Source organism: Cordyceps fumosorosea (genome assembly GCF_001636725.1).
Source record: "Cordyceps fumosorosea ARSEF 2679 chromosome Unknown scaffold_37, whole genome shotgun sequence".
Taxonomy (NCBI): Eukaryota; Fungi; Ascomycota; class Sordariomycetes; order Hypocreales; family Cordycipitaceae; genus Cordyceps; species Cordyceps fumosorosea.
In genome coordinates this window covers 1-56,523 of record NW_017387337.1, presented here as the reverse complement: position 1 = coordinate 56,523, position 56,523 = coordinate 1, and the positions used below count along the sequence as shown (strand labels likewise).

The 56,523-nt window shown below is 51.3% G+C and overlaps 20 protein-coding genes across 20 annotated transcripts; 12 read left to right on the top strand and 8 right to left on the bottom strand.

Annotated features, from left to right (window-relative positions):
• Nucleotides 1–2,649: 2,649 nt before the first annotated feature.
• Nucleotides 2,650–7,108, bottom strand: ISF_08877 (ATP-binding cassette sub-family B member 5; the record flags this gene model as incomplete). The annotated part of the gene is made up of 9 exons (XM_018852480.1): nt 2,650–3,730; nt 3,806–4,335; nt 4,397–4,566; nt 4,628–5,381; nt 5,444–5,590; nt 5,642–5,921; nt 5,975–6,631; nt 6,692–6,879; nt 6,977–7,108. 9 exons carry the CDS (start codon nt 7,106–7,108, stop codon nt 2,650–2,652), a joined length of 3,939 nt encoding a protein of 1,312 aa, XP_018700316.1.
• Nucleotides 7,109–9,580: 2,472 nt separating this feature from the next.
• On the top strand, nt 9,581–10,002 carry ISF_08876 (hypothetical protein; the record flags this gene model as incomplete). The annotated part of the gene is made up of 2 exons (XM_018852479.1): nt 9,581–9,626; nt 9,677–10,002. The coding sequence occupies 2 exons, from the start codon at nt 9,581–9,583 to the stop codon at nt 10,000–10,002; spliced, it is 372 nt and encodes a 123-aa protein (XP_018700315.1).
• Nucleotides 10,003–10,942: 940 nt separating this feature from the next.
• Nucleotides 10,943–11,206, top strand: ISF_08875 (hypothetical protein; the record flags this gene model as incomplete). Its single annotated transcript, XM_018852478.1, has 1 exon — nt 10,943–11,206. The coding sequence occupies one exon, from the start codon at nt 10,943–10,945 to the stop codon at nt 11,204–11,206; it is 264 nt and encodes an 87-aa protein (XP_018700314.1).
• Nucleotides 11,207–13,582: 2,376 nt separating this feature from the next.
• ISF_08874 (Zinc finger, C2H2-type/integrase, DNA-binding protein) lies at nt 13,583–14,389 on the top strand (the record flags this gene model as incomplete). Its single annotated transcript, XM_018852477.1, has 2 exons — nt 13,583–14,128; nt 14,339–14,389. 2 exons carry the CDS (start codon nt 13,583–13,585, stop codon nt 14,387–14,389), a joined length of 597 nt encoding a protein of 198 aa, XP_018700313.1.
• Nucleotides 14,390–15,246: 857 nt separating this feature from the next.
• On the top strand, nt 15,247–16,999 carry ISF_08873 (Peptidase S10, serine carboxypeptidase; the record flags this gene model as incomplete). The annotated part of the gene is made up of 6 exons (XM_018852476.1): nt 15,247–15,466; nt 15,555–15,754; nt 15,820–16,114; nt 16,200–16,565; nt 16,622–16,699; nt 16,755–16,999. The coding sequence occupies 6 exons, from the start codon at nt 15,247–15,249 to the stop codon at nt 16,997–16,999; spliced, it is 1,404 nt and encodes a 467-aa protein (XP_018700312.1).
• A 762-nt stretch (nt 17,000–17,761) lies between these two features.
• Nucleotides 17,762–18,964, top strand: ISF_08872 (hypothetical protein; the record flags this gene model as incomplete). Its single annotated transcript, XM_018852475.1, has 1 exon — nt 17,762–18,964. One exon carries the CDS (start codon nt 17,762–17,764, stop codon nt 18,962–18,964), a length of 1,203 nt encoding a protein of 400 aa, XP_018700311.1.
• A 2,458-nt stretch (nt 18,965–21,422) lies between these two features.
• ISF_08871 (NAD(P)-binding domain protein) lies at nt 21,423–22,734 on the bottom strand (the record flags this gene model as incomplete). The annotated part of the gene is made up of 4 exons (XM_018852474.1): nt 21,423–21,466; nt 21,564–21,633; nt 21,691–21,921; nt 21,979–22,734. 4 exons carry the CDS (start codon nt 22,732–22,734, stop codon nt 21,423–21,425), a joined length of 1,101 nt encoding a protein of 366 aa, XP_018700310.1.
• A 268-nt stretch (nt 22,735–23,002) lies between these two features.
• ISF_08870 (Alpha/beta hydrolase fold-3) lies at nt 23,003–24,212 on the top strand (the record flags this gene model as incomplete). Its single annotated transcript, XM_018852473.1, has 2 exons — nt 23,003–23,075; nt 23,134–24,212. The coding sequence occupies 2 exons, from the start codon at nt 23,003–23,005 to the stop codon at nt 24,210–24,212; spliced, it is 1,152 nt and encodes a 383-aa protein (XP_018700309.1).
• A 132-nt stretch (nt 24,213–24,344) lies between these two features.
• Nucleotides 24,345–26,056, bottom strand: ISF_08869 (Cytochrome P450; the record flags this gene model as incomplete). Its single annotated transcript, XM_018852472.1, has 2 exons — nt 24,345–24,500; nt 24,560–26,056. The coding sequence occupies 2 exons, from the start codon at nt 26,054–26,056 to the stop codon at nt 24,345–24,347; spliced, it is 1,653 nt and encodes a 550-aa protein (XP_018700308.1).
• Nucleotides 26,057–27,653: 1,597 nt separating this feature from the next.
• Nucleotides 27,654–29,340, top strand: ISF_08868 (Transcription factor; the record flags this gene model as incomplete). The annotated part of the gene is made up of 5 exons (XM_018852471.1): nt 27,654–28,003; nt 28,078–28,509; nt 28,572–28,834; nt 28,888–29,088; nt 29,138–29,340. The coding sequence occupies 5 exons, from the start codon at nt 27,654–27,656 to the stop codon at nt 29,338–29,340; spliced, it is 1,449 nt and encodes a 482-aa protein (XP_018700307.1).
• A 569-nt stretch (nt 29,341–29,909) lies between these two features.
• On the top strand, nt 29,910–31,500 carry ISF_08867 (Flavin monooxygenase-like protein; the record flags this gene model as incomplete). The annotated part of the gene is made up of 2 exons (XM_018852470.1): nt 29,910–30,084; nt 30,158–31,500. The coding sequence occupies 2 exons, from the start codon at nt 29,910–29,912 to the stop codon at nt 31,498–31,500; spliced, it is 1,518 nt and encodes a 505-aa protein (XP_018700306.1).
• Nucleotides 31,501–31,762: 262 nt separating this feature from the next.
• ISF_08866 (Amidohydrolase 2) lies at nt 31,763–33,007 on the bottom strand (the record flags this gene model as incomplete). Its single annotated transcript, XM_018852469.1, has 3 exons — nt 31,763–32,129; nt 32,183–32,878; nt 32,931–33,007. 3 exons carry the CDS (start codon nt 33,005–33,007, stop codon nt 31,763–31,765), a joined length of 1,140 nt encoding a protein of 379 aa, XP_018700305.1.
• Nucleotides 33,008–34,178: 1,171 nt separating this feature from the next.
• ISF_08865 (hypothetical protein) lies at nt 34,179–34,454 on the top strand (the record flags this gene model as incomplete). Its single annotated transcript, XM_018852468.1, has 1 exon — nt 34,179–34,454. The coding sequence occupies one exon, from the start codon at nt 34,179–34,181 to the stop codon at nt 34,452–34,454; it is 276 nt and encodes a 91-aa protein (XP_018700304.1).
• Nucleotides 34,455–34,869: 415 nt separating this feature from the next.
• On the bottom strand, nt 34,870–35,551 carry ISF_08864 (hypothetical protein; the record flags this gene model as incomplete). Its single annotated transcript, XM_018852467.1, has 3 exons — nt 34,870–34,983; nt 35,037–35,314; nt 35,389–35,551. 3 exons carry the CDS (start codon nt 35,549–35,551, stop codon nt 34,870–34,872), a joined length of 555 nt encoding a protein of 184 aa, XP_018700303.1.
• Nucleotides 35,552–36,101: 550 nt separating this feature from the next.
• Nucleotides 36,102–37,175, top strand: ISF_08863 (hypothetical protein; the record flags this gene model as incomplete). The annotated part of the gene is made up of 2 exons (XM_018852466.1): nt 36,102–36,614; nt 36,741–37,175. The coding sequence occupies 2 exons, from the start codon at nt 36,102–36,104 to the stop codon at nt 37,173–37,175; spliced, it is 948 nt and encodes a 315-aa protein (XP_018700302.1).
• A 2,362-nt stretch (nt 37,176–39,537) lies between these two features.
• On the bottom strand, nt 39,538–40,899 carry ISF_08862 (phosphatidylserine decarboxylase family protein; the record flags this gene model as incomplete). The annotated part of the gene is made up of 1 exon (XM_018852465.1): nt 39,538–40,899. One exon carries the CDS (start codon nt 40,897–40,899, stop codon nt 39,538–39,540), a length of 1,362 nt encoding a protein of 453 aa, XP_018700301.1.
• A 1,783-nt stretch (nt 40,900–42,682) lies between these two features.
• ISF_08861 (O-methyltransferase, family 3) lies at nt 42,683–43,539 on the bottom strand (the record flags this gene model as incomplete). Its single annotated transcript, XM_018852464.1, has 3 exons — nt 42,683–43,007; nt 43,079–43,256; nt 43,332–43,539. 3 exons carry the CDS (start codon nt 43,537–43,539, stop codon nt 42,683–42,685), a joined length of 711 nt encoding a protein of 236 aa, XP_018700300.1.
• A 1,362-nt stretch (nt 43,540–44,901) lies between these two features.
• ISF_08860 (tyrosinase) lies at nt 44,902–45,495 on the top strand (the record flags this gene model as incomplete). Its single annotated transcript, XM_018852463.1, has 1 exon — nt 44,902–45,495. The coding sequence occupies one exon, from the start codon at nt 44,902–44,904 to the stop codon at nt 45,493–45,495; it is 594 nt and encodes a 197-aa protein (XP_018700299.1).
• Nucleotides 45,496–51,118: 5,623 nt separating this feature from the next.
• ISF_08859 (hypothetical protein) lies at nt 51,119–51,800 on the bottom strand (the record flags this gene model as incomplete). Its single annotated transcript, XM_018852462.1, has 2 exons — nt 51,119–51,574; nt 51,630–51,800. 2 exons carry the CDS (start codon nt 51,798–51,800, stop codon nt 51,119–51,121), a joined length of 627 nt encoding a protein of 208 aa, XP_018700298.1.
• A 1,401-nt stretch (nt 51,801–53,201) lies between these two features.
• Nucleotides 53,202–53,543, top strand: ISF_08858 (hypothetical protein; the record flags this gene model as incomplete). The annotated part of the gene is made up of 1 exon (XM_018852461.1): nt 53,202–53,543. The coding sequence occupies one exon, from the start codon at nt 53,202–53,204 to the stop codon at nt 53,541–53,543; it is 342 nt and encodes a 113-aa protein (XP_018700297.1).
• Nucleotides 53,544–56,523: the final 2,980 nt, after the last annotated feature.

The following is a 56,523-nucleotide window of genomic DNA, read 5'->3' as shown; positions in this document are numbered from 1 at the left end:
GCTACGGAAGCTACCCTTTTCTCGTTGCCCTAGCTGATTCCCCAGCTGATTACCATTTCTCCAGAGTCGCCCATGGTAGGTACATAGCTATCTAGAGCATGGTCAATTCGTCGCACTAAAACGCCTAAAGACGTTAACAAACATCGTTGGGGCAAGTGCCTGCCAAGAGATGGGGGGCGGGCGGCCAGACCGTCTCGCCACCAAGATCCACGCGCGGAAGTTAGACGCTACCGTATCTTTTCTCATATTCCTGTTTACTATAGAAGAGCGGGGGAACGAGGTCTGGGGGCAAAAGGACAAAAGGACGCCCGTTGCCTCTGCTACTATCAGGAGAAATCCTCCCAAAAAGGGACTACGCGGCCGATTGATGCGGGACATGGGGGAGGTGGCCACAGCCAACCAGCCTCCCCGTTGAGGGTGTGAGCGGCACTAGCTTCGAAAAAGAGGCGCCCTGACAAAAGTTCTTGCTTGTCTCCGTCCGGCACACGGCACAGGCGATGCCAAGGAACTAGTTAACTAGTTAGCAGGTAAGTCGACGAGAAGGAGAGGCTCACCAAAGATGCCCGCGGGATGGTCGGCATGGCGGCGCCACTGACGAGGCGAGCAGCCTGACAGCCAGCTGCTAGCTCACCAACTCTCAACTCTGAGTTATCGTTATCATGACCGAGGTGAGAGCGTCTCGAGTGTACGTGTGGTGTGAGATATCGCTGTGGAGAGTGGGAAATGGGAACAAATAACGACCACTTTTTGGGATGACTAGTCAAGATAGCCAAGATAGTCAAGAATACATAGACAAGCGCTGGGTAAGGATGGATACTGATGGGCAAGATGGTTGTAGCGACTGGGCTGAAACCTACACACTGTACGTTCCTGTAACGGATAGAGTTCAGCACTATGCAGATTCCTCTCTGCCGTGTATCTAGATACATGCAATATAGTACTGCGCATGTAATATACGTAAGGAACTCTGTAACTATGTAGTTACTTGGTAGACAACGAATCAATTCCTTTCTGTTTCTCTTTGGCTGCTTGGCCCACCGATTCTCTGGGGGCTGCCTTGGCTCATCACCGCCCCCGGAGTCCTCACCGATCACCCTCAGTTTCTATGAGGTAAAAACTTTTTTCGCTCTTGTCACCTTATGATCTCGTGAGCAAAATTGCCAACTAACTAACCCAGCCGCTAACTAGTTTGTCGTACAGAGAGTCCTTCCAAAAGTTCTTCCAAAAGGAACCGGCCGGCCGCGTCGCATCGGACAAGTTCCATTCTTGACAAATCAGCGACCACAAGATGTGAATTCAATGCCAAAAGAACCTAGACTCGAGGCGGGCTCATCCCCCCACCACGCTGACTTATTAACTTGACTGGATAATATGTGCGGAAGAGCGAAAATATCGTCCGCCCCCCCCCCGCCCCTGGCCCAGTGGCCACCCTTCTGCCGCGCTGATCGGCCTCCCCTGGGCCAATGAGCTTTTGGACCTTTCCAAGCTTCGACAGAAGTTCCTTCGCTTCTTCTCCTTCTTCTTCTTCTTCTTCGAAAAAAAAAAAAGGGAGTTGCTATCTGTCGCATTACGAAGCAGCCCACTACGTTACAATAGCAAGCTATTGTCTGGCATCAGGCTATCATCAGCTGCTCAACTACTGTTATGCCGAGGCACTTTTGGTCGCGTCCAATTGCAATGAGGCGCCATGTCAAATCGAGGCGCTGCGCTACGCCGCCATCCCGCTCTCTACGGCCGTGCTTCTCGGGAATGCCAAGTGTGTGTGTTGCGCCAAGAATGGGATCGAAATAACACCGACGCCAAGCGATCGATAGTAGACACACGGGACATGAAGCCCTTCATTTGTATAGTTATTGTGAGGTGTATATGAGACTTGTTATCCAGTTCGATTCGCGTGCAGCGTGGCGCCTGCGACAAGAGTCCCCTTTCCCTCTCCCTTGGTGCATAACAAATTTGCCTCTCGACAAGCAAAACTTGAAGCTTACTTTCTTCTATCCATCTCCTGTTCCTCGGACCTCGCGTCTGCCGGCTGCCCCCTTTCGCCATCCCGCCGCCCTCTCAAGGCGCTCAGCTGATTGCGCGTTTCCGCGTTGCCCCGAGGTGGTCTCGAGCGCCACCCAGCTGTAACCACGTAACTGATAGCCACATGTACTTGTGTGCTCGACTATTCAGTAGAACTTTTGCATTTTCATTTTCAACCCCGTATTCAAAAACGCCCGTCAGCTGCACTAAACCTCAACTGTCGCATGTCCGGGGTACCATCCCTGCTCGGCTCGAGATCCTCACTGTCGTCAACCCGCCTTGGCGGAGGAGCCCCCCCCTCAACTAATTCCCATCTTCGCCTCATCCTGCTGCTTTTATTAATAGCCAGCGAGCAAAAGAACTTGTCCTTGGTCCCAGAGCTTGTCCAGACTTGTGAAACGCCAAGGCGGGAAGGGCATGGGGGGTAGACTATCAGCAAGACTTTCCGCGGTCATTGTCTCTCGCAGATCCTGACCACTCGGATATGCAGCCCCCCATTCCGACGATAACGGTCGCACTGCCAACTGTCCATTGTCTCGCCTCAGAATAACAGTAATCTAGAATCAATAGTCTATTATTAATACTACAAAGATAACAAGAAAAAAAACAAAGAAACAAAGAACGTATTCAAAACGGCCCACCAAGGTTTTGCGCCTCGCACATCTTGGCGTACTGACCTCCCTGTGCAAGCAACTCTGCGTGTGTGCCCATCTCGACAATCCTGCCGCTGGAAAATACAAAGATGCGATCAGCCTTGGTGACTGTGGACAGGCGATGGGCCACCGCAATGGTGATCCGGTCGCCACCGCGCGCGGCCTCCATCAACGCGGCCTGCACGACGCGTTCCGACTCCGTGTCCAGCGCGCTGGTGGCCTCGTCCAGCAGCAACACCCGCGGGTCCCGGACCAGCGCCCGCGCGATCGCGATCCGCTGCCGCTGCCCGCCCGAGAGCTGCGCGCCGCCCGGCCCGCAGGGGGTGCCGAGTCCGTCCGGGAGGGAGCTGACAAAGTCCCAGACGTTGGCGGCCCGGCACGCCGCTTCGATGGCCCCGTCGGCTTCCGAACCGTGACCGTGGCCGTGACCGTCGTCGTCGTCGATGCCCATGGCGACGTTGTCCCGGATGCTGCCGGGGAACAGCGTGGGCTCCTGCTGCACCAGCGAGACGGCGCGCCGGTACCGCAGGGGGTTCAGCGCGGCAAGGTCGGCGGACTGGTCGATGGTGATGGAGCCGCGGACGGGGTCGTAGAAGCGCTCCAGGAGGGAGATGATGGTGCTCTTGCCGCATCCGGACGCTCCCACAAAGGCGACAAACTCGCCGCGGTCGATGCGCAAGGAGATCCCCTGGAGCACGGGTTGCTCGGGTGCCAGAGGGTACGCGAAATGCACGTCCTGTAGCTCGTACGAGCGACAGCCGTTCCTGGGGGCCGCCTGCTCGTTTTCTGCCGTCTGCCGGATGGTCGGCTGCAGGTCGGAGAGCCAGAAAAAGTAGTTGGCGGCGGCATTCGCCTTGGTAAAACCTGCACCGGTAATGTGATGAGTATGCTCTGCTCGACCGAGGCCGACGTGGGCTTCTTGTATGGACTTGCACTTACTGCTTGCAAATGTGAGCATTGTTGCACAGCCCTGACCGGAAAAGTACACGCTCATGAAAGAGACGATGAATTGATAAAAGTCCACGTCTTGCAGGAAAATGAGCCTGGACCCCCACCTACAGATGTGTGCGTGTCGCTCGTTAGTATACTGTTGATCCTTTGGACAATGATTTCATGTCGGTTCAAGTTACCAGAAGCCTAGAGCCAGTACAAAGAACTCGACCGACTGCGTGAATGCAAAGAAAAGCATTATAGACAGGAGTGGAAGCGTTGAGTTGGAGATGGCAGTGTCCAGCTCGTCGGTGTAACGGCGCAGAACATGGCCTTCGATTGCGAGCGATGAAACGGTACGCATAGTCGTCAGGCTCTCGGATGCGATGGAAGCGCTCTTGGAGAACCTTGACTCGACGATGGCGTCCATCTTGGCCTCGATTCTGATGCGTACGTATCCCCCCAAGATCATGGACGGTATGCCAGCGAGAACACCAACGAGGCCGAGCTTCCAGGAAGTCACAATCGAAAGGACTGCGCAGGAAATCACCGTGATGATCGAGAGAAGAATCATGGCAACGTTGAAGCCCATCAGCTCGAAGATGGATTGCGCGTTCGCATCGAGTTGGCTTGTCAAGGATCCTACCGTGTTCTCGGGCCGGCCGAAGAAGCTGAGGTCTTGCCGAAGGTAAGCAGCCAGCATTTGCTGTCTCACGTCATGGCCGTACGTCTGAAGATGGAATCAGTGTCCTTGTTTTCTAGCAACGAGGGAAGGGCTCTACCCTGCGTACCTGAGCGATGTGGTTGCTTGTCCAGCCCATGGCCATGTAGACAAGTAAGAGGCCGACGGCCATGGCGAAGAACATCAGCGCGAAGAAATTACCGCGCGCTTCATCGAGTCTTGGGTTGAAGACGTCCATGACCTTGCCGAGAAGCAGCGCTTGGCCGGGATACACGCCGGCTAGAATTGTTAGCCTGCAGGCCACACAAATGGCGCGTTTCTGCCGCAAGATTAGACTCACCTCCAGCAACGCAGCTCAGGAGAGAGAGCGCATACCACCACTTCAGATCGGGTGCAGTTCTGACGAGCCTTGCAGCTGTTGAGACGATACCAGAGCCCAAATGGAGAGTGTAGTTCTCTCGCTCGCTCGGTGAGTTTGTGCGAGCTCTCGAGACAGGGTCCTGTCGCATATTTCGAGCATACTCGGGCTCGGACTCCGACTCGGCTTGCTTTTCAACATTCTCGTCATCTTCAGAAACAGCGAGAGCGTTCCTGGGGGACAGGAGCTGAGCCGTCACCAGATCTGCGTAGACTCCACGACGGGCGACGAGCTCGTCGTGCCTCCCCTGCTCCACGATCCTCCCCTGCTTCATGACCACGATGTTATCCGCCGCTTGGATGGTCTTGAGCTTGTGCGCGATAACGATCGTCGTCCGGTTCCTCGACGCCGCGTCGAGCGCTCTTTGCACCAAGGTCTCGGCTTGCGGGTCGAGCGCGCTCGTGGCCTCGTCGAGAAGAAGGATCCTGGGGCTGGAAACGATGCTGCGAGCAATGGCGATTCGCTGTTTCTGGCCACCGGAAAGCAGGCTTCCTCTCTCGCCGATGGGCGTGTCGTAGCCTTGAGCAAGGTCCTCGATGAAGTCGTGGGCAAATGCCGTCTTGGCAGCCTCCTTGACTCTACTCAGACGAGCTTGGTGCGGCTCATGTTCCCATGGCGTTCCAGCAAGGCCATTGCATATGTTGTCGAAGATGGTACCGCTAAATAAGACAGGCTCCTGAGGGGCTGTTAGTACTGGTTGCCCAACGATGTCACTCTTCAGCCGTATTCAAAGCTTACTTGCTGCACTAGTCGCACATTCGTACGAAGCCACTGAAGATTCAGATGGCTGATGGGTGTTCCGTCGAGAGTAATCTCGCCGCAGACCGGGTCGTACCATCTTTCCAGAAGTCCTACAATTGTGCTCTTTCCAGAGCCGCTGGGTCCCTTGAAGACTGTCAGACACTGAGCTTTTGCAACATTTCCTAGTCAACTCACAACCAATGCTGTCACCTTGCCGGCGGGAATGTGCAACGTAAAGTTGTCTAATACCATGATGTTCGGTCTAGTCGGGTAACTGAACGAGGCTGCACGTATGTCGATGCGGCCGTCCAACTGGGAAGGCTTCGCACCAACGGGGCCCAGAGAATCCATCTCTGACGCTCTGTCAATGAGGATGAACAGTTCCGATGCTGCAGTGGCGGCTCTCGTGAATATCACCATGTTGGGAGCCACGGTGTTGAGCATGGCCCCCGCAATGACGACGGAGAAGAGGACACTGAGCTTGATTAGTTTGGGAACCCGTCATATCAATGTCATATCTGCACTCACGTGAAAACGGTACCGATGCTATCGACCTCGCCGCGGGCCATCATTCCAATCCCCTGCCAGAATGCGAGACCCATGCCCGCGAACATGACAAAGTACTCGCCGGCAAAGAGGAAACCGTACAGAGGGCTCTTTTTGCGTCCCAAAGTTTGAGCTTCACCCAGAAACTTGGAATATCGGCTCACGATTCTCGGAGCGAGATTGAAGGCCTTGATTGCTCTGATGTTGCCAAGGGACGACTCGGCGTAGGCGCCTGCCTGAGCATAGACCTTGAGTATGTTTGTCTCGATCCCTGCGTCGATTGCTCCCGCGGTTCCGACCATGATCATCAGTGCAGGAACGATGCAGAGCAAGATGAGCGTGAGCTTCCATTGGCTGACGAATGCAATCACGAACGCAGCGATGAATGTCGCCAGAGCTTGGATCATCTGGCCCAACTTCTCAGAGATGCCAGTTTGAACCAGCTTACCGTTGGAGACAGCTTGCATGGAAATGGACCCTGCGCTGCCGCGGTCGAAGAAGCTCATGTCTTGACGCAGCGCGGAGCGCACATATTCGTGGCGCATATTGCGGCCTATGACGAGAGCGGCGTAAGTCATGGCCGTGGAGTAGACGTATATGAGAACAAAACGGGCAATGCCGATGTACACAAAATACAATCTGACTGAGTTAGCCGGTCATGTGCCACGCAGCGCAACAGCTTTGAGCATGAACACGTACGAGTACTTGGATACTTGGGACATGAAGCTGTCCGGAATTCCGTTGCCGGTGCTGAAGTTGCTCAACAACGTGATGAAGTTGCCTAGCACCAGGTTGACCATCGCAAGGGAAACGCCGGAACCGCAAGCTGCAATGAAAGCCACGATCTGTAGAAGATGCGTTTTGAGAGTACCATGCTGGAAAATGCGCTTTTGAACAAGAGAATCAGCATGCTGGTGATTTTGCCAAGCTGCCATTGACGCCATGGCCGCAGCATTGGGCATTCTCGGTGGAGTGGCAACTTACGATGAATGCCTTCATCGGGGAAATGTGCTCGGTCATTTTAGGCTTCAAGTCATTGGCCATGACTTCTGTTTCAGGGGGCTTTTGACGATGGTGTGCAGAATCCGAACCAGTTGGTGACTTCTCGACCGCCATGTTGGGCACTGGCTTGGAGAGTGATGTTCGAAAACGGTCGTCTTTGTGAGGTCAAAAGATGAACGTCTTTAAATCTTGCCGGGACTTGTGAGCAAAGTGAATGAATGGGGATCGGCGACTCATTTATAACATCTCCAAGGTGATGGCAGCCATAGTCGTGTTAGATGGCCTGGTAATCGGGGCTCAATCGGTAGAGTCGCGGCCATCGGATGCTCCGAGGGAAATTTTTTTTTTTTTTTTTTTTTTTTAAATACAAGCTCTTTTTTTTCCTTTTCCGTCTTTTCTTTATCAGTCCAGTGAGTCAGACGGCAAGCTTCCCTGCCCTCATCTAGGGGAATTGACGTTAGCCGCAGCCCTGTGCGGACGGCCTCGGTGCCTCCGAGGTCCGAGAGACTTACAGGTAATTTGATCCAAACATCGCAAACGCAAATAGGCCCGGCTGTTTGTCTTCTTATTTCTCCTTATTCTTCTTGTGCACCTTCCGCTCTTTTTTACTTTCATTGTTTTAAATTTCAGCCTTTTTACCATCCTTCATATCAGCTTACAGCCTTCTTTCTCTATCCAAGATGCCACGCACTAGAGTTGACAACAGCGTACGAGACAACATTAGCCTTGCACCGTCGCCTGAGAATGGTATGTATGGCAACTTTGATTTCATGCTCCCGCATGCACAAACAATAGCTGGCCGATGACTGATCTGCATTTTAGAGCTTCGATTTGGTGTCGCCCGGATTTACGCCTCTTTTAACGACACCTTCATTCACATAACTGATCTGAGGTGAGCATCATCAACCCGATTTCGCCTGTGTGTTCTATACCTGGCATCAAAGCCATACCGCTAACGAGATGATTTATTAGCGGACGTGAGACCATTTGCCGCATAACTGGAGGTATGAAGGTCAAGGCCGATCGCGATGAATCCTCGCCCTACGCTGCAATGCTGGCAGCACAGGACGCTGCGGCGCGATGCAAACAAGTAGGGATAAATGCCCTCCATGTCAAAATTCGAGGCAAAGGCGGTAAGAAAAGACCCCCCGATCGGTACTGCTCTTCAGTTCACACCAGTTACTGATCGGGACAATTGTTTTTTTTTTTTTTTTCAGGAAGCGGCAGCAAGACACCTGGGCCGGGAGGTCAAGCTGCTTTACGAGCTCTAGCTCGTGCAGGCATGAAGATTGGTCGTATTGAGGACGTGACCCCTACTCCCTCGGACTCAACCCGTCGCAAGGGTGGCCGTCGTGGCCGACGCCGTTGATGCAGTTTATAAGCTCTCTTCTGGTTATTGGGTGGAGAGGATGCACAATCCGATCAACAAGAAAAGGGTGGACCTATTGCTTAGGGTGTAGGTGCTTATGGAACCAGGTTCAGAAACATGATGGAAGCGAGAGAGATAGAATTAGTTGATTAATCAAAGTCATTTATAACTACTACATGATGCCATACACTGGTCCAGCGGAATGCTTTTGGTCTATGCGCCATGCTCTCTCCGTTACAGGAGCCTCAGGCTTTCAGTGGATGGATGCGGTATGACTCAGCACCGCAAATGGCCATCCCCACATGTTTCGAGGGGGAGACGGCCGAGATGACTTTTGTGCAGTGCAATTCTTCAAAGGTTCATATTTCGAATCGCAGCCTTGTTGGCCCTGCTGTGAATATGTCCCAATCGATCAATGGCCAGGAACCAGATGGTGGCTACTCAACAAGTGGTGATGATGATCACGATGGCATCTCCGAAACCGTCGATGGCCATCCCGCCAGCGTAGTTCCCTTTCCTGCAGTTTGTTCTCGGGTCTTGGTGCAAACATTTGTTCTTGAATTCTAATAGATTTCAGTGCCGCTCATGTCGCTCACGAAAGGTTTGTGATTTTCACAAAAACGTTGTAAATGCTCGGTAAGCTGATAATTTATGCCAAGGTTCGCTGCGACCGCAAAGACTCACGAACGCCGTGTACAGCCTGCGCCCGTAGGGGGACTGATTGCGTCACTCCTACAGGTGCCAGGGTCAGGGGAAAACGTCGAAGAGTGCTCGTCTCTAACTCTTAGTAGGCAGCCATCGCGTCAGAGACGGTGCTTTCTGAAGACTGACAAGACGATAGTGAAGACAAGATTGATGCACTCGCAAAAAGGCTAGATCAGATTTTCAATTTCATTGCAGGTCAAGGTAGTCACCCATCCAGAGACCGACAGCCAAACTCTACGATCCATGCAACAAGTCAAATACCAGACACAACCGCAACAGCGCAGCAGATCCCTCAAGAACCCAACTCGGACGTCGAAGACGAGCATGTCTTGGCGGTAGAGTCCGCATTTGCGACTGGTTACGCACAAGAGAGCCTATCTCACGGTATCGATACTCCTGAGACAAACGCCCACTTACAATCGCTTGGCCGGATGATCGAAAGTCAAAATACTTATTCGCCCAACGTAGGGCCGCAAGAACTAAGGCCAGGCGATAAACTCCGCAATGTCAAAATGCCACCATTGGAGATGGCCTTGTCATGCATTCAGGAGCTGAGGTGTACGCTTTGCAATCGACCTTCCAAGCCGAAGATGCTTACCTGTTTATAGTATCATCATCAGTCAGATTTCTATGGACGTGGGATATCGACACTATCGGCCAGCTTCTTGAGATCACCACAAAAGTGTACACTGGTAAAGCTTCCGACGCGGAGCTGATAATTGTCAACTCCACTTTGTCTCGCCTGCTACCGATATGCACTGGTGACGGGGATACAGTACCAGCGCAGGTCGTCCTTGAACCCTACATCAGGCAATGTCAGATCAATCTCGATGCCCTTCTCTGCAGTATTCCGTTCAACCTCAAACCAGACTTTAACAACGCGCTTGCGTTTTATCACGCCGTGAGTTTTCTTCCCGCTTGTTACAGATGCTGAATACTAAGGCTTAAGAGGCGATCAATGCAATGGAACGAGGAAAGACTTTAACTGCATGGAACTACATCGCAGCTGCTGTGCACATGTATCATTCGCTTGGCTTTTTCCGTGAACGAGCTTTGGTTCCAGAGCAGCCGCAAGAGATGCGTCGACGGAAACGACTTGCATGGATGATCTTGATCGTGGATAAATCCCTTTCGCTTCGTTTAGGGCGGTCATCTACAATTCGAAAGAGCGACTTCACACTTGGAAAGCCGATAGATGCGTCACAAGACGATGTGCCAGCCATCGGCCCTTCGGCTGTGCTGGGGAAATGGATTGAGTTTTCTTTACTTCAGGGGAGAATTTTCGACGAGCTCTACAGCCCTGTCGCATTGCTCGAGTCGGAGCATACTCGCACTAGCCGAGCGCAATCTCTCGCTACAAAACTTCGACAATTAATCTATACAGTTGCGCCCTCAGAACAACGGTTCTACCAAGAAAGAAGCGTTGCTCTCGGCGATGATATGAACCAACTACTATGCGGTGCAGACAGAATCAATCTGTTGGCAACACTTACGTTGATCTATCGCGTTATTCCAAACGGCTCACAATCGTCGTTTGCATTCTGCGATGAGTGTGTTCACACCGCCCAGGAAGCCTTGGACGAGCATGAGCGCTGTCTGAGAATTTCGAGAAATGCAAAGGGTAATATGGTAACAATGTATCTTCAGTGGTAAGCTTTTGCGCGAATACCAGAGCCGTGGAATTTGACTCACAAATCTTCTAAAGGGCATTTCTTTCATCACCTTTCATACCTTTCTTTGTCCTTTTCTGTCGAATTTTCGAGACTCGCGAACTAGCGCACGTTGAAAGGCTGCGTTCCGTTATTGAATTGCTGCAACTTGTACCAGAAGACTCCTCGTCCGCCAGCGCACGGCAGCTACGCATCTTTAAGCCCATGTACGAAGTCGCGCGCAATTTTGTTGAATCGCATCAAAACGGCAAAGACACCGGTCGCATGGTCCGCGACGCGGACTTTGACATGGTCTACCAAGGCATCACCACTAGTTTCTCCTCGTTTGACACAGGCGAGCAACTGCAGCAGCTGGATTGGAATAGCCACCACGAAACGATCTCCATGCAAGCTGCAAATGAACTGGATAACTGGTTCGAACACAGTCAGAGGTTGCAATCGCTCTTTGAAGACATTGTTGATCCCTGAAAGGCTTGCTAACACAGGGAAACTGAACTCTACTATACTTTGATGATGCCTTTGGTGAGATTGAGCGTGAACAGAAGGGGGGTTTACGGTTGCAACTTTCAACCCTATGTAGAGGAGCGTTAATCCTGGAGTAGTCCGTACTATTGTTCGGTGGAGCGTTGATCCGCTTCAGATGAGTTGACACTCGCCCACTGAACACTATTAGAAGGCCTTGGCATCTGCCCGCTTACTCTGCGAGGCGAGACTTTTACGGCAGTACTTGCTGCGTAAACTACGTCATTCCTGCTTGGCAAAGTATTGATTACCCGCCACCATTCGTGGTCCAGGGAAGAGTCCACAGCGATTGGCAGGTTTGGCGGAGATGCTGTTACACTTACCACATGGAAACGCAGCCTCGTTGCGTCTCCTGAATTCGTCGGCGCGTCACGATGCCTTTCTTCGGCTCCGGCTGTTCGCTGACAAACGAGCCGACGAACCGTTCATTACAGATGCTGGTACTTTGGACAAGTGCATGCATGTCTTTTTGCTCCTCCGCATACAGTAGCGTGTCCCGCCTTACAAAAAGGACCGAAGAACTCACCCCCCCTCCTTCTTCCGGGCGTACGAGAACTTTTGCGCGTTTCTTCTTGCAGAGGACTCCATTGCACGTATTTAGTGTACCAAAAGGTCTCTCGCCGTGGGATACGGCTCTGACAATGTTTGTTCGTGATGCAAAAGTTCCGGAATGCGGTTTCGTCAACGATCGAGGACTGCCCATGCTATGGTTGGCTGGTTCGCCACGTGTCGTATGGCCGGCAAATGATGAACGAACGCTCGTTGATGCCCCAGTGCACCTATCTTGAATACTGACGGTCGGTCGTAGTGGCCGTGAGCTGTCAACTTGTCATGCTTGTACAGGGTATCTCAGCGCTCGGTCATCACTCGTTTGCTTACCTGATTAAAGTGCAGCCTAAGGAGTTAAGACGGCAAGCTACAGCTTGCAACAAACATACACTAACATCTGTCGTTTCCCGTTAATCACTACATAATGGCGAAGCGGAACACAGTTCACAGGAAGAAGAGCTACATTTTAAGCAATCTAAGACGAAAAATGGCTAGAAGAGCGACAACTAGCCGATCAGGAACGACAGCGAACCGAATTGACAGGGCGCCGACGTATTCTCAAGCAACAGAGTGAATCGTGTGGCGCGCTCCGCACTCTTTTCCCATGGGCACAATGATTTGAGTCGCGAAGCTTTTCTCTGGTCTTGATGACGGGACTTGGAAGCGGCGAGTTGCAAACGAACAGGCTCTGCCTTGATGCGAGGTTGCCCCGGCAGCAATTTTAAAAAAAGAAGTGAATCAAATTGGACCCAGTCAACAAGTATCAGGCGAAGATACTTTAAGAACCTGCCTACTACTGTTGCTCAAAGACGTATGTGTGGCTCGACCTAGGATGCGAGCCGCCAGGATAAGGCCGTCCAACATTTGCGTGGTCGGAAGTGACCAGGCTGCGCTTCCGCTGTGCGTTCACAAATTATCTCGCGCTGCAGGGACGGAAGGCTATAAGAGGCATCCCGTGCTTTTCTCATACTCAGTTTACACCACTGCTTGGTTATTAAGTCGCGATTGGGACGAGAGGGACAAGCACAAATGCTGCACACCCAGCCTACCGACCGACATGTAGCCCCTGTCTGTTGAACCACGAGGCAGGTTTTGTCTCAATGCAAGTTGAATGACTGGGGCCACAAATAAAGTCGCCGATTGGACTTGATCTTTGGCGACGGCTGCGATACGCATGGATCTGGCAGTAGCGCGCGGGTGCGTCTAGCCTCTACTACGTGCCACGACATCACGGTTGGCTCCGCGCCCCATGGACGAATACTGTAGACCAACCTTGACTGTGATCTAGGTAAGATAGCCTCGATCGCCTTGATTGACACAGCGCAGCAGTGACCACCCTCAGCCGCCGCTGCAGCCTGAAGCCTATCAAGCTACGTTTCACGTACATATCCGCGTGCATGGACCTACCCGATGATGCGAAACAAGTTCTTCCTCTCGTAACGAACCACATCCTGGGTCTACAGTCATGTTCCTAGCCAAGCCAACCGATGGTAATTGGCAATAACAATAGCAGCCCACCCACATGGCAACTTACAGGTTCATCTGCAGGCCGTGTATTGCCCTTCCTTCGTGAGCGACACGTTGATGCGCCACAGCGCTCGTTCTCCCTCGTGACCCCGGATTCCTCGATGTTTCATTCCAAGAATGACAGCCAGGGCTCTGGCACAGCTTCAAGGTCCACTCGAGACAACTTTTAACAAGTGTAATTGGCCTGCATACCCATCTCTCTCTGCCCAAGTCCAGAATGCCAGCTCTGGGGATATATAGCCCAAGATGCCCAGCCTCAGGGACATCCTGAATAACGCGGACAACGACTCACAACCGCGGGTGGCCTCGGGCAGTCCAAGCCTGCCACCGAACCTGCCTCGCTCGCTGCACTTTGCCAACTCGTTCGACCTGCCCACGCATCACGCGTCATCCTCAGCCAGCCCCTCGCGCGGCGACCCTCCGAAATGCGTGGCCTCTTGCCGGCCATTTGCTCCTCCTCCGCGGCCGCCTCAGCGCCGGGACGGCACCTGCTCCAGCGCCAGTGAGCCGCCTCGTTGCTCGTCCTCGCACCCCCCCTTACCCGCCGCCGCCAGCGCGATCGTGCCGGGCAAGGCCGTGCTCGGATGCGGTGACAGGTTAACAAGGCCTGTCACCATCACTGGCAGGGTCCTTTGGTTTAGGAGGGGTGACTTGATTCACACGTGCGCGCAGTGCTTCAAGACGTTTACCCGGGCGGAGCACCTACGGCGACACCTGCCCGTCCATACAGCGCCCAGCCTGGCCTGCGACGTTTCGGGCTGCGGCAAGTTATTTCATATCAAACATCAGCTGGTGAGGCATCAGAGAAGAGAACACGGGCAGCAGCAGGGCAGCGGAAGGCTGGCCTTGCTGCCAGGCGCCTCCTCCCAGCGAGAATGGGGCTGGCACTTTGTTCAGATGCGGCGACGAGGCAGAGCATGTGCGGAAGCAAGTCGGGCCAGCGCTGAACAGCTCCGGTCCTCTTCTGTTCCAAACGGTCTGAAGAGAAGCAGCAGTTGACAGCCGCAAGACATTTTCACGGGGAGGAATAAGAAACGCACACGAGAGGTCTGAATCTACAGGGGTTCCTTGGCCGCGCCCGGGGGCCAATGAGAAGGTTCCCGAACCAAGTATGAGGAGGGGCAAACGCAATCCGATTGAAGTCATACAAAAGGAGACTATCCGTAAGTAACTAACGTTTGTTTTTTATTAGGGAATTTCGTCACAATGTACTATTACCCTGCAGGCCAAAGACGGGAATTGTGACTAGTCAAGTCTTTGTTAACTGCTATGGCTTGCCAAGCCGGATCGATGCGTTGACAGCCTGTGAAACATCTAGTTACCGATGACTCTAGCGTGGTCCACCTACTGGTTCATTGTGCAGGCTATTGCCGTCTTTCCATCCAGTCTGATTAACGGCTCAGGTTATCCTCGGGGTTCAAGTGTTGCTTCCAATACGGGAAGAAGACAAGGAGGAAATCCAGGACGTGAAGACTAAGAGAAATGACAATATCGAGTTTCGCAAGCGATGAAACCTGCTAGATACGACAACTTGCAGAGACAATCGCTGCGGTCCGGGTGCAACGACGGTCGGGCGCAAGTGCCGGCGACCTGCCCGATTAGGCAGGCCGGTGCCAGGGGAGTCTACTCCGAAGGCAGCAAGCTTCTTAAAAGAAGATAGGCTAGTTTTTGGTCGTTGGCGATCGCTTTCCAAGGAACACGCAATACGACAAAACGCAAGTTTGTCATTTTCCTTCTCCCCGAAGTGGGCAGCGTTACATGGTTGGCAACTACGGCACAGAGAAAACCGGGTAGACAATAGTGATCTCTTGGTGCCCGCATCTATATATATTTAGCTGGTGCCTTAATCTAAAGATCCAAATTTCCCAAGCTTCAATCGCCAACCAAAGTCTTAAAAGTAAGAAAAAGTGATGCTGCGATCTGTCCAGCTTGCCCTCCTCGCCCTGGCCGGCCTCGGCGCCGCGCTCCCGCAGGAGACGGGCAACAAGTTCTACAAGCGCACCGAGGGGGACATTGAGTACAACGTGTTTGAGCACGCGGCGACAGGCACGGCGCTGAAGTACGTCAACAACTCGGGCATCTGCGAGACGACGCCCGGTGTGAACCAGTACTCGGGATACCAGACGACTGGTGAGTTGCAACGACCAACACATACACACACACACACACACACACACACACACACACACACACACACACAACCGCTGACAGAGGTTAGGCGACAACAAAAACATGTGGTGGTGGTTCTTTGAGGCGCGCAAGGACGCCAAGACGGCTCCCCTTGCTCTGTGGCTCAACGGCGGCCCTGGATGCAGCTCCATGCTCGGGCTGTTCCAGGAGAACGGGCCGTGCACCTTCAACGACGGCGGCTCGCAGCCGAAGCTGAACCCGTACTCGTGGAACACGTACGCCAATATGGTGAGCCTCCTACAGCCTCTTACTCTACTTGCCCGAACCCCTCTTGCTGACCCATCCCGCCCCAGCTCTACGTCGACCAGCCGATCGGGGCCGGCTTCAGCTACGGCGACGTCAACGCGGCCGACTCTACGCCGCACGCCGCACCGTTTATCTGGAATATGGTGCAGGCCTTCCTGACGCAGTTCCCGGACTACCAGAGCCGCGACTTTGGGCTCTTCACCGAGTCGTACGGCGGGCACTACGGCCCGGAGTTTGCGTACTACTTTGAGCAGCAGAACGCGGCGATTGACGCGGGCACGGTAACGGGCGAGAAGATTAACCTGGTTGCTCTCGGTGTTAATAATGGGTGGATTGACCCTAGTACGTCTCTCTTTCTCTCTCTCTCTCTCTCTCTCTCTCTCCCGGTCTTCTTCTCTAGCTCAGGCATCTGCTAACAATACCACAGAGAACCAGTACAAGGCATACATCGACTTTGCCGTGCAGAACAAGTACCGCCCGCTGCTCAGCGCCAGCGACGCGCAGCAGTACTACGACGCGTGGACCAACAAGTGCAGCCCGGCCTACGACGGCTGCTCCGACGACCCGAGCACCAACGACGCGTGCGCCTCGGCCGGCGGCACCTGCAGCCAGTACGTGGAGAGCCCGCTGGAAGGGCTCGCGCAGTTTGACGCGTACGACATCCGCGCGGACAGCGACAGCTTCCCGCCGAGCACGTTTGTCGACTACATCACGAGCCCGTCGGTGATGAAGGCCATCGGCGCAACGTCCAACTTTTCGTCGTGCGGCCAGTCCGCGATTGGGGGAGATGACAGTGCGTACTCTGGAACTATTTGGGTTGAAGACTGACATGCTAACAATCTGACGCAGGCGCTCGCTCGTTCTTGACGCAGTTGTCCTCGGTCATCCAGTCCGGCATCAACGTCCTGGTCTGGGCTGGTGATGCTGGTAAGTCTTACACAACCCCCTACTTCGAATCGAAGAGAGGTGCTAACTCATACAGACTGGATCTGCAACTGGATGGGCAACTACGACGCCGTCCAGTCCATCGCACCCCAGGACTTTGTCTCGGCGGCGATCCAAAACTATACAGTGGGCGGCACGCAGTATGGCGAGTTCAAGACGTCGGGCAACCTCAACTGGCTGCGGGTGTACGGCGCGGGCCACGAGGTGCCGGCGTACCAGCCGCAGGCGGCGCTGGCGGCGTTTACGCAGATCATGTCCAAGCAGAGTCTCAAGTCGACGTAAACAGCTCCTGTCAGTTGCAAGACTGTACAAAGAAAGATAGTACATATACACAAGACCTATGATAAAGAGCCACGAGTGTTGTCGAATCGTGCTAGCCGCCCCCGGAAGAGCGCGGCCCCCGTCATACAAACCCAGCAGCGTGACGAGCGCCATCCGATGAAATTTTTTTGCCCATATCCTCACGCATTGCCAGCGTCTTTCTATAAAAGGCGGTGGCGTATGCGGCACATGCATGTAGGCTGAGCCACCACGTCTCGGTACGGGAAACGGGACAAAAGGGACATTTGTTTTGATGAAGGCGATGGTGTCTTCAAGAGTATCTCAGTCCTAATATTTACACAACAGAGGTTGTCAGCCGACCAATTCATCACCGACAGCCAGTGGCTGAGTGTGGCTTAGCACCACAACCTACCCGATACGGATCTGTACCGCGAATGCGACAAGTAAGGGTCGTGGGCGATTCAGCCGCGAATAATAAATAATCAATCCCACGGAAATTGGTTTGCGCATCCGCAGAATTCTCTATGGCCTTCACTCATCATTCTTGTTCGGCACAGACAGAGACTCACCCAAAGTTATTATGAATACGCCGAGACGAGGCTACCACAGTCGCCCCAGCCTCGCCTAGCCTCGTCTCACCACGACCGCTGCAAAGCGGCATATCCTCTTAACATCAATATCTAAAGCCTCATAAACAAGTTCATCACCTTCATCTCCCCCCACCATCAACCCGGCCCCTTTGCGCCCGCCCCTCCGCCCGCCATGCCCTCGCTCGGCGCCGCCCTGCGCAGCATCCGCTCTCAAATCCCCGGCCTCAGCTCCGACCCCCGACCTCCCGCCGACCGCACCCCCCGCTATCCGCCGCTCCCTCCGTGCGCTCCCTCCGCTGTTGTCGCTGCCCCTCTCCCCTCCGCCACCGCTTCCTCCCCGCTCTTCACGCGACTCCCCGCCGAGCTCCGGCACCTCATCCTCGTAGCCGCCTTTGGCGACCTCGTCGTGCACATGCATCTGTCCCTCGAACGGCCTCCGCGCCGCCCCCGCAGGAACGCCCGCCGCGGGCCCGTGGCCGCCGCTAACTATGCGGGCCACCCCGGGCGCCACGCGTTCGACCCGGACGCGCGTCCCTTCTGGCGCTGGCGCAGCTCCCGCTGCCACTCGCACTGCAGCCTCGCCCCCGGACTCTGGGGCACGGCGCTGTCTTCGGGCTTCGGCGGTGACCGCGACTACTGCGTCGCCGGCGAGAGCTGTGGCCACCCCGGCGCCCCGGAGTCGTGCCGCCTCGGCGCGCTCGGCTGGCTCCTGACCTGCCGGGAGGCATACCGCGAGGGCTTCCCCGTGCTTCTCGGCGCCAGCACGGTGCGCCTGCACGGCACGTTCATGTTCGCGCGGCTGCCCGCGCTGCTCCCTCCATCCACCCTGGAAAGCCTCGTCTCCGTGGCGCTCTTCTGGGACCTCGGCTGGCTACCCGCTCACCCCCGGCCGCGGCCGCGCCCCGGCGACCACCCGGAGGAGTACGACTTCATGGAGGGCCTGCTGCGGCTGCTCGCGCGGCTGCCGTCCACGCTGCCGAGTGTCCGCCGGCTGCACCTCTCCCTGCAGTGCGGTGACTTCGGGGAGGATAGTGGCGCGGTGTGGCGGGCGTACGGGGCGCGGTGCCCGGCGGTACACGCGCGAGTCGAGGGGCTGGCGCGGATGGTGCTGGCGGAGGTGCTGCGGATGCCCCAGCTGAGCGAGTTTAGGTTGGCGCTGCCGAGGAGCATGTTCATGCCGTGGGTGCAGGAGGAGCTGGCCGTGACGCTGCGGTTCGAGGAGGCCTGTTGGGCGGAGCTGCCGGCGGAGGCGCTGCGGAGAGAGGTCCCGGCGGACTTGACAGGCGGCGAGGAGAGCGTGGCGGAAATGGATTCGTACTGGGTGGTTCTTGGGGTCTCGGACCTGCCGCCGTTGACGATACGCTGCTTCTGCTAGGATGACTACAGTGGGCTCCCTACATGAGACTATTCTGTGGCGTTGATCAAGAGCTTAGTGGTGATATTCTACGCTATCTTCTCAACCAGGGCAACACGTCCACCCAAGATGGTTCCTCGCCAGACATTCAACGCGGCTTGGTAAACACCTGTCACAAACGAGAAAGACGGCGAGATAAAAAGAGAGGATAAAGCCCAAACACAATCAAAAAGAAAACATACAACAGCCGGTGTTCGCTGGTCGTCACCGACCCAACTACTAATCTGCCGATTAACAGCTTGTCTATGGGGGAGCAGACGGGACCCCGAATTCTCTGTTATCTATGGTCGTATGTACCAGGCTCTTGTCAAAAACTGTATATAACCCCTGATTCCTTGCTTCTCTGCAGCCACCACGCAGCCGGTAGAAGTCAGCAGCCAGAATCCGTAGACTAATTATTTTCAACAGCCTATGCTGCAGAGTTGGAGTCTACTACCATGTCATTCCCCGCTTGGTCATCTGTTTGCTGTTTGCTCTGCAAGATTGTTGGTTTCCGTTGCTGTACTTCACAGTTTGCGGTACCTCGGACATTGCTGTGGTGGTGGAGCTGGGTGGTCGACCCGATCATAGGATGAGTGACAAATAAAGATGCATCAAAAAGAAGAGCCAAACTGGTCTTTTAACTGGCTAAAATGTGAGGTGGCTGCATGACTATGGGTATTATCGCGAACCAAATGGCCCTGCTGCGTGGTGGTTGTACCTATGTCAAGGCCAGTATGACCAGGTAGGCCCGACGACTGTTTACAAACTGCATCGAATGGTTCGTGTTCCCTAAAACAATCGTGGCAATGGAAGCTGACAGGATTATAGTTGCATAATGGTGGCAATGTGTAGAGATTTGCGCCAGCAGCAAGACGAGTCAGATTATTTTTGTTAAAGCATATGCAGCTTGACTGAGAATTACAAGTAGCACTAGGGATGCCACAGTTGAAGAAGCGTGAATGCAGTCACGTCGTAGTTAGTACAAAAAGCGGTCAAGCACTACAAAATGGTAGAATCAGCTAGGTGTAGAGCTCGTGCTCTGATCTTCTCAGAAGCCGTCATAATCACTGCTGCGGGGTGAATACCTCGGTTTAACTGAATTCGTTGGAAAGAGTATACTGGTCCGGGAAGTTCTAGTCGGTATTGGAGGTCGTTCACATTTGCTTCAGCTTTGGTGTCCGCGGATGTGGGTAACGATGGAGATGCTCCGACCAAATAATGTTTCGATGAGATAGGCCACAATTACAGATGTAGTTTCGAAAGCTGTGAACCGTTATATATACACCGTCTCTACCAACCACTCCGCTAGATGAAGCACCCGCATTTCCACATCCTAGATCAAGGCTTACGAAACCGACGCGCAAAGCACACTCGCCACCATCTTGCCACGCGTCGAGTGAGGAGAGGATGATTACAAAAGCCAGGTGGTGATATGAAAGGCAGAGTGCTCATAGTTGTCTCTCCATTCAGTTCCAAAGTTCTCTGCGCCAAATTGGGCGTCTATCGTCGAGGAAAGCAGCTGGCCCTGCGCCCGACATTAACAGCACAATAATTCCTCCTTATCCCTCACCAACTGCAGCGTTATAATCGTTGTATATGAATGGGATTTACGATTTCAATCTGTGCAGCCCTGTTTCTTGGAAAATGCTTCTGAAAGAGACGAGATGAACTGCCAGTCAACAAACGCCACCACGCGCCTTCAAGAGACGAAAAGTTTCACGATAATTTCTTCCGTAGCAAGGTCCAATTCGTTGTTCAGCGCTTTTTCCGCGTGGTGCCCCCACCAGCTGGCAAAGTAATCATAGAATGCTCCTCGCTTTGACACGGACGAAGTATCAAACATAAGATAGACGGTACAGGCTCTTGCCATGATTTCATGGCATTTGATCATGTACTGGTCATTGTTCAGAGCCCGCATAGCATACACGGCAGGTCTGATCCCTCGAGTTGCGATAATTTTAGTACTGTGTATATTTAAACTAACTCTTTTCTTAAGAAATAGACTAACTATAGACTAGGGATTAAGCTACTATTATATATATCTAGCTTTATTCTTTAAGTCTAGCCCTATATATATATTATAGTATTTATAATAATTCGGCCCTTCTTTATTATACTACTCTCTAAAAAGTTTAGTTACTATAAAGTATATAGAAGAGAGTACTATAACTAGCTATATACTTTAAAATCTCTAAAATCTAAGGAAGTTGAAAAAGAATAGAAAATTCTTAAAAGTAAAGAAAGTATAGCTAGGGGAATAAGTAAAGTTATAGCTAAATAAGCTAACTACTCTATCCCTAAACACTATATTTTTACACCTCACTATAGACACACTACGTCTAGGTTAATATTTTGTATTAATTAGATGTAGCCTAGAGCTACTTAGGTAGCCTTAGCTAGAGTCTTATAGGACTTAGGGAGCGGCTTCGTGAAGCTCCTAGAGCCGGCATGAGCCTCGCCAAGCTGAAGACTTGTTAGAGCCTAAGCAAAGGGTTAAAGGTGGCAAGAGATAGAAGTCAGTTTTCATGTCGTATAACAGCGACCAACTTGCCCGAAATCGGATCAACTCTTTGTCTACCATTGAAGTCCACGCCCAAGTCTTTCGTACTATCTCGAATCAGATGCCACATCCATTCGGGGCCACCTCTCTGCATTATCTAGTTAGCCGTCTTGCGCGAGTCACCATAACACCTACTGTATCTCACCAGGATAGCAACCCATCGCATCATGCCAGGCAGATATATCGTGCGACTACGGCCGCTGTACAGCGCGCCAGCAATGGCTTGGCTGACAGTCTCGACGTCCAATAGCGGAAACAAAAAGTGCAGCTGCCTCGTCTCGCCTTTGAAGAGCGGCGTCTTGATAAAGCTGAAGATGGCAAGCGAAAGGCGAACCCGCGGCGCGGGATGGTCGTGGCGGAGTTCCAGCTGGAGGGCCTGCACATAGAGAGACTGTTTGTTAGCCGCCTCTGGAAAAAAAAATATTAGACACACGCAACCCGGGACTACCTCATGTAGGGCGATCAAGCCTGCCTTGGTCGCAGCATAGTCGGCAATCTTGCCAGGAGGCAGCAGCGCGCTCATGGACGCAACGTTGACAATGTGGCCGTGATCCCTTCGAATCATCTCGGGCAGAAACTCCTTGCAGAGCAGGAACGGGGCGACGAGGTTCGTGTTGATGGTCAGCGTGACGTCGCTGTACGAGCCGTCGGCTACGGTAGAGCCTCGGCATATGCCTGCGTTGTTGATGAGCATCGTTGGGTGCCCGATGTCTGCACGTATGCGGTGGCAGAGGTCTTTGATGAGAGATGCGTCGCTAAGGTCGCATTGGTAGAAATGGATCCGGGCACCAGGAGGAAGCGTCCATGTCGGAGGCATATAATCGACGACAGCGATGGTGCTCTGTGGTCTTTCTGCGTGAAGACGGAGTATGAGGCTGGCACCGATGCCGCTGCTGCCGCCGGTCACGACGATGACTTCGTCTTTCCAGTTGATGGTGGCCGATGGTGTCCAGTTGTTGGCTGCGCCGTCGTTGAGGTATTCTGTTGCGCTTAGAAGCAGCGTAAGCGCGGCAAGCGTATATATCAGCCACTCCAGTAATGGAAAACGAGGTATCGGAGTTGGGAAGAATTCTAGCTTGGCGCACGATATAAGCACTGCGGTAGGCAGAATGAGGTGAGGGTGAAGTAGAGAGCTCCGGAGAATACGGGCAACATAGTCGATGACAAAGCCCTCTCTTGGAAATGCCATTTTTGAGTATTGCAGAAATTCCAGCAATTGACTGAGAACAATCAGAATATATCTAATCTAATCTCATGTTAAAATATATCGTTTCGTTATGGGTATTCGGAGTCATTCCGACATGGTGTTGCAATCGTCGGAACGGGCTCCGACTCTAGCCTGGACTGAATGGTATAGCTAGTGTTGACGAACAACCAAGGGAAGCAACACAAACCTACGGCTAGATTTTTTTATGCTGTTATCGAATGACTTCCCTTGTTCTAGAGTACTGCAAAATATGGCTTATCCATTTAGCTCTCGTCTTACGGTTCACGAACGAGCTAGACTTGTGCTACTGTTGCTTTGCATCGGTAAGACACTCCTATTTTCCCAGCACTCCGCATTTGAATGCTAACACAGTGGTTATAGTGCCGCTACGTCTGACCATTGAACTATCAAGGACCCTTTTAAATGCACTGATACACCGTCTGCCACTGAGGCTGTTCTTGACCGGCGCAGTCTTTCGCGTGGTGCTTGATACCCTAGAGGCACGACATATCCAACATCTCAGCAAGTCAACCAGAGCGACTTACCAGTCATGGGTCCAGCGGAAACAGGCCAGGCTGCTTAAATCTACAAAAAGTGAGCGCGCGACACGTTGCAGCGTTGACATCGAGGTTTTGGATGACGACGGCTCTGCATTGCTGTGGCTCGGCAACAGACAAACCGCCCAACGCGTCGTGCTCTTCCTCCACGGGGGAGGATACCTCGTTCCACTATCACCAGGACATTTGGAATGGTGCTGGGAGGTCTTTGTGACCACCCAGTTCGAAGCAGGCGTGGAGACAGCAGTCGCTATTCTCGAGTACACGCTCTGCCCCAGCGCAGCATTCCCCGTCCAGCTCACGCAAGCTGCGTCTGGCCTCGCGCACATTCTGTCTACGGGGGTGCTGCCGCGCAACATCATCTGTGGAGGCGACTCGGCAGGCGGCAACTTGACTATGCAGCTGCTCGCTCACCTCATCGATCCGCATCCGGGGGTACATGCTGTCCGGCTGGCAGAACCGTTTCAGGCCGCGTTCATGGTCTCACCGTGGCTGAGTATGAAGACAGGCGACGCGTCGTTCCGCAAGAGTCATGGCATTGACATACTCTCGGCGAGTATCGTGCAGACTTCTGTACATGCCATCTTGGGTGAGGTTGGTCAATCGCCAAGGCGTGCCACAGTGGAAGAGCGAGAGGGTGCTTTCCCGTTTGACAAGGATGGATGCTCTTTTCTGTCGCGCCTTCCGGATGTTATAGCCCGTATTTATGTATCCGTGGGCCAGTACGAGGTGCTGCGTGACCAAATCGTGGCTCTCGCGCTGGAGGCTGAGCGACGCGCGCCCACGCTGGACGTGCAGCTTGACAAGTTCGAGAAGCAGGCGCATGATTTCATTCTACTGGAGGGCATGATAAGGAGCCCGGGAGAGGCAACAAATGCCATGATCACGTGGCTGAGGCGGTAGGCCGAGTAACAGGTTCCAACTGAACTGTTTCGACCAGATAGTGACTCGAGATTGCATTTGAAATATATGAAGTAAAGACGTTTATCCAATCTCCAACAAATATCTATAATTTCCAGTCAACAGCCGTATGCTTTACTGCCGATTGAGCTTTGCATCTTCAAGAACGTGCAGTCTAGTAGCCTCGCGCTTTACCAGATTCTCGTACTCCTCACCCCTGAACGAAGCCGTGACAGGAAACGGCTCGTCAAGTGACTCTAAATACAGGCATTTCGAATTATAGGGTCCATACTAGAATAACTGCCATTAGCGACGCAGCCACTCAGTACCTTGCACTGGATGTAACTCACCGGTTCGTAGTCGATACACTGGACAAGTCTTGCTATATTCAAAAACAAGCTCCTCTGTGCCAGACGATAGCCGACGCAGATGCGACGCCCCCCACCAAACTGCCACAGACCATGCGCAATGTCCGTCTCCTTGCCGTCCATCCACCTCTCTGGGTAGAAGGCCTCTGGATGCTCACACTCATTTCCAACAGGAACCTCATTGATGACAAATCCAGTGCCCGCGGGGAAGTAGTATTCCTCAAACTCAATATCCTGCGTCGAAGTGTGTTCTGGAGTTAGGATGAAAATGGGTCTCCACCGCAGCACCTCCTTGGCCATGGCGCAGATGTACCGCAAACTGTCCATATCCGACAGCTGAGGCAGACGCGCTTCATCCGCCGTGCCACAGACGCGATCAACCTCATCCCTTGCCTTGTGGAACGGCTCGGGATATTCCACTGCAGCCATGACCATGATGTTGAGCGCCTCGCGCGTGGTATCGCTTCCTGCCTCGATGAGCTGCATGGCCACATACATTGCGTCATCGTCACTCCCTTTGAACTTTGTATCTTCATTCAGCAGCACATCGCGCGCAAACGACGGCGGCGCGGTCCCATCCTTCACTTGCTCCCGTACAGGCACCCACCACTTGCTGTAGACGTCGTAGTTCCAGTCGGCCAGCCTCTGCCAGTGCGGTTGCCAGAGCTGCAGCGGCCTCGGTAGGGTTGTCAGCTGCGGGAACCAGTCAACGACGCTGGCACCGATGCTTCCCACGAAGAAGGTGACGCAGTTTTGCAGGTCTGCCAGCTCTTGCGTCGATTTGTTCAGGCGCTCACCGAGAGCGATGCGGTGGATCACCGAGTTGGCGTACCGGTAGTGGTGCTTGTACCAGAGCTGCGGTTTGAAAAGGTACTCGGCCATCATCTGCGTGCTTTCGAGTTCCTGCCATTCGCCGTATTGGTGTAGCGAACTGCCGTTGAGAAGGCTGTGCATGACGCGGCGACGTTCCATCCACTGCTCTTGCGGCAACACGAGCGAGCGGCCGTTTTTGCTTACAATGCCGCTGGCAATGGGCATGGGGGATCGCGTGTTGGTGGCGCTGCCGCGCTTGGCGATGATTTCGGACACGACACGGTGACTGTTTAGGAAGATCCAGGATTTGGCGCCGATGTGGACTGTGGCCATTTCTCCGTAGTTGGCCAACGATCGTAGCTTATCACCAATGAGCAAATGGATGGCCATGAGGATGATGAAGAAACTCACGTATGTATGATCCGGGTCATGCCTGGCCGTTGCCAGATTGTGCATGGATCCTATAATAGGCAACCCGCGTGGACCAGGTGGCAGTTTCGACTTCCTGCCCGACGTGCCTCTTCGTTTTCCGGCAGGCTTCAAGTACGAGGCCAGCAACGCGAGTAGCGTAGCAATGCCGGCGGTGGTAATAATCGCAGCCCATATTGCTGTATATTGCGGTTTCCAGCTGGCTAGCAACTCGAACTTGACAGCCTGGCCGAGCATGTTGACATGTTATTAGCTTCGAGAAACAGGTATACAGCTAACAACCAAGGGAAAGAAGCTCGGCCTAGTTGAACGAAAGCAACAGTTGCCTTTAAACGGTAAAATGCTGTAAATAAAGACGCCATTTCTTTTTTGTTTCGAGACTATTCCTCGAGGAAATCGACGAGTACAATACTGAAGCGGAGGTCGGAATCGCGCCGACTGGTCCTTGGGTGCATGAGAGGAAGAATGGGCAGCGTCCGATTGCCGTGTCAAGGTTTGGTAGCTCAACCCTAACCCAACCCTAACCCTGCCGCTGTTGAGCTGCCAACCCCCCCCCCTCCCGAACACGCCGCTTCAGTTCCGATCGGACCAAGTCGCCACGTCGGAACCCATTCCGACGGCCAATGTACTGGCTCCGACATCGAATGAGCCAAGCTCTCAGACAGGAATCATACAGCCTCGGGCCAATCTGTACATGGCTTCGCAATCATTCCGAAGCAATAGCAATTGTCCCGACGAAATAAAGTACCTGCGCTCGGTGCAACGATGGATACAGAACCAGCAGACATGTCGCCCGGCCGAGGCGGAAGCTCCCGACACAACAGCCGTCGCCCGCGCGCAAAGATCCCTCTTGCTTGCGAGCCGTGTCGCAACCGCAAGTCTCGCTGCGATGGTGCCAGGCCAACGTGCACGCGATGTCAGCGGCGTGGGCTTGCGCGGGAGGAGTGCGTGTATAGGCATGAATCTACCGCTGGGGCCCAGTCTACGTAAGTACAGTACAGGCAGTAAGTGCGCTTGCGACGTCTCTGACACGGCCTCTAGATACATAACAGAACTCCAGGGCCGCGTCAAAGAGCTGGAAGATATCATCCGAAACAGCAGCAGCGGTACCCAAAACACACACGAGACTCTGTTATTATCAGACCCGCCAACCCGTCGCCTGCCGGCTTCTCCTCCCGTTGCGACAGACTCTTTCGTTGGCAGCCAGCCCCGAAATGCCTACAGAAGTCAGTGGAATGAGACTTACCAGCAGCCTTCCCCAGTGCCTGCTGCGCCGTCGGCTCCAAGCCCGTCGCCAGCAGGGCAGCGTCGAGGTTTAGACGGGATCCATCTCCGACAGCCTCTGACACCATCCCAGCAGCCACGCGAGGAGGCTGAGGTGACAGCCATGGGCACTGTCGTATCCGAGACCGGCCTGACAGACAAGCAAGGCGCCGAGGATCATACCTTTTACGGCACCTCTTCGGCAGCGGCATTCATCAGGGAGGCTTGCAAGAGCCTTGGCCGGTCTCCCTCTTCCGGTATGCCTAATCGGAACAATGCCGGTCATCTTGGAGGTCGTCTTGGTACACCAGTGTCACGACCGCAGCAAGCAGCAATATTCCCTCGCAATGGACATGCTGCATACTCCTTGTCGTTGCCGCCGCGGTCTTTGGCGGATCATTTGATCAGCTCCTTTTTCAAAAGAGTCTATCATCTGTATCCTTTTTTTGACAGGGCCACCTTTGAAGCTGCCTTTAGCAAGCTATGGGAAGCAGAGCCGACCTCCCCTGCAAGCGCGGCAAGCCCTCGGGATACTGGGCTGGGGAATTCCCTCAACTGCGGCTCGGACACCATGGTGTTCCACTGCGCCCTCAACGCCATGTTCGCCTTGGCTTGCCACTTCTCCGACCTTCCTTCTGCGGAGAGGGAGCCCGCGTCGGACATGTTCTTTCAAAAATCCAAGACATTCCTTGGCATCGCGCTCATCGAGCATAACAGTCTTAGCGTCGTGCAGGCGCTGCTCATCGTATCGCTCTATCTCCAGAGCACTGCGTTTCCCAACCGCTGCTGGAACAGCGTTGGCATCGCCTGCAGGCTTGCCCAAGGTGTAGGGCTGCACATTGATGATGAGGATGGCAAGGGCGGTTCGCTGGAGGCGGAGGTGAGAAGGAGGACGTGGTATTGCTGTGTGATTCTCGACATGTAAGCGATTTTGCTCGACTATCAACACGTACTAGCATGGCTACATCTTTATCCCACTAATATGAGTCAAATAGGAATGTTAGCATGACGTTTGGCAGACCACCCATGACCTCCACCATTCCTGACTTCAGGTCTGCAACATCATACCTTGGGTGGAACGAGAATGTCCACTTTGAGCGCTCAACCGAGGATGAGGATGTACGTTTCTTCGTGGAAATGTTTCGCCTTAGCCAGATTCTGGAAGAGATTCTACGCACGATATATCAATATCAGCCCTGGCGAGACAAGCACCAGCGAGACTCCCACTACGGTATCGGTAGATGCGGCGATGGGCATCACGGCAGACTTGATTCGACCATACAATTGGATGCGCACCTCTCTCGCTTTGAACAGTATCTTCCGCACTTCCTAAGCTGGACAGGGGGGTATGACAACGCCAGGCCACAGCCAACTGCAAATCATGCGCCCTCGCATTTCCAAATGCAGAAGAACGTTCTTCATGGACGGTGAGCACAACTCCAGCATCTCCCACCGAGTATATGGACGCTGACTAGCAACCTTCCGTCAGATTCCTGTACGTGCGGTTAATGCTGTACCGGCCATTTTTGTCTCAATTCTGGTCATCTGTGAATCATGCGATGACCCATCCGACACAGAACGGTGCAGGCGCTTCATCGTCGCTCCTGAATCGCGGTTTTTCAAGCCTCATCCAGTCCTCATTTGCGTCAGAGTGCTGCAAACATTGCGTTGCATATTCTATGCAGCTTGTTTCCTTGACTCATGAAAGCTTCCTGACGCACCACACCACATCCTGGTGGTGGAACGCACTCTGTAAGTGACCAGCTGTGTAACATGGACGTTCAGTCACTTACGCGCTTAATCAGACTCCTTCACTTGCGGATTCGTATTTATTCTTGCTCTTTCCTGTCCTCCAGTTCGCAGCCTACTCGATATCGGTGCTGTGGTGCAGTCGTGGCAAAAATGCCAGACTATCTTAGCGAGCATCTCGACGACGAGCTTTTCTGTCCAGAAGTCGCTACACTTGCTGCGGCGGCTGTACGAAGGCATGGTGACTTGCAGCATAGGTTTGTTAACCAATGTTTAAATGCGTATGCTATCTAACACGGTGTATAGTTAATGCCTCGGATATCGACAATGTTCCTGCTACCAGTCAGCCGGTAGACGCCGCCAACGAGGCTGGTGAATTGGGCATGAATGGGGACAACTTTACAAGCATAAACAGTACATTTGCTGAAACAATTGATACGGATATGATTGAGGCGCTTTTCAACTCTCTGGGATCTGGCGTTGGGTTTGGCGACGATGCAATCAGTTGAGCACTAATGACGGACATGTAGTATACTTGTCTCAGCTCAGCGCATTAATGAGGAGCGGCATTGCTGCGTAGTTGATAGTTGATGCCGTAGTTTGATAATCAATTAATCCACTGCTTATGAATACACACGCGTTTGAGGTTAGCCAACCTTGGTGGCTATTTTGTTGCTGGAAGCCGGTACCCCTTGGAGAAAGTCCACCACGCGAGCTGGCTCGTCCGAGTCGCAAACGTCAGCGGCGTCTTCATCGTGATTAGCCCAATCCATACCACTGCAATACATTTAAACTCACACAAGTCTTACGGCTTGGCTGGCGTGTGGCCAAGACAGGTAAAGGCTGGCGGAATCATCCCGACATCTCCTACTACGGCCTACCGGGACGTCGGATGCTTCCGATACGGTGTTTGGGCGTTGCATAGCAGGCGGCAATGCGGTGCCAACAATTCGTCCGTTGTTCGGTTGCAATGAATATCTAGACGGCAATTTAAAGGTAAAGGCGGCTCAGTTATTGAATGGCTCTGTTTTGCTTGCTGATGAGCGTATCAACAGTCCAACGCTCTGTACGCTTCATCATGGACTCGAAAAGTACACCCAGCAAGAGCTACAGCCAATTTGCGTGCATCGGCACTGGCTTCTCGGCCATCTGCCTCGGCGCGACGCTGAAGCGATGGTACAACAACGGTGACATTGTCTTCTTTGAAAAGCACAGCCAGCTAGGCGGCACCTGGTTCGCCAATACGTATCCAGGTTAGTTAGCATTTCTCTTCCTCATCTTTATCATTGATCATGCTGGAAACCCGCTTACCAGACCATTAATCAGGCTGCGCCTGCGATGTCCCCAGCGTCCTGTACAGCTACTCCTTTGAGCCCAACTCCAACTGGTCGCGCATCCTCCCCCCTCAGAGCGAACTCTGGGCATACCTCAAGGGCGTCTCCGACAAATACTCCCTCACTCCCAAGATGGCATTCAACACGACCGTCGAAAAGTGCGAATGGATCGACGCCCTGAAGCGCTGGCGCCTTCACGTCCGCCACCAGGCCACAAACACGCTCTACCATCACGACTGCCAATTCCTCTTCGCCGCAGCAGGCCAGCTTGCGACCCCTCGCGACATTGGTGTCCCCGGTGCTGGGTCCTTCTCCGGGCCCATCTTCCATTCTTCCCGGTGGCGGCACGACGCGAATCTCGACGACAAAAACGTCATCGTCATCGGCAACGGCTGCACGGCCGCGCAGATCGTGCCCTCCATCGTCGACAAGACCAAGCATCTAACGCAAATTGTCCGCTCCAAGCACTGGATCCAGCCTCCCATCGACGCATCCTTCCCGACGTTTCTCATGTACTTGTTCAAAGTCCCTGGTGTAATGATGCTCTTACGCTTCATCGTCTATCTTCTGGCCGAAAACGAGCTTCGTGGGTTTCCGTTGACGAGCGCAGCAGCCACCTTTCGGAACAGGCGCCGTGCCCAGGCGGAGCGCTACATGAAGTCGACAGCACCGGTGAAGTATCACGGCATGCTGATACCGGATTTCGAAATTGGTTGCAAGAGGCGCATCTTTGACTCTGGATATCTAAAGAGCCTGCATTCAGAGAAGCTAGAATTGACCAATGAGACGATTCTTGAGATGGTACCGGAAGGCGTGCGCACGAAAGACAGGCTCATCAAGGCAGATGTGATTGTATTGGCCAACGGCTACACTACCAACAAGTTTCTGCAAAACATGGAAGTTGTTGGTAAGAAGAGCAACTTGTCACAGCACTGGGATGAGTTTGGCGGCGCTGAGGCGTACAACTGCTCTGCGCTCAGCGGGTTTCCCAACTTCTTCATCCTTCTCGGCCCCAACGCTGCCACGGGACACACGTCGGCCATCATGGCCGCGGAAAACTCAGTCAACTACGCCCTGCGCATCATCCAGCCTGTTCTCAGTAGCAAGACTGGCGTGGTCGAGCTAAAGAGACAGGCAGAGGAGCAGTACGTCAACCAGATACAGCAGGATCTATCCAAGACGGTGTGGAATTCGGGGTGCCAGAGCTGGTACGTGCGGCCGACGGAAAAGGGCGGCAAGGCTTGGAATGCCATGAGCTATCCGTATTCGCAGGCGCATTACTGGTATCGGAGTGTGTTTGCCACGTGGAGTGATTGGACAATTCAGGCAGAGTAATTTCATTTTAGACCTGAACAATGATTATTAGTGTCGCTAATGCAGCTGGTGATTTTACATGGTCTGTGGCTCTGTCTTTTTACTTGGCGGCCGGCCGTTGGCTCATTTTAATAGGGCCTGAGTCACGACCTGAGTCGACCTGATATACTTTACAAGAACAGTAGCATGATAATCGAGCTTGCTTTTTGATTCCAATGAAATAGATCACAATCGAAATACGATGTCTCCCAATAAAGTGAAACAAATGCTAACAGAGCTCATATCAGTGCCCGTCCAGCTGTTCTCTGGCCTGCGCTGCGTCATCGTTCTCCTCCAGCCCAAATTCCGGCTTAGTTCTGTTCGCGTCCTCACCCCTGTCATGTGGTAAAAAGGAATTCTCGAGTGCATGGGCTTTGAGCAGGACGGTCGCATTCTTGTTGAGCTCTGCAGGCCTGATTGGGTTCCCTGCAGCAGTCTTTGCAAACTTGCTGTACTGCAGCAGGCCAGCGTAAATGCCCAACTTTGGAGCGTACGGGAAATCGCTTCCAAAAACGATGCGTGACGATGATGCCGTGGCGAGAAGCGCCTTGAGCTGCGCCTCGCTGGTAGACAGCGCAATATCGTACCAAAATCGGCCCATTGCAGCTTTACTATGACTTGTTTAGCGTGAAGGGGAACATCATCAGAGTAGAGAGGACCATACCCCTGAATAATGCTGACTTTGGACTGCTCCGCGATGGCAGGGCTCATTAGCGCTCCGATCCCACGCTGCGCAAGGAACGGAAACGCTCCTCCAGCATGGCTCAAGATGATCTCAATCTTGGTACAATGAGTCATGACGCCAGACACAATCAATGACATGGCAGCACGCGTCGTCGCCAGCGGATAATCAATCACTGGCTGCGGGAGGAACCCACCGATTCTTTCTGGCGTGATCTTGACATGGCTCGGATGAACGAAGACAAGCGCCGCATACTTGTTGAGTTCGTCCCAGATCGGCCTGAACGCTTCATCCCCAACAAGCTTGTCGCCGTATGACGTCATGACTACAACACCGTTGGCCTTTTTCTCTGTGCCAAATATCCACTTGATTTCTGCGATTGTGCCTTCCGTGTCGTTGAAGTCGGGTAGACTCGCGAAGAAGCCGAACCTGCCGGGCCGCTGCTGGCAGACGTCCCAGACTTCTTGGTTGAGAGCCCGAGCTAATCGTCGGCCCTTTTCAGTTGGTCCAAGGATGGCTGGACCAGGCGCCGTGACGGAGAGTACGGAAAAAGAGGACCCGATGGTGTCGCTGAAGCGGACACATTCTTCGAGAGTCCAGTTGGGGGTAGCCCAGCCGGAGGGGTCGCCGCCGGCTTCGTCGAGGGCGGCGAGGTAGCTTGGAGTGAGCACGTGGATGCTGCGTCCCTTGTTAGCTTGAAATCGGGAGATTGTAAGGAGATTGTGTGTACTGCGTGTCGATACGAGATGTCTCGCCACTGTGGGAGACACGATGGGTTATCGCTCCAGCAAGCGATTCAAGTGCCATGTTCTGCCATGTACATACGTCAGTTGCTGCCCACGGAAACATGCGCTGTAAGAGGTGAGCGTGGAGGGGATAAGCTCTTGCAGTTACAGCGCGGTATACGAAAATAGACGACTAACAAAGATACTAAGCATTGGTCCGATGAGTTTTCAGCGATAAGATACTTGTATGGATTCTGCCAAAAGGAAAAAGATGAAAGTTTATATAACCGTCAGTCTCGTGCTTACCAGGCTAAATAATGCAGAGTGCGGATCTTTAGCACACTAGCTAGGACTGAATCCGGGATGCTTCCGACATGAACTAGAAAGACCTCGGCTGGCTACCCGCGCACCCCCGACCGCCCCGGCCGCACCGGGGCCACCACCTGGAGGAGCACGACTTCATGGAGGGCCTGCTGCGGCTGCTTGCGCGAATGCCGGCCACGCTGCCGGGCGTCCGCCGGTGTTGCACCTCTCCCTGCAGGAGGAGCTGGGCGTGACGGTGCGGTTCGAGGAGGCCTGTTGGGCGGAGCTGCCGGCGAAGCTGCCGGCGGAGGCGCTGTGAAGGGAGGTCCCGGCGGACTTGGCGGGCGGCGAGGAGAACGTGGCGCGGAAAGATTCATATTGGGTGGTTCTCGGGGTCTCGGACCTGCCACCATTAATAACGATACGCTGCTTCTACTAGGATGGGTATTAAGAGCTCAAGAACTAACTACAGTAGCTACCTGTTAGACACTACTATCACTATTAGCTTATTAGTCCACTATAGTGACTCATTAATTTTAATAAGAGTTTAGTGTAATAAGTACACTATAGTAAACGGTTTTACTAACTTATTATTATTATAGACCTTAGTATCTTAACATTTTAATATATAAGACATACATTAAATATTAGATGATTAACACAAGACATGCATCGGGCATCAACAGCTGAGAGGCCAAGTAATGTTCCTGTCCGGCATTGGTGTTGTTTGGCCAGACCACCTAGGAGACCCGAGTCGGCACTTTCCATTCGTCATTCCCAACTCACGGCTGAAGCAAAGAATGTCATGCTTATAACTCCGAGGGCGACAAGCATAAATTCCCACAAGCCTTGGAAGTACAAAACTTACCTCAGCCACGAGTTGCAACTAACTTATCTCAAGATACTCAATCACCACCAAATCCAAACTCCCTCTCCCCCGCCCTCAAAAAATGCGATTCACCACCACTTTGCTCAGCATCGCCAGCCTGGGCTTCAGCGTCTTACCTGTGCAATCTGCGGTGCTCCCCACCGCTGACCTATCTGCCCGCGCCGAGGAGATGGAAAAGCGTCACTTCTATGCTGCTCCTGACGCCGTGGAGAAGCGTCACTTCTATGCCGCTCCTGATACCGTGGAGAAGCGTCACTTCTATGCCGCTCCCGATGCTATGGAGAAGCGTCACTTCTACGCTGGCCCTGACACCGATGAGGCATCAGCGGCAGCCTAAGTTTTCTAATGTAACGTTGCCTGGACGCGAAATCGTGCACAGCTGGCCTGGAGATGGCTTGGTTTTCCTCAGACGGAGTTTTACAACCATCTCCATTTTGATTTAATGGCGGCGCAGCAAAAACCGACGATTCCCTCACCGCCTTGGCCTTGAAGCAAGCATGTCTATTCATCATAGTAGTCTATGTATATAGATTATATTGATCTAATATTTATGCTTTTCTGCAAGTAAGCCTATCATAAGTAGTCTCTCAACCTGTCGAATGGTGCGCGAAAGCCTAGTTAGTAGCTAGTATATTATTGTCTATTACCACGAGTCGCTATTTTCCGTCTACGTGGAGGAGCTTCATGACGTTAGGCACTAAAATTGCATCATGCATGAAAACGGCGCTGAATCATCTCTCTCTAAGCAGCATTTACATGTACTCGTCAGGCATCGGGATCAGCGTTTCATTGTAGGCCGCACACATGGCCGGGTGATCTTCCGGGAGGGCCTCGATACCCAAATCAGCCATCTCTACATCCGAACACTATCTCTATGTCAGTATCACCTTACACTCCCCTCTATATTAGAAAAACTAACCTGGTATTCCGAGTTTCCTGTCCTTGGATCCTTTGCTTCAAAGTACATGACTCCCATCTCGCCTACCCTAGTTCGAAACTGAAGCGTTATGTTGACGCAGAGCTGCCCGGACGGCGCAATGGGCACATCCATTAGAATGCCGTGTTGGAATTCATCTCTCCCTCTCGGCACCCTGTGTCGGGTATAAAGGACAGTGACAAGGTCTCCGGGATGGCCAGAGAAGGAGAGAAAAGTGCGGGAGCTGCGGGCGTACTGCTGAGGATTGCGTGTAGGCTCCCCTTTGTTGGGTCAGCATGGCACCACTAGCTAGACTTGAGGGTTGGGGGAGGGGAGGTAAGGGTTGCTTAATTACCGCAGAAAGGGCTGAAGCGCTCGAGGCTTGGCCTAGTCCCGAGAGTCGGCCCACGGGTCGCCCATGGGAAGTGGACGTGGAAGCCAGCGTGGGCAGCGGATGCGAGGTTGATGCTGCTGCTGAGGGCAAACAGGGATGCGATTGTGGTGAGGACGGGGGACATGGTTGACGGCGGTGAGGTGCCGTGTGCAGAGCAGCGTCGAGCGAGAGCAAGATGAAGTACTTGCCGTGCCCGCACGGTCCAGCTCTTTACAGACCCTGTTACTGAAGGATGCTGTCGCAGTCATACCGTTACATTGAATTATTTCATAGATGGCGAGTATTATGTCACGGTTCAGCTGTGCAGCTCGTTGTAGCCCAAGCTGCCAAGTATTATGTCACGTTGCAGCTCTGCAGTGATTGTCTCAGGGCTGGTGCGCATCAGTTGTCGCTGCAGCCATTGATATCAGGCCTTATATCTTATCTTATGATATCAGGCCTCATATCAATAGCAGCTGTGCAGATTTAGCTTCCGAGATTGGCCCACCTTTTCGTGCAGCACAAGCCATAACTAATTGGTCAGCCCCAGTGTCGATCCGGATCGTGATACTACCCTCCTCTTCTGCAGATCTCCAGTAGCTATTGGTAAGATGGCCCGAATGGTTACCCGCTATGGAGCTGTCGTATAGGTTCCAGAATAAGTGTAGTCGAAAGGAGCCTGCTGGTACATAAAAATGCTCGCTTTCAACTACGGATCATCCTCTCGGGCAGTACGCTCGCTCTGCGCCTCTACCTCCTACCCGCTTGTTGCCATGTTCTCCTCAATGATGAGGCCCAGCTCGTCTCGGCATGAGCCCTTGTCTCTGCGTGCTACTGCTGATGGCTACAGCGACTCCAGTTCGACCCCCCAGAAACGGCTCTCGTCCGAGGACGACAGCTCTGTCTCCTTGCTCGAAGGCTCGGACAAGCTCCCCGCTCAAGCATCCCCCCGGCCCTCCTCCCTGGTGCGCAGGCTGGGTCTCTACCTGTCCTTGGCCCTGGCGCTGCTGTCAGTTGCAAATGTCGCTCTCCTGCTCGCCACACTTTCCATGTACCGAGACAACGACCCGCTCAAGGTCAAGGTCGCGAATCCCACCACCCCCCAGACCTACTACCACCGGGCTTGGCCGGATAGAATTGTCCGAGTGAGCCGCAAGTTGAAAAAGGCTGTATGGGGTCAGGCGGTGCAAGTCTACATCACTGTCGAGGTTCGTACCCCCCAACTTTTTTTTTTTTTTTTTGCTTTTTCTTATGTCGGGGCATCCACCCATCTTTTTGTTCTGTCTTCCCGCTCGCTCTCTGTGCCGTCGATCGCTTGCTGACTTTACGACAAGGACTCAACAATCATGCGGTTCCCCCTCCCCCCCGGCAGCGGCATCGGCAACGCCTGTACCCTGTCCTGGCGGGCGCCTCCCGAGCTGTCCGGGCGTGCCAAGGACCTGACTACCAAGGGGGACGTGTCAGAAATAGAAGTATGGCAGCTCATCGCCCCATCGGTCACCGCCACCTCGGCCACGTCTCCTTCCACCATGGACGAGCTCGACTACGACACCATATCGTACTCGACACTCCCCGTGCGCGGAGAGCTCCTCGGCGTGCTGAACCTCTCAGAGAAGCCCAACGACACGACAGCCGAGTTTGCCTGCCCAAGCGGAGCGGAGAGCCTTGTGGTGGAGATGAGATGCCAGCGTGTGGCGTGTCATCTGAGCTTCATGCAGATTGATTTGACGCCCAGCTTTGGCTTTGAGTTGCTGTCAAGAAAGTCCTAAGCCGGGGAAGAACGGACGGTGCCTCGTTTCGTGTCTTACAGTACAAAGCGATGATCTGCATCCATCCCCTTGTCACTCCGCCTGTTTTTTTCTTTCTACAGTGCATGTCTCGGAGTTGTATGAGGTGGGCCGGTGCTGGCCGGGCCGGTGACAGGGGTTCTGCAGAAATTATTAAAATTGTAATTTTCTTTTAAAAAAAATATAATATTTTGTGGCGCGATTTGCGTACTAACCAAGATGTATGTATGCGTTGTACACGCCTGTCTTCTGCTGCAGCATTGCGTGCCCTCTCACCGTGTTGATGTCGCGGGTGAGCAGACGTGATGCGGTGTGAAATCGACACGCTTTTTTTCTCTTCTTCTTTTTACTGTGTGAAATAACCCGTGTCATTTTTGGCTTGCCTCGGATTAAACCACCATTTCCCAACCATGAACTGAAAATCATGACGCAAGAGAATAACCGGCCACCAAGCAGCCGAACCCAGCACCAACCACTGATACCACCATCACCCAGTAACGAACACGCTGGCTCTAAGCGCACGGCGTACAAGATAATCACGCAATGCTTTATTATCAATACTTGCATGGAAATCGGTACAAGTCTCATCATAATCCCGCTGAACCCAATTTTGGAGAGCATCATTTGCCGCAACATCTTTGCAGACGTCTCTGGGGATGCGGACCCCCGCTGCAAGGACGCCCTTGTACAGGGAGAGCTCTCATTTATTCGCGGCTGGCAAATGACGCTTGACATTATTCCGGGCTTGCTGACGGCCATGCCCTACACCCTCATGGCCAATAAATATGGCCGGCCGCGTATCCTCTCTCTGGCTGTACTGGGAGGCAGCGTAGGCCTCGGCTTTGTCGTCTTTATCTGTATCTTCATTCACAAAAAAGGGCAATCAACTGGATACGAAGAGCTAACTCGGCCTGCAGGCTTCTTTCATTCGGTATTTCCACCTAGATTGATATGGCTTGGGTCTATATTCACCATGATCGGAGGCGGGGCACCTGTATTCAACACCATGAGCTTTGCCCTGCTCGGTGAAGCCAGTAATGAAAGGCAGAGGTAACAATACCCCCCGCCCCATCTACCTCCCCTATTTATATTCCTTTGGAGAGTGCTTGAATGGGCTAACTTGCGGAGATCAACCGTCTTCTTCTATATGAACGCCACGGTCATCGGCAGCCAGATGGTGGCTAGTCTACTTGCCTTCACCTTGATGCGCGTTAGTCCCTGGCTCTGCGTATTCTGTGGCATTCTGCTCTTTGTTCCTGCGAACCTGTGCGCGTTATTCTTCCCTGAGACGCCGAGAGACAAGGCGGGTTCGGGTCTACCATCTACAGCTGCAACTGCTCAGCCCGAGGATGACATGGGCAGTGCGCGAGGGCACATGAGGCGATTGGCCGATGCGATGGTGTGGTTTGTCCACGAGCGGCCGTTTGTGAGAGTATTGCTGTATACTTTGCTAGCGACTAGCGTTGGTCGCTCGTCGCAGGAAATCCTCCTGCAATACGTAACCCGGCGGTACAGGTGGTCCTGGTCCGACGTAGGTGATATCCCCGAAATCCATCGTTCCCAGCCAACCCCTCCCGCCTCCTTTATTTTTCCAACTCGAGAAAATAGACTTACAAGATTCATCGTAACAGGCCATTCTACTATTATCCATACAATCATTCGTCACGCTTCTACTCCTTACCATAATTTTCCCTGCAGCTACGCAATTCCTCACACAACTCTTCGCCACGCCCATCCAGATAACCAACCTCTACCTCGCACGCCTCAGTATACTAACCTCTTTCGTGGGCGCGTTCATCATTGGGCTCTCCGAAAACGCGCCTTTCATGATTTGTGGCCTCGGCCTATCCACTCTGAGCTACGGCTACCAAGTGCTGGTGCGAAGCTTGCTGGCTTCCGTTGTTGATGGCGACCATTCTAACGTCATGTACACCACAATCAGCCTGTTCGAGTCCGTGGGCTCAATCATCGCTGGCCCCTTACTCTCCGCTTTATTCCGGGAGGGTATGAAATGGGGAGAGGCGTGGCTGGGGTTGCCATTTCTGCTCACAGGTGTCCTGTATGGGTCGGCCACCGTGGGCCTATTGTCAGTAGGAACTGTCATAGTGACCGTTAGGCAACCATAGATACCACCCAATGGCATACTTTGATGAAACGGAAACTGTCTGTTGCGAGCCCTAAAGAATGTGACGCGAGGTCTCTTCTTATGTATGACAGATGTCCTCAATACCGTTTTCGCGGAACTGGGTGCAGTCCTAATACTCCGCCAAGTGTAGGCCTTAGGCTACTTGGTCCACGTGCAGAGTTTTCAATAAATATCCAAGTATAGTGTATGATTTATATATTACATGTAAGCAAAGGCTAATGGGCTCCGAACCGCCATGTTGGTATGGTTTTCAGGGGCTGCCTGTTCCGTAAAAGCCAGCTTCAACCCCTTCCTGAACAAGAGACACTGACTTGAGCCGCCATAACGAAACGTCCCTAGCTCCTCGCCTTTCGCCACTGCCCGCGGCCAAGCCGTCGCAAACTTGGGAGCAATTTCACACGTCGACACGTCGGCCATGCCAACGGCAACGAAGCAAAGGAGACCAACTGGGTCGTCAGCCTGGATGAAGACGAGCGCCCGCGTAGCCGTATGGCTCAAGTACACATGATCAAAGTTGGGCGGGACTATAGGCTCACTACCTAGGCCGTTGGTGGAGCGCTCGGAAAAGTATGCGCCGCTCACGACCTTGGCAAAGACGACCTGGCCCGACGCCGGAGCGTGCCATCGATGGTACGCGGTCGAGTCGATGACTGCCTGGTACACTGTGCCACCAACGAAGCGAGCCGCCCACTCGTGATGGTCGAGCATGTCCGCGACCGAGTAGTTGGTACCCTTGAGCCAGAACTTGTCGTGATGCTTGGCGCACCGCTTGATCGCGACCGGCTTCGACTCGCAGGCATTCACCACCCATTCTGGCCTGTCCGGAAACCCCACGGGGCGAATCCTGTCCATGTCCCTGAACCGCCGTGTGAAGAGGTCATCCCAAGACTTGAACCCCCAGTGAACCGGGTCGCGAAGCGCATCACACTCGTATAGTTCTCTAAAAGTATACCGATGGCGGCTATCCATGTTGGCCATCTGCTCAAAAGCGGCGATGGCCTCCTTTGACAGCCAGCCACTACTGTCAGTGGTTATGACACCCAGAGATTTGCTCGTCGCGAGAACATTGTCGCGCCAGGCTTCCAGCACGTCTTTAAACCTTGCATTGACATCGTCGTTGAGGAAAAAGGCATGCCCGCTGGGGGTGCCCATAGGCCAGTCGAGAATGGCCTGGAATGGAAGGCCAACTAGGCTGAGCCCAAAAGCCGGTGTGAACATTGTCCACCCCGGTGCAACCTCTGTGGCGGCAACGTTGAGGAGATCAAGCATGTGGGAGTACCCGCGCACATGGCTTCGAGCGCGTGTGCCGCGCTTGTTGTAGGGGATCTTGTTGGGCACTTCCTCAAACATGGCTGACGCCCACATTCGGAGATCGGTCCTGCTTTCGATGAGGCCCCTTAGACGTTCAATGGCTGCATTAAGTGGAAGAGGGCGCTCGCGTGTGTCGACCTGGTGGATGAAGCCGGGCAGCCACTCTTCATGCCGGCCATGGACAAGCTCGCTGTGAGTATTTTTGGGAGCTAGGCTGTCTTGTGGGGATGAGACAGAAGTCTTGGTCATGACTGTGATTTTATCCGTCCAGCAACGTATGCATGAAATCAAGATGCTGCGTTGCGTATGATGCAGGCTGCCTGCTAATTATAAGTGTCAACGCTTAGGTGATGAATTTAAGACTGGCCATGTTGTCTCAGGCGAGGGCCCATTGTCTCGAGAACGGATAGACGGCTGGATTCATAGTTAACCCCGGTTTTATTCTACAGAGATGCATGGTGTGCTGTCAGACATGCGTGGTAAGACATATGCAGCAGACATGCATTCTAATATTGGCTTGGTGGAGTGTCCTCTCGGCACTTGGTGTCGTAAATACAACTGCTACTGAGCATTCTTGCATCTTCGTTACAGACTGATCGACCTTGTTAAACCAAGGTGCATTTTAAACTGAAATATCAGGGCTAGGTGGACTGCCACCTCAGCCCATACCTGGGCATTTGGGAGGCAACTACCATTGTGAAGCTGTTGTTGACATGGCCTACAGGAACTCATTATGCATACCCCACAGTTGCTTTTTGGCTGAATTAATCTCGGGATTTACTGCAGAAGTGCATTTCAGCTGCTTTCCTTTCAGTAGCTGGCAGGGTGAGATGGCCTGATGTCTCGGATCCGTACCTAGCTGCCCACCAGTAAGTAGGCTGGCATTGTCCTGCTGTTATAATCTCATTAAACATGCCATGCTATATAGTTATGCCATATTCAATCCTATCATAAATCCCAAGCTTCACTAATCAACGAGGTTCGCATTCAGATAAATACCTTCTATGTAATGGCCAAAGTGGAAGGTGCTGTTCTGACAGATGCATCAGTATTGGGCGCGTTACACATGAACGCACTCAGTAGCAACTATTTCTCAACCATGTTCCCCGCGCGGGATGGCATCGGCGAAGAGTACTGCACGACTGGCTGGCGGCGTTTATTGCAGCATCAGGAAACATCCCAAAACAGGCTGTACCCGAAAATAAGCGTGGTTCGCGATGAAAGCGGTATGCTTGGTGTTCTTATAGAGCGCTGTATAATTTTCAGAAACACCATCTAATCCAAGACAAAATATCATACTCGAAAGGGAAAAAGGGGTTGTTAAGTCTGCCTGCCTCCTCTTCATAATCCCAGACAAAGAAGCCGCACACATTCTCTACGGCCCTGCGCAAGAGCGCTGGGGGGCTCCTTTACCTGGCATGGATATGGAACTTTTGCACAGCTTCTATACTGGCATGAGCGTTCAGCATCAGACAACTATGGGCGACAATCCGCATATATGTGAGCATTTCGTCCCATTGCCACCTTTCCCCCCTGGCCACTTCTGGCTCAGTGTCGGCTGGCACAAGTACATGTTTAAAGGGAAACAATAATGTGCTGGAGAGTAAAAAGCAACTAACAGTATACGCGAATTCTAGATGTTGAACTCGTCATGACTCATTCCTCGTTTCGAAGGCGCGGGTATGCCAGGGCGTTACTGCAATGGGCTAATAAAGTCGCTGATGAGCTGGGTCTGCCTCTTTATCTCGACTCTGGTGAAGATCTCGTGGGACTCTACAGGACCATGGGCTATGTGTTGCAACCTGAGCGGTTGCGCACATGTGAGACTATGGTGCCAATGATTCGGGAGGCTCTGAAGGGTTAGGCAAGCATGTCATACCTACTCGGCCTACAAAGATGGGTGTTTGAGACAATTCTTATAGCAAGAATGAGTCTGCTGCTTAACTAGCCAATGAGAGGCCATCATTCACTGCCTGCTTGCATAGGCGTAAAAGTAATAGCTTGCATGCTTGCCTCGTCGCTTCATGTACAGCTAATCGACAAGCCTCGAAACACCGAGTCCGTCCCATAGAGGCAGTACTACAGTCTGCAGTCTAGCATGATCTTTGCAGTAGTCATTATAGGCCCGCACGCCATCGACAAAAGGATTGGATTTGCTGTCCCCATCAAGCACATGGCCTTCTTGGAGCACATTGTCGGCGACAATGAGCGCGCCCGGGCGGAGCAGGCGGCCACCAGAAACGCTCCCAGGGTGAGAGGCGGCTAGCAAGTATTTTATATACTCGGGATTGTTGGCCTTGTCTGCGTCGAGAAACACGAGGTCATACGGCTCCTCCGTGGTGGCTAGTTTCGGAAGACTGGTACACATGGCGGGTTAGTTAGCCCACGAACTGTACCGGGACAGCTTCGCAAGAGGTGACTGACGTACGTTTCCAAAGCCGAACCAACGACAATGTCCACGTTGTTCAGCCCGCGTGCTGCTATGGCTTCGGCTGCCAGCTTTGCGTACTCGGCGTTGGACTCGAGACCCGTCACGCGGCCATCCGGACCCACGGCGTTGGACCATACCATTGCTGAGTAGCCCAGATAGACGCCAACTTCGAGCACTGGAGACATATCAGATTGGGTTTCAAATTCAAGTATCTACAATGTGGGTGGCCTCGTCAGGGCAGAGCACATACCCCGCTTCGCCCCAATCATGGCCGCAAGCAGCGTGTGAAACTGGCTCTGGAAGTTTGACGTCAACATCATCGAGGCTTCATGGCTGGATGCGTCGGCATGATAGTCGATAATGTGCTTGGGCAGCGAGCTCGAGTGTTCCGCCGCGTATGCGGTGACTCTCTGGATCTTGTCCATGGAGCTGAAGAAGCTGGGGCAGTCTGGTCTCATATCGTCGCCCAGTCTTTAACTTAGGGGGCCAGTTGCGTCGAAAGCTGCGAGGGCAGAACACAGTAGCGTTCACACTGGCAAGTTTTATTAGAAAACAAAAAAACTTGTTGAAGGAGTAAGGTTTGTAGGGAGCCCCGTGGTGGTCAAGGGGGTTGATTTGGCACCCCGCAGCCCAGCCCAGGAGGATCGACGAGGCGCGACCGTTTCTTGCCTGGTCGCTTCCTACTCGTGCCCAACTATCCCCGGATAAATGCAGATTGTTTATTAGCTACAGTACTTAGATTGGGGACACTATCCAGAATGCCAAACTACATGCACCAGCTGAACTCTCCTGACGGCAGACAGGATTATGACGGAGGGACCTGGGTAGTGAGAAATACAACCTTGAAGCATTGAGGTATTTGATGATCCCCGCTAGTTATGCAGTCGCAGACGTGAGCAGCAGACAGCCCGTTGTGACCTCGGCGCGGATGACACACCAATGCAGGTGAGGTGGCTTCGCGGCGCATAGATGACGGTCTTAGTATGTATCTCTTAATGCCTCTCCCTACTATACCGCACTTTATATTTTTAGTCTCCGTACACCTGAATTACCCAGACCACTTATTTAAGCCGTAGCTATTCCTACCCCAACGTCACTGCGAGCTTGCTTCAAGGCCACGGCGACAAAGCAGCGCTCATCTATAACTCACCATAGGAAGCTGCCTGAATACAAACATTCCCCTCTACGCTCCTCATAGGCATTCCTTAACCAATTTGGTCAACCAGTTAGTACCTCGCCGTTCTTGTCTGTAGCTAGGCTTCCATCTGATCCGTACAACAGGTTGCTAACCCAATCTCTGCTCTGTCACTCTCCCGGCTGCATCAAGGCTATGGACCTATCGTCGTTGCTTCTCTACGTATTTGCCCTTCTCCAAGCCCTCGCCATCCCACTTCAAAGCCTAAGCTCCTCACCTACGTTGGAGCGGAACGCCGGACCACTACCAAAGTGCGGCAAGCTGACGCCACGCAGGGAGTGGCGGACATTGACAAATGGCGAGAAATCCCGGTGGGTAGGAGCTGTCAAGGTGAGCTGAGTCCCTTTTTCTTCTCCCAGAAAACGTTGAAATAAACCGAGTATACCGAGTAGTGCTTGGCGAGCATAAAACATCAACGACTATCCTTGACGGCGGATCAGACAATGCTTCAGGGACAGAGGAGCCTTTACGACGACTTTTCTTATGCGCACGCATCAGTGGCACATAGTGTGCATGGCAATGCCTACTTTTTACCATGGCGTGGGTTGTTTTTTTTTTTTCCTTTTTTTTGCTTTTTGACCCCCTAACCTTTGCCATTTCCCACCTAGCCTACTTAATAACCTATATGAGAGTAGACAGATGGTTTACCACCTTATTCGATACCTCGCTGCGTCGTACTTGCGGGTACGTTGGACCGACACCTTATTGGGACTGGTCGCGCGACCATGCCGACCTCTTTGTCGCGCCGGTCTTCGAGGACTCGCCGGAGCACGGGCTGGGCGGCACGGGGGACTGCGACTCCTTCCCAGAGGCTGACTGCACCGTCACCACCGGTGCGTTTGCTCGGGACTTTGAGCTTGCGTGGCCGATCCCTCACCCGCTGCGGAGGAACCTGACGATCCTCACCGGCTGGTATGCCCATGAGCTGCCCCAAAACAGCACCCTGGGCCCGGACTTTGTGCGCAACACGACCGAGCAGACCACGGGCGACTTTTTCAGGTTCCAGCATGCAATGGAACTTCTCCACAACCACGTACACAACTTCGTCGGAGGCGACATGGGGGGTGACTGCCCGAGGGCCATTCCGGACAAGGACTGCGACGGCGTAGCGGACACTTTCACGCCTAATGATCCGCTCTTTTGGCTGCACCACGCACAGCTGGACCGCTTGTGGAGTGAGGTACGCTTTCCCATGACATATTGGCTCAGTCTTGTCTGAGACAAAGACTGGATGCGATGCCAATGCCAGAGTTGCTTACATAGGATGACGGCACAGTGGCAGCGAAATCACCCATCCAACTTCAACGCCTTTTCCGGCATGCCTCTCGGCCCCCATAATGGGACTGACCCACGGTATGACCCCTACGCGCACCCTCATCATCCGATGCCGTTCGATGTTCAGAGTGTGCCCGTGACGCCAAGCAGCATATTTGATACAGAGAGCTGGCCGCTGTGTTATCGGTATCTGGACTAGCATTGCTAAACAATTCACTAGAATAATATCATTTTTCCGTGTTTGGGCACATGATCCCATAAATGATCAGAGTGGGGAAATGATCTTAATCACCATGTATTCGACACAATTCAGAACAGCTAAAAGCCATGCATCCATTTATTCACGACCCCCAATTCCCATTTTTATTTTGCGGCCCGTGCTGGTGGGCCGTTGTCAGAGAGGCTCCAAATGGTTTTCATCATTAACATACATTCCAGTACAAAGAATACAGGGGCTCAAAACTCCGTCTCGTATTAGACTTCAGCGTATTTATAGACGCCGAGAGGTCCATAGCTCTACTGGCAGCTAGCAGCCTTTCCACTCACAGGGATAGATTAGGACAATAAGACTTTCTGCTTCTAGTTGGCACCAAAGCTATCCAGCTCAAATGGTTACCTAGAACCACTGAAAAAGTGCATTACTCCTGTCTGCCTTGGCGGTTCCGGAGGCAAGCTGAAGGGGCCGTACATTGGTGCGGGGCACTGTCTGTTGCAGTCAGTTAGACTTACAAGAGAGGTCATTGATATTTGTGATATGGTTGTGGCTTTCTTGGATCACCGCCATTACTCTTGCTGTCTGCCAAAATACGCGACTCTCCATAACGAAATATCCAGAGCAAATTGACCATCCGCATCGTTCATGAGGCAAGTTTACGGCTCTTCTGACGTCTTGCACTTTGCTAACAATTGTTGGGCAATAGTTGATTGTACATAGTCGCTGCATTCTTAGCCACTCTATGACGACATTCTGCATTCACATTATTGCTTGAAGTGTTCCGTTGCACCTCCTTCACGTCTGCATACGGATTTCCGTGCTAGGTATGGATCACTCAGTGTGCTGCACAGACTGCAGAGACTTCTTGCAAAAATGTCACGGCAACAAGTTGTCTCGACTTGAGCAGGATCCTTTCGATATGGCATCGGACCGTTTTCACGATAGCATTAACTACAGGAAAACCATTGCCAAAATTAAAACTACGGCAAATACAGGATGCTTCATCTGCACCATGATAATCAGCAAATTCGGATCTATACAGCCCTACCTATTATCTGTGGCTCAGCTACATGGCGAATCAGCTGTTTTCCGTGTCGTCATACGTCCTAATCATAATACGAATCTTCAATCGGACGAGGTTATTGATAGACCATTTTTTTGCAAATCTGCTTCCTACAACAAGAGATTGAGTTTCGCTTATGGCGCGTAGTGGCTTCGCATATATCAGACAAGGTGTTGTATGATGGCCATAGCACAAAATCCGAGAAAGGCTTCGCCAGGGCAAAGGAGTGGCTACGCAGGTGTATGACCGAGCATGGCAGCTGCAACAAAGGCAATTTTTCCGACCACTGGGTTTCAACCAGACTTCTTGACGTTGGCGCAGGATCTCCCTACCATGATACTATCCGACTGCGAGAGACCGGAGTACGGAACAGACCTACAAGGTATGCCGCCTTGAGCCATTCTTGGGGTGCTGTACAGCCTTCAAACTGCTGCAAAATAACCGACACGAACTGATGAAAACCATATTTGTCGACGACCTGCCGCAGACTTTTCGAGATGCTGTCTTTACCGTCAGAAAGTTGGGAATCCAATATCTTTGAGAGATTCATTATGCATCATTCAAATTTCGAGCGATGACTGGGAGCGCGAGGCTTCATTGATGCAGCATGTGTATGGCGCATGCTTTCTGAATATTGCAGCTACTGCATCGAGTGATTGTACTGGTGGTCTATTTAAATGTCGGCCCTCTTATGTCGGCCCGCGATCGATAATTTTGGAGAGTGAAGTCGAGGCAACGTTATCGCAGTATCAGTTATGGAATCAAAGCCTTTGGGATATCGAATTTGGAGCCTCAAAGCTCAACACACATGCTTGGGTGCTGCAGGAGCGATGCTATCACCACGCACGCTTGCATTTTCTCGAGAGCAACTCTTTTGTGAGTGCTGGTACAAACGTGCTTGTGAAGAGTTTCCTTTAGAGTACCCTACAGAGCTTTTCGAAAAATCGGACAGGGACTTTGAACAACTCGACCTCGGGGATAAGCTAAAGATCTCTGTCCTGAACCGCCACGCCGATAGCAGATCCAAGGACCAGGTAGATCGACTTAGCCTTGCATGGCATAACCTTGTCATGCTCTATTTACGTCTGGACATGACCTTTGAAAAGGATAAACTCATTGCATCAGTGGCCTCTCTACTCTACTCTCGAAGCATATGAAAGAAAACTACTGGGCCGGGCTTTGGAGTTCTACCTTGATGGTCGACCTTCTCTGGGAGGCTGTCATTTGCACTGATATCGATCACCGGCCAGAAAGCTATAGAGCGCCATCTTGGTCATGGACCTCCGTGGGATGCCCTGTAAAATACCATCCCGGTCGGATAGATATCATGCATGCCACAGTCGTCGATGTCAAGATTCAAACATCCACTGGTGGCAGCGATAGGGGAAAATTAGTTGGCGGCAACCTGCGCCTTAACGGAAAACTGTTCGCAGACATTTCAGTTGCGCGAGGTCCAAACCAAAACTACTTCCTGACACATAACAAGGCCGAGGACATCTCACTAAATGCCCCTTGCTTTCCAGATGACATTTTGAAAGATTCAAAGAGCGAAGAGACGCTGCTTTTCCTCTCACTTGGGTCGTTTTGGGACTATTCCAGAGCAATAGGATACCATTATGAATACAAAGGCCTTGTCCTTTCGCCGGCAAAGAAGCAGCCTCAGGGCTACTACAAGCGATGGGGTGTGGTTGAATCCCAGGGGTAACAATTCTTCAAACCCCGCTCCAATCAAGCGCCAAGTTGTTGTTATATCGCTGGCGAGGAGGACTTAATTGTCATCGTATAAGTTTCAAAGGTTGCGTTGATTGCATTCTGCCCAGTTGCCGTCGATTTCAGGGAGACTATTCTTCCTAACCACCTATCACATCGCAACACTATGACAGGAGTAGTGGTGCGGGTGAGTGGCCGTCACTTGCCGATATTCCCATCTACTCTCCGTAGAGCGCGACCCTGACGTCCGTAATACAGATAGCGCTGTTTAGCGTCCTAGCTTGTCCATTCTTCTGGCCTAATAAAAAGACGATCCACGTATGATTCTTCAATATAGGAAGCAAGAAATGCACGGTATTGTTGTTTCGCGGACTCTTTACTGAGATAGAAGTCAAATAATTCTCTTAGCTTACTAGATTATTATAGTAATCTATTAAGCTATTATATAACTGTTTATCCTATTTAGACACTAGTATATCTAACTATAGTCTAACTCACCTAGCCCTATATATATGCCTATAGTATTTATAATACTTTACTCTTTTCTAAAGAAATTAATCTACTATAGATTAAGGATAAACTACTATTATATATAGCTTACTGAATATTAAAGAGATCTAAAGAAGATATTTTAATATATACTTTAATTAATGAATAGATTCCTTTAGCCCTAGTAGCTATAATAGTTTTTATGTCTTCAATTATACTATTAGCCACTTTAAGTAATGAAACAGAAAGAGGTTGTCGAATAAGTATCAAACAGCATTAAAATTGCATTTCACCCAGCAACGTAGCCAAAATATCACCTTAAAAGTCCCCCCACCACTTTTGTCTAATAGTCTCCATCCGCAGTTCATTGGGCCACGGGTCGATGAACTTTGCTGCCATGTTTTGCCATGCTATCCTGGTTTTGTTTCCGAGCCATACAGACGTGTACTCCCAGTAACGAGGAAGCCAACCCGAAAAATCCCAGTCGATGATGGCTTCGATATTTCCGTCCCGGATGATGATGTTGAAAGGGTTCAGATCGCCGTGGGTAAATACAGGTGCCTCCCTATGCCGCTCCTGCATAGCAATCATGTACTGGATGTCCGCCCATTCCTCATCATCAACGTGCCGTGGCTTTTGATCTGGCGCCAGGCCTTCTCTTAGCCATTCATGAAAAGCCGTTACCGAAGGGAACGGCCCGAATCTAGGCGTCGATCGAGGAATACGAGAATCACGGAGTGAGCCCCCCACGCAACTCTGTATTGCGTCTCCAGGCGCCGGAATCGCGCGCAGCTCCTCGACCATACCTCGGAGTTGCAAGAGAATACGCTCGACATTCTCCTCCGATAAATTCGGCCAGGCATCAGCCAGTGTTTTCCCACGCATCCGCTCCATGACAATATAGGTAACATTTCGATGGGTAAATGAACAGTGCACCCGAGGCACTGGAATCCTGGTTTGTGCAGCGACAAAGGCCATCGTCGCTACCTCTGTGAGGTTGACGTTGATGCCCTTCTTCACAATCATTCTGCTGGAGATGGGCACACAGGGGCCATCGCAGTTATAGAATCGAGCCGTGGTTTTAAGGGCAAGTAGCGTGAGATACCTCGGTATTGAGCTGGTATTTATTGCCAGACTATTGACATTTTGAAGATTGCTGCAGTCTGCCATCGTTGGGTATATATTGCGCGGAGGGTTAGACGGAGGGAGAAGCGTGGTACGTTGTATTCCACCTCGTGCGCCCCTGTCATAGCCAGAGGGGGGTGGCAGATTTGTAGGGATGCCTCTGTTGGGCGGCGATCCCCTGAAAAAGAATAGCGGGGCCTCTTAAGACGTATTAAGAATATATTATTAAGACTTAGGCTATATTCTTATCCTTACCCTTAAGCTTAATAATAATTATATATTAACCCTTAAAAATATATCTATTACTGGGATTGTCTGATCGGATCTTGCCTTTTCCCTGAACTCTGGCTCTGGACCTCGGGCATACCGAGAAAAGGTCCAGATTGAAGGCTTCTCGGCGGGTATCGAGCCAGTACTGGTATGAGGGCTGCCAGCAGCACTTGGCCCCAGAGAGGATACGTTAACGTGGAGGGCGTTGTAGGGGTGGTAAGGGATGACACATCGTCAGACAAAGACATGATAGGAGATTTCTTGGATTATTTTAGGAAGTTAGGCTCCCGCGTTAGCTTAGGTTTACTTGTTAAAACGTGATAAAAATGTTAAATTCGGATTATCTGAAGATTAAATAAAAGAAGTAACTGTATACGACTATTTATCTAAGCACACTTCGCTGCTGTAGCGAAGCTGCAATAGATAACTCTACTTAATACAATCCTAAGACGAGAAGTCGTTTCATACAATACGGCAACGTAGCAGTTATAAAAAGCAATTCTACTTATTAAGGCTATAATAGTTAACATATAAGTGTATAATATTATCTTACAATCTTATTATATAATGAGATCTAATTGGCTAATCAGGTGTGGGTAGAGTAAGGGTTACTACCCATGTCTACTTAGCTCTACCTAAGTAGAGTCGGCGAAACACCTGCTCCACCCTACCCAGGTAGAGTAGGTAGAGGGAGCTCTACAATCCCCAGGTATGGCCAAGAGAGATGTTATGCCCGTCAAAGTCTTTAAAGTCCACCTCACGCTGGGGAAAATGAAGCGTATCTAACAGTGCCTCCATCATCCCACTACGCCGCCCCCAATTCTCTTCAGCAAAAGCCCTCATCAAGTCGGCACCATTAAGTAGAGTGCTAGAGCTCCAGAGCTTACCATCTCTCACCCAGCGCCTATCCACCCAGTCAACATCAGGTGCCATACCCTTTGACACTTCGAGAAGAAGCCTAGGCGCTGCCACAGTCTTTCCCTGGAGCAGTCCCGCCTCAAGAAGCGGATAGATGCCACCACAAATCGTAACAAACGCACTGCAGTTATCGAAGGCCTTCCTTATGAACTTCTTCTCGGCCTCGTTTGTTTGATAGGCACCATGAGCCCCCATGAGAACGATGTCCAACTCCGGGGCTGTTTTGAAAGAATCCTAGACTGGAGTGTTAAAATCCGGGCCTTCTTCTGCGAGTAGTAGGGAGACATACAGTTGGGACAATCTTTGCGCCGCCTTTCATTGCCGCGGGCTCCTTGTCTTCGTTTATCCAGTGCATGACAACATCAATACCCTCTTCGATCATTTCAGGAGGAAAGTTCAAAAACTGAAGGGATTTTTTGTCCATCCAAGTGAACAGCTCCACTGGTGCGACATCGAGCATTTCCGTTGTCCTACGCGTTTGTGAGTACTTGATGAGCCTATGATGGAGGCTGATATGCGCCTACCCCTTTGTCAAAATCACTCCGACATGGAGGGGCCGATTTGGCTTAGCGAGGTTAAAGGTCATTGTTTCTGATATAATAGAAGTGTGAGGGTTATATTAACTGTGTGAGATTACGCAGGCTGCCTGGGCTTTTAAAGTTATATCAATGCCGAAATCCCGAGGCGGTTTAGCTTTAAGAAGCTTCAAGTAGGTGTCCGTAGATCCGAAGATGGGCGGAGATAGAGGATGTGCGTAAATTCGGCGTAATGTCTTTCTAGTGGTGACGCTAACCTAGTAGGCATCTAAGATCCGATGGCAGACGGATACAGAGGCAAAGAGGATACCCGAGCAATTTTGGAGAACTCAAGAAGAAGTCTAGGTGCTGCCACTGTCTTCCCCCGTTGTATGCCAGATTTAAGAAGAGGGTATATACCGTGGCAAACTGAAAGTAAGGCACTACACTAGTCAAAAGCTTTCATAATAAACTTTCTCTCAACTTCATTAGTTGCGTAGGCACCGTGAGCTCCCATTAGAATAATATCCAGTGGTGGACTTGTGTTAAAGGACCCGTGAGCGGTGGTTAGTTTGAGCTTGTCTATTGTTCGCTGTAACATACTGTTGGAATGAGTAGAGCTCCACTCTTCATAGGTGCTGGCTGTTTATCCTCATTAATCCAGTGCAGGTTTCGTAGAGATTGTTTATCCACCCAAGTGAACAGCTCCACAGGGGCAACATGAAGCATTTCTGTAGTTCTACTTTATTAAGATTATGTTTGTATTCAGCCGTTGTCTTGCTAACGTAGCCCTTTGTCAAGATCACGCTAACGTGGATGACTCGATCCGGCTGCGCAAGACTGGAGAACGTCATTGTTCATTGAAGAATGAAATTTCGTCGATTTTCCTGTGCCTTGCCTCACGGCGGGTAGGCGGCTCTTCCAAAAATGTTTGAAACTGGAGCATTACTGATGACGTTGCGCCGAGAAAAATCTCAAGACCAAAAATTAGATCCGAAGGCGCTAGGATGTAAGATCGGCATGCACACGAAATACAGTTTGTTCCATACCTGTGCTTGGTCATGTCACAGCCCCAGTGCTTGTTCTCTAGCACTTAGCAGCTTCAAAACTCATGATCAAATACCAGCTCAAACAGTGTGCTTTTACTAGTGCCAGTTGCCACTTCCGACACGCATCGGATATACAACGGCTCAGTGCGGTTTCGGCAATTCTACTAGATAAGAATCCTGGTGTTAGTTAATTGGGAGGCTTTATTAATGAGAGCGCCCGCGGTCTTCACGCTCTAATTTCTTTTAAATCATTGCGTATCAAGCTGCCTTAGTTGTGGTTGACATTTTCGCCCAACCATGTCCATCCCCAATATTCTCCTGCTTCTCGCATTTTCGGCCTACTATTTTGTCTGGTACTTCTCTGACAAAAATGGCCTCACTAGTCAGATTGGCGCGGCGATAACTGTCGGCAAGCTCCCTGGTATTGAAGAACGTCTTCGTCAGGTATATACAGGTATCGAAGCTCTCGACACGATTTTAGTATTTTTGACGACGTTTTTCTGGACTCTGGTGGATGGCAGTCAGCCTGGCATGATGCTACACTCGATCACATTCTGCGGGGCACTTGGCTCTGCGTGGATACTGGTCACGCTTGAGTCATGGAGACGAGGCAACGCTTGGACGACGGCAGCTTTGTAAGTTTGTCTGTCCTATATCTTCTACTGTGTTTTCGGTACTCTAGTGAATGCTGACAAGAATACTGATGAGAAGCCCTACGTTCTTTGCTCTGCTGGCGCAATTCTACACCACTTTCGCTCTTGCGGCTCCCCTCTACGGATATCTTCATCTTAAGAGCCGTGCCGCTGCTGTTCATACGCCCAATGCTGAAAACATGCGTCTTCCTCTTATTGTCATTGAAGCCATCCCCTACGCTTTCATCATAGGGCTGGTCGCCCCCACCGCGCTTATGTGCGCGCCAATCTCGAAACTGATGACATATGATCTGAAGCAAATTTGCATTGCCCTCTGGCAGCCATGCCCTGCGTACGCCGCTGGCCTGGTTGTGATTTATTATAAATATGCCCGATCTGTTTATGCTACAGACACGCCAACAACAAGGCGACAAACTCGCCGCCTCCTGCCTTTCATATACGCATACGCCTTTGCAAATTCTGCTATATCGCATCTTACTACCATTATACTCTCCTTCGCGACAGTTCTTGCTCCTAGCATCTTCCCCCGACCCTACGCTGATAAGCTTGACCCTGGCAAGGTCTTTGCAATGCCGGTCCCGTGGTCTGTGCCCCTACCACATGTTTCTTCCGTGGGACAGGGTGCCCGAATATTTCTGATATGGGACTACGCTATTGGTTCTATTGGAATTCTTATTTGGGCCGTTTCTCTGTATCGAACAGCCCATCGTGCTGCGGGAGTGCAGGTATATTCAACCAACCTTTTGGCGAAAACTATTATCCTGTCGACACTGAGTGGACCTATTGGAGCAGCAACGGTCTTGCTGTGGCAGCGAGAGGAACTATTTCTTTATGCCTCAGAAAAGCTTCGAGAATAGTAAGGCTCTACTTATCTCACCATTTGGGTTGGGTGTCTTATAGTTATAGTCAGATAATAGCAGATGCAGCCCTTAGTAGGGTGAGGATCAGACATCCTAGTAATGGATAATGCCTAATATTTAGTATATTATTATCTCTTCTTAACGACGACTCTATATGCTTATATACTACTAAGCTTAATAATTATTATTAATATAAACTAAAAGCTAGTTCTACACTTTATCTTTAGAAGCGTTAATAAGCTCATCTTCTACGGACACGTAGACTTTCCTAATTAAATCATTCTTCACCTAACTACTTAAGCACCACGTTCTTTTAATAGTCTCTAGAGCTAGCCTTACTCCATCCTAGGAAATTGTACGCCTCACGTAAGGGAATACCCATTCAGGATCGTCAGACATCGCCAGGAGACTGAGGATATTGATCGCCATCTAGTGCAGGCGCGATACTCCATCCTCTGCCCCTCCCAGCACCACCATTCCAGCGGCGTCTTCACCATCACGTGCTAGGCTAGTGCGCTAAATTTACTACGGGAGGCTACGTAAACACAATTACACTCGTGCTACGCCCTACTTTAACCTACCTAAATTTATAATAACGAGTTTTTCCTAAGCCTTAGCCTTAGCCTTAGTAGAGGCGTTAATTAGTACTTAGCTATAATAGGAACTATTTTGACTTTATAAAAAGGTTAAGAAAAATCTTTTATTTTTTTTTTAAAGTTAATAAAAGTTATATAAAATTTTAAATATACTTTCTAATATTATATTAAATATTTTAGTTTATAAAGTTGTTTTTTCTTTTAATAAGATTAAAAGAGAGATTAAAGACTTAAACTTCGTTTAATTTTAAAAATAGAGTTTAAATAATAGTTTATATAATAAAAACTAAAATATTAAAAATATTAAAATATTATTATATTTATAATAAAGGTTTTATAATAAATGAATAATAATATTATTAAAAAACTACTTAATAATATAATTTTAATTATAGTTTTCTATAAAGTCTATAATTAAAATGATTTATTAAAATTTAATAATACTTTTACCTATCTTCCTAGAGAGACAGAGGAGGACTACTTATAGACTTTACACTATCTAAGATACCTGCATTAGCATGGCTTACCTTCTGTGGTCTTAACAGACCTATGCCTAGCCGCGATAAATACTGCCGCGACCTGTTTCTCTTTATCTAAGGGTTTGCTATGCACTTAGCACGTTAATAAGGCAGTTATGTAGCATTTCCGAGCGGACTTTTTAGCCGATAGGGATCAAGAAGGCAAAAAATAGGACGAATTCTACACTTTGTGGCACTTAGTCGTAGCCTCGCCTAGTGAATCGACATTTTAAGAGCGTGTTACTATTTTTAAGGATAAATATACTAAGATATACATAAATACAGTAGTATACATTAGAGTAATATAGCCAGACCCGTTTAAGGACAAGATTGTTAGATGTAGGTTAATAAACATTTACACTTTAGTAATGTATCCTAAGTTGGTTTAGGTTCCAACATGCGCTCTGCCTCTAAATATCTTCCCGCCGCTGTCTTTTTCTCCACGTAACGTCGGCCACCCACTTCTGAGCCACACCCCCTTTTAAGTCACCTAACCTCTTCATTTTCTATAATAAACCTCCCTTATTAGAAGCGCGTTTTTTAGCGCCTAAAAAATCAAATAATTTTTTTTTTTTTACTATTAAGTTATTATAAATTAATACACTAAATAAGACCTTTAAAATACTATTTAAAACATAATTAGTAGTATAAGTATATAAAAGGTAGTAAATTACTAGTCTATACTTTAAAGAACACTATAGTATTATATTAAAGGTATAGTATTATAAAAAGAGGCTTTTAAGCTATTATAATAGCTTTTAGCTACTTAAGAATTATATTTTATCTCTTAGATCCTAATTTAGGATTATCTTAATAACCCCCCTATCCACTAGTAGGTCTAGAAGATTACTTTAAGTCTCTACTAAGCTAATAGTAATAATTATAATATTAGAATTAATTAGTTATAAGGCTTTTTAAACTATAACCTAGAGGTTAAATGTAACGGTGGCTTAACCCTAATCCACAGTTAGTCTGTTTCTTAGGTAGAGAGT